Source organism: Triticum urartu, chromosome 3A (genome assembly GCF_056163025.1).
Source record: "Triticum urartu cultivar PI428250 chromosome 3A, HENAU_Tu73, whole genome shotgun sequence".
NCBI classification, from domain to species: domain Eukaryota; kingdom Viridiplantae; phylum Streptophyta; class Magnoliopsida; order Poales; family Poaceae; genus Triticum; species Triticum urartu.
In genome coordinates, this window is record NC_141875.1 from 82,604,004 (window position 1) to 82,676,092 (window position 72,089).

General features: G+C 47.9%; 1 protein-coding gene across 1 annotated transcript; it reads left to right on the forward strand.

Annotated features, from left to right (window-relative positions):
- The first annotated feature begins 32,459 nt into the window (after nucleotides 1-32,459).
- Nucleotides 32,460-34,205, forward strand: LOC125548021 (uncharacterized). Its single transcript, XM_048711729.2, has one exon. The coding sequence runs from the start codon at nucleotides 32,521-32,523 to the stop codon at nucleotides 33,994-33,996; it is 1,476 nt and encodes a 491-aa protein (XP_048567686.2). The 5' UTR covers nucleotides 32,460-32,520; the 3' UTR covers nucleotides 33,997-34,205.
- Nucleotides 34,206-72,089: the final 37,884 nt, after the last annotated feature.

Sequence of the window (72,089 nt, forward strand, 5' to 3'; positions counted from 1 at the left end):
GCCTTTGGGGATGATCATGATTCCAGGTCGGAGACATTGACGTTTGAGGTGGTGAAAATCCAGAGTCCATATCATGCCCTGTTTGGGCGACCGGCATACGCCAAGTTTATGGCTCGGCCCTGTTATGTATATTTGCAGCTCAAGATGCCGGGTCACAAGGGGACAATAACGGTTCATGGAAGCTGCAAAATCGCTTTGGAATGTGAGGAAGGAGATGCGGCTTATGCAGAGTCGGTTTGTGCCACCGAGGAGTTGAAGTACTATAAAGACAATGTTGATCCGGCGGACATGACTCCATTGAAGAAGCCAACTACGGAGCATGATCCGGCCCTGAAGTTCAAATCGGCAGCAGAGACTAAGCTTGTTGATTTCGTACCTGGCGATTCGTCCAAGCAGTTCAGCATCAGTGCCAACTTGGATCCGAAATAGGAAGGCGCGCTCATCGAGTTCATCCGTGAGAATCGGGACATTTTCGCATGGAAACCTTCTGACATGCCAGTTGTACCGAGGCAACTCGCTGAGCACACACTTAATGTGGATCCTAAATACAAACCGGTGAAACAGTTCCTCCGCCGGTTTAACGAAGAAAGGCGCAAGGCGATTGGAGAAGAGGTAGCCAGGCTCTTAGCAGCTGGCTTTATTATTGAAGTTTTTCACCCTGAGTGGCTTGCCAATCCAGTGCTGGTCCTCAAGAAAAACGGCACCTGGCGCATGTGTGTGGATTACACAGATCTTAATAAGGCTTGTCCAGCACATCCTTTTGCCCTCCCCCGTATTGATCAAATTATTGATGCTACGGCGGGTTGTGAGCGTCTAAGTTTTTTGGATGCGTATTCTGGCTATCATTAGATCAAAATGGCAGTTAAGGACCAGGAGAAGACAACATTTATAACACCCTTTGGAGCCTTCTGCTATGTGTCTATGCCCTTCGGGCTCAAGAGTGCCGAGGCAACTTATCAACGGTGTGTACAAAATTGTCTTCACAAGCAGATTGGCCGTAATGTACATGCTTACGTGGATGATATCGTGGTTAAATCCAGGGAGAAGGAGACTCTGATTGATGATTTAAAAGAAACCTTTGATAATCTGAGAACATACAAGATGATGCTTAATCCGGACAAGTGTGTTTTTGGTGTACCGACAGGCAAGCTATTGGGTTTTCTAGTATCCAATAGGGGAATTGAGGCTAATCCGGAGAAGATCACAGTTATCACCTCCCTGGCTAAACCGAAGTGTATCAACGATGTTCAACGCCTGGCAGGCAGGATTGCTGCGCTAAGCCGGTTTATCAGTCGCCTGGGTGAGAAGGCAATCCCTTTATATCAGATGTTGAAAAAGACGGATTAGTTTGTCTGGAGTTCTGCTGCTGATGAAGCGTTTGAGGACTTAAAGCGACAATTGGCCAATCCGCCTGTGCTCGCCGCTCCCGTTGACAAGGAGCCCTTACTGCTATATGTTGCTGCTAATGTTCGGGTGGTCAGTGTAGCTATTGTGGTAGAGCAAAAGGAGGCACGTAAGGAGCATCTGGTTCAACGTACGGTTTATTACATCAGCAAGGTGCTTATTGAGTCCAAGCAAAGGTATCCGCATTGGCAGAAGCTGGTGTATGGAGTCTTTATGGCAAGCCGGAAGCTTCAACAATATTTCCAAGGGCACTCAATTACGGTGGTCAGTTCTGCTCCTTTGGGAGATATCATCCAAAACCGGGAAGCAACTGGCCGTATTGCAAAGTGGGCCATAGAGCTGGGGCCATACGGTTTGAAGTATGTGCCTCGAATAGCGGTTAAGTCTCAAGCACTTGTTGATTTCATCAATGATTGGACGGAAATGCAAGCACCTAAAGAAAAGCCGGATCATACGTATTGGACCATCCATTTTGACGGATCCAGGCAGTTGGAAGGCTCGGGGGCTGGAGTCGTATTAACTTCCCCACGAGGTGATAAGTTTTGTTATGTTCTCCGTTTAATGTTCCCTTGTACTAACAATGCAGCTAAGTATGAAGCCTTGCTCCATGGTCTCCGGATGGCTAAGGAGATGAATCTAAGTTGAGTTAAGTGCTTCGGTGACTCGGACCTTGTGGCCTAGCAAGTGTCTGGCACTTGGGACTCCAAGGACCCACTCATGGCAGCATATCGTCGTGAGGTGGATACTGTCGCAGGTTATTTCAAAGGCTATCAGGTGGATCACGTGGACCGGCGGAAAAATGAAGCGGCAGACGCTTTAAGCCAGCTGGGCTCTCAGCGCAAACCAGTCCCACCCAATGTTTTTCTGGATGTGTTGCACAACCCGTCGGTCAAGATCCCTGGTGAAGAGGATTTCGCTATTACTGATCCGGAGGCTCAATTGGTGGTGGCTCTGCATGTTATTCCGGATTGGACGCTTCCTTACCTGGCGTACAAGAACCGGGGTGAGTTGCCAGAGGATGAAATTCTAGCAAGGCAGATAATCCGGCAATCCAAGTCCATGGCTATCATCAACGGCGAGTTGCATCATTGCAGTATATCAGGGGCTTTCCAACGCTGTGTGTCTCCTGAAGAAGGCCATGAAATCTTGCGTGAGATCCTCGAAGGAGATTGTGGTCACCACGCTGGTTCAAAGTCTCTGGTGGCTAAAGCGTTTCCCCATGGTTTTTATTGGTTAACTGCTCATGCTGATGCGGAGGATCTGGTCAGACGGTGTGATGGTTGCCAAAGGTTTTCAAGGCGCGCTCATGTACCGGCTCAAGAATTGAGAATGATTCCGATTACCTAGCCCTTTGCGACTTGGGGGCTGGATATGGTTGGGCCTTTCAAAAGGTCCAAAGATAAGAAGACCCACCTCCTGGTGGCGGTTGACAAGTTTACAAAGTGGGTGGAGGCAGAACCTGTTAGCAAGTGTGATGCGGCCACAGCGGTTCAGTTCATCAAAAAGGTGATTTTTCCGGTTTGGATTTCCGCACAGTATTATCACAGATAATGGTACCAATTTATCTAAAGGTGCTATGAAGAAGTTCCGCGAACGAGAGCACATCCGGCTCGACGTTTCATCAGTGGCACATCCATAGTCCAATGGTCAAGCAGAAAGAGCTAATCAAGAGATCTTGAAAGGCATCAAGCCCCGGCTCATGGTTCCTTTGCAGAGAACGCCGGGTTGTTGGGTAGAAGAATTACCATCTGTGCTATGGAGTATCAATACAACACCCAACAGATCAACAGGATACACACCCTTCTTCATGGTTTATGGAGCGAAGGCGGTTTTCCCTAGTGATATCCGGCATGATTCACCTCGTGTCACAGCTTATATTGAAGCGGACAATGAGACAACACAGCAAGATGCTTTGGACTGGTTGGATGAAGAGCGTGACATCGCAGCCGCCCGATCGGCGATTTACCAGCAGGATCTTCGTCGTTATCATAGTCGCCGGGTCAGAACCAGAACCTTTCGGGAAGGAGATTTGGTGCTTCGGCTCATCCAAGATCAGACTAACATGCATAAGCTATCCCCACCTTGGGGGGGCCTTTCGTGGTCAGCAGGAATCTGCACAACGGGTCGTACTATCTGATCGATATTCAAGAGCATAAGGACTCACGTACATCAGAGGAGGAGACTAACAGGCCGTGGAATATAGCTCATCTTCGGCCTTACTACACCTGAGGCATTGTCTATACTTATGTACATATTACGACAATGTATATATTATGATTAAATATAATAAACCGGAACCTCAGCTAAAGCAGGGTATCTGTTCTTTTACATCATGTGAGGTTACACGTAGTTGCTCTAAAGCGGCCTCCGGTTTACCCCTTCAGTTCGCTTTGCTAAAAGCATCGTGTTATATCACTTGGAGGATTGGTCGTGTCCGAACCAATACCATGCCTCTTGATAGGCGAAAGCCACCAGATCACTTGGGGACTTGGTCATGTCTAAACCAGTCATGCCTCTTGGTCGGCCTAAGGCCACAGAATAACTTGGGGGCTTGGTCGAACCCGAACCATGACCACGCCATTTGGTCGGCATAAATGCCACGGTTTCATCTGGGGACCTGGCTGATTAGAACCATAGTTACACCTAACGGGAACTTGGTCGTGTTTAGCCATGGTAACGCCATTTGATCAGCTTAAATAAAAATTTTCTTTTGCTTCACACTTTTCTTTAAAGGGGTTTTTTTGCTTTTTCATTGTGTTTCTTAAACTGACAATTTTTCTTCAATTGACGGAACATAGTTCACGTCAATCCGGAGGCTATTTGACTGGTTTGATCCGTGTTGTTAACATCCTCTTGTGGAGTAACACAGTGTTTATTATAACCCGGTACGGTTTACATGGTAAACCAGCGTCATATATATATACAGGAGTTGTTATCTCCTCCAACAGTATGGGTTTGCAAAACTCCGCTTCAAGATTGGCCAAGCCAACTTCATGCTCAATGACGGCAGGTATCATGTATCTCAAAATTTGGTCATACTTAAAATTTTGTTTTCATATATGAAGACATCATATTCCGCCTGACGGTACAACCGCGGTGGCACTTGACGAATTTTTCATTTCAGAAAGTGTTTTGGAAAGTTCATTGCCACAGGAAGAACAAATTATGCACGAAGGCATATCAACATCAAAGGTATCAGCTAGCCTATTACAAGGCAACATGGTGCCCATAATAATATAATTGTTTTTCACAAAGAAGAGGCAGTTTTAAACCGGCGTCCGGTTCAAGCTTGGTCACCAGCCTGGCCTGATGGTTGTGGGTCGTCCTGCGCCGCATCAGCCTCCGTATCCCTACCCAGTGGCTGGAAATCCACAGTTGTCCAGTCGATTCCCATTAATGCTTGAAAAACAGCTTCATCGTGGATCAGCAAGGAAGGGTCAATATCGGGAGCGTAAGTATGCTTACGGATTGGAGGAATCAGATTTTCCGATTCATGGATTGGCACAGCTATTCGCTTGTTCTGACTATCATATTGCGCTTGATAACGAGACAAGTTTGCTTCCTCAGCTAACTGACAAGCTAGTGGACGCACCTCCCGGTTTATCGCTCGCAGATCCGCTTCACCGAATTCTGATGCGTCTTCCTTCAAGCTGGTATAGCCCTGAGCCGCTTCAACAGGATCAAAATCCGGCACCCAGGCTTTTTCCTGGATTAAAGCATTGATTGCGCCGGTTCGAGCAGCAGATTTCTTTAGCTCTTCAATCCGGGCAGGAAACACTAACGGTTTCATCAGAGTATCTTGAATCAAAGTAGGTGCCGGTTTGTTATGAGAGGCGGTACAGATGATCCGCTGGGCACCAGTATACAATTGTTCAACCAATGTATAGGCGGCTTTTAGCTTCTTCCGTACATCTGACCCCAAGTGACCAATGCGTGTCCCTGAAATACCATAAAGGGTTAATAAACCGGCGACTTTGTCAGAAGGCAGAGCCAATTCAGTAGGAAAACTGGCTTACCAAAGATAGCAGCAGTCATGGTATGCACGTGCCGCTTTATGCTGGTCAGTTCATCTGCCACTTGTTTTAGTGCAGCCTCAGCATCCTCTACTCGTTTGATCAAAGCGGATTTCTCAATGGCCCAGTCCGCCCGTTTCTTCTTGAAGTTCTCCTTGAGTTGTTCCATGGCGCTTAAAGCACTGGCCAATTCCTCTTTTGCTTTGGAGGTTTCAGCTTGTTGGGTTTTCAGGGCTTCTTGAAGATCGATGACTTGGTTCTCCTTCATCTTCAGCTCCGCCTGCATGCATACAGATATATGCTTCAACAAATTGGTAGAAGGATTCAAGTACCAACCACATAACAAGTTATGCGCTTAGTACTTGGGTGCTAATGCATATTTGATCTAAAGCGGCCTCCGGTTTACATCTTTCATCTTTCGATTGTTTACGAAGTCCCAAGATCAATACAAGTATTCAACTTGGCACTTGGGGGCTAATGGCTACTTGATCATATATATTCCGAAACAACAGTTTCAATTACTTAAAGTACCGGTTTAACTACGCTAAAGTTGAACCGGCCCTTGGGGGATACATCAGTAAATTTCAAAGCAACCAGATTTATATTATTTAAGTCCCGGTTTGAAAGAATATTCCAAACCAGCCCTTGGGGGCTAGGAGAGTCAGGAATGGAAGCATACAAGCAGGAAGGAGCATATGGAAATTACCTCATATTTGTCTTTCATCATGTTGACCAGACCGGCTTCATAGTCACGGCTGGTATACAGCCGGTTCAGATAGCCGGAATGGATATCTTGGGCGTTCAGAGCAGCGTAAGTCGTCAGATCAGCGTTCCACTTTCCTTTTCCAAAGGCAGCAAGTTCTTCCTTGGAAGAATGTTTGGATAAAGCGACGGGATGGTTTGGCTCAGTATGGCCCGTACCAGTAATGACAACTTCATCATCTTTGGTACCGCCGGTTCGCACTGGAGCTGTTTGCTTGTCAGTAGGCTTTGCTGGACCGGTGGAGCTTTCAATCCGGATGGAACCTGTAGGATGATGGGTAGGACCTGACATGTCAGTAGGTCTCTCTTCTACAATAAGATCATCATCTTGCTGTGGTGGATCGTTGGGAATATCCTCAGGAATAGCCGCTTCAACATTGGGTGTCTTGTCCGCTTCAAGAACGACATCCTCTTCGGCCGCTTTGTCCAGGCGGACCTTCTTGCTTGGCCTAGGTTTGACCCTGAGAAGGATAACAAAATCAAATACAGAATATGTTCTAAGGCAATGTACTGCAAACATCACAATAAGTAGCCGATGACTCGCCAGAAAATGAGTGGGAAGTAACCTGATAATTGGAGTCAGACGGAGTAAGAGGTTGACGAAAGCAGCCCTCTTTAGGACAAGCACTGACAAGCAAATTAGAGACCTCGGAATGGCGTTTCCGAACCGGACTGTTCGGTAAACCGGCGGAGGTAACTACCTGGCCGCTGTGCCGGGTGGTGCGGCGAGCTTCGTGTTGTTGGGTCTTCATAAGAAGTTTAGGATCCAAATAAGCAAGAGGATGAGAAAATTTAACTTTCCGGTTTTCCTGACGGATTTTTTGTGAAGTCAAAGTTTCTGAATCGGAAGAGAGAATAATTACCTCGGCAACATCCGTGTGGCTGGCTTCGACATCATCCTAACAAATATCATCATCAATAAGACGCATGAAAAATAAACCAAGTGAGTCAAGTTCTACCTCAAAGTCCGGATTATCAACCTCATCGTCAGGAGCCGGATTAGAAGGGAAGCAGGCCGGTTCTGGCGTAGATGTGTTCCGGTTCATTCATTATCTTACGCACAGCCTCTGTGATTTCTTCACCAGAGAGCTGGAGTCTTGAGTGTCGCAGTGGGTCATCAACACGGTCAGTATACTGGCACATCAAACCGGAGCGCAGACTAAGAGGCAGTATGCTCCATGATATCCAACAGCGAGCAAGGTCAACCCCTGTTAAACCGTTGGCCATAAAGCTCTGATCTTTGATAGCTGAGGAGCATATTTACTTCTCTCCTGTGCAGTCAATCTTTGTGGAGAAGGGTGTGTGTTGCTGAGCCGCTCCGGTCGAAAGCCAGGCAAGGGATTTTCACCAGCAGGGGAGGTGTCTTTGCAGTAGAACCATGTCTGATTCCATTCTTTGGGGTGGCTATGCAGTTTTGCGTGAGGGTATGTGACCTCTTTCCTTTTCTGAATCGCCACGCCACCCAACTCCGTATTGGAGCCATCAGTAAATTCAGTACAACGGTTTAAATGGAATAGGTCTCTGAACAGTTCCACTGTGGGCTCCTCTTGAAAGAATACTTCACAGAGCACTTGGAAGTGACACATATTTGTAACAGAGTTGGGGCCAGTATCTTGTGGATGGAGCTGGAAATCGGCTAAGACATCCCGGTAAAATTTAGAACCGGGCGGCTTAAAGCCCCGGGCTAAGTGATCTACGAAAACAACAACCTCTCCTTCTCGAGGTGTGGGAGGGCATTCTTTGCCAGGAGCCCTCCAATGGATTTTATCCTTACTGCCTAAAGCACCAATCAGGACTAAATCATCCAGTTCAGCCTCTGTGACGCGAGAAGGAACCCAATTGCACTCATACACTTGCTTGGCCATGATGGAATCTACAAGGTAAAAGATCCCGGTTCAAAAATGCATTGATTAAAACGCACTGGTATGTACAATGTTAAACCAGAAACAGCCTTATCTAAACTGGAGTTTCATGAAGCAACCTACATCTGGCGGTTCAACAAGGGGACTAATGGCATATACCGGTTTGGAAAATTTTCTATAAGGTTAAACCGCCTGACCTAAACATTGAAGCAATTGAGATTGCGGATGGTTAAGTATGCAGAAACAGGTTTCACAAGATCTTATTACGGCATTGGATCTGAAGCAAGTTCAGAAAATAAGAAAAATAGTCGAAGATCAAAGCAGAACATTATTGAATCAATGAACGGAAATATATGTGAGATCTATGGCTTTGGGCAGGAAACTAGCGGCGGATACTGAAAGTTACCGCTACACAAAGCAAGGGTTCACATGTGCATCCAGGAGCTAGTACATGAGTATGAACAAATGATGAACACCGCAAGAACACGAAGCCCTAGATCAGATCTATGTTGAGAAGAACAGAAGACCTACCAGAGCTGAGGAAGACGCGGAAGGTCGCCGCGGCTTTCTGGTGCGTTCAAGTTGATGCAGCGGCCAAGGGTGATGCAGAAGACGACGGCAGCGGCGGAGCTCTGAGACTGGCGACGCGAGGAAGACGAAGAGGAAGGGCACGAAGGGAAGAAAAGAAATGACCCTTCGGGCCTATTTATAAGGCAAAGGACATGTATCAGGCGCGGGAATCAAGGGACCGCAGATTTTGGAAGTGGGGCGGTCACCTCGGTCATTGCGAATCGATTAAACAAGAGGATATCATGGATGTTTTCTTTATGATAGATGATGTCACGCCGGTTTACAGCAAACAGAGAAGATGACGTCACGGCGGTTCAACAGCTACAAGAAGATGTTGAAGACGAAGATTTTTGCTAAGGATTGACATGAACCTATTCAAATCAATCTGGGGCCTAATGTTGGGGATATTACTACTGGGCATAAACCGGCCTACCTGGGCCGGATTAACTTCATCAGTAGTTCAAAGGTGTTAAAGCCTAAAGAGGCAGATAAAGGCCTAGGGCCCGTAGTCGGTTTACAACCTGTAGCCGTACATCGACGTTTGTGCATATACTTGTACTGTAAGTTAGGAACAAGGAGGGACCAACCCGGATACGAGTATGAACCGGTGTGGGGACTCTCTGAACCGGCGGGCGTCACCCGTGTATATAAGGGGGTGACCTGGCGGCGGTTCAGGGACAACAGACAACAACTCGAGACATAGGCGAAGCTTGTTTGCTCCCTAGTCATCGAAACCCCATCAATTCCATCACAACTAGACGTAGGCTTTTACCTTCCTTGAAGGGGCCGAACTAGTATAAACTCTCTTGCGTCCTTGTGTCCGCTTTAACCCCTAAAAGCTAACCCGTCGCGATGGCTCCACGACTAAGTCCTTTCTCTAGGACATCTGCCGTGACAAAACCATGACAGGATGGTTGAACTTGTGCATCATGTTTAAATTTCTCTTAAACTTGAAATGGGGCCTAATCAACCCCAACCCCCCCCCCTGAAAATGCTAATTTCCAACAATTGGAATTTCAATGAACCCAAAATGCCCTTCATAAAAGCCCAACATTTTTGGTCTTGACTAAAACCTCTGCCAAAAATGGTCCTGCAATTTATGGAGCCATTCTGGATTTTTTAAACAAGCCATAAGTATTTGAATTTGGGCATTTTAAATGCTATAAATAATTTAAAGTGCTCAAATAATCTTGGAAGCATTTTTAGGCAGTTGGGAATATTCCCAAATGTGTCTCGAAATATTTCCAGAGTTTTTGGAAATGAAATAGTATTTATTCTATTTCAATACAAATAGCAGGAAATAAATAAAAGCAAAACATAAAGAGAGAGAGAGTTAGAGGACTTACCTGTCACCTGGCCTGGCCCAGCTCGGCCCAGCCCACTGGCCCCTGCCAGTCATCCTCCTCCTCCCGCCAGGAGGACGAGAGGCGCTTGGCCGGCGCCCGCGGCCACACGCCGGCCACCTCCTGCTTCCGCCGACGCCCCGGACGCGCCTACGAGTGCCACGCACTCCCCCACGTCCCCCCTCATTCTCCCCACTCTCCTCGTGCCCCTCTTCCCCCTCTGGCTCTCTCCCGATCCCCTGCCGAGCGCAGCCGTCGCCGCCGACAAGCACCACCGCGGCCATCGCCGCTCCCTCGCCTCTCTGACCGGCCTAGAGGCTCCGCCTCGACCCCCTCTTCCTTCCACCCCGAGCCACGCCACCCCGGGAGCCCCACATCACCGCCACGAGTCGTCTTCCCCGAGCACGGCCGCCGGACTCCATCGACGGATTCGCTGTCGCCAAGCCGTCTCCAAGCAAGCCGAGCCCCTCTTCGTGATCGTTGTGAGCTCCGCCACCGTTTCCCCCTCTCCCCCCGCTCGTCCGCGTCCTCTAACCACCACGGCCATCGGAGCCGAAGCTCGCCGCCGCGATCGCACGTTGCTGTCATGGCCACAGCCACGTTGGGCCGCAACCGAGCATGCCATCGTCTTCAACGCACTCGCAGGAGCCCATAGCACCCCCGCACGCCCCTCGCCGTGCCTGCTAGCGACTAGTTCAACCTCGCCCGAACTCCGGCCGCCGCGGACGTGCTCGCCGCCATCGTCTCCGGCCACCCCAGCTCCACCTACTACCACCACTCGATGCGGCTCACTCCCCGCATCACATAGATGGTCTCCGCCGTCCTTTTGGTCGTCGGAGTGCAAAACCCGAGCCCCTCCGTCGCGTCTGGCCTCGCCGGTGGCTAAACGCTGGCAAGTTTGACCACTTTTTGACCGTGGACTGACGCGTGGTCCCAGGTTGACTCCCCCCTAAGCCTATGACAGGTGGGGCCAGCCTGCTAATTAGTTTATGATTAGAGTCAACTAATTTTAATTAGTTTAGTCACTGACATAAGGGCCCAGGCCCCACTGGCAATGAATTAGTACTAATTTAATCCTGTTAATTAGCTGAGCCACTGACGGACAGGGCCCACCAGTCAAGTTTGACCTGGACGACCCAGTTGACCCGCTGACATCACACCTATGTCATGCTGACGCATTAATTCAATTACTGGAATTATTCTTATATAGGAAATTCCAGAAAATAGCCAAAACTTCTAAAAATCATAGAAAATCAACCATAGCTCCAAATCAAACAATTTATATATGAAAAATGATCAGAAAAATTAAATATATCCATCTGTAATGGTTTCATGCATGAAAAAACAAGTTAACCTTGTTGTTTAAGCAGAATAAGATAATGCACTAATAAGGCTATGTTAAATGAATTAACATTTGAATCTTTGATTCAAATGGGTTCATTCCTTTCTGTTTAGCTTGCATTAGGCCAAGACACATTCATTTTGCCATGTCATAGCATGCATCATATTGTTGCATATTGTCATGTGTTGATTATGTTCGGTGTGTCTTTCGTGGTAGGTTCTGCCTCCGAGGATAACCCCGAGTATCCGTCTGAAGGGCAGTACCCTACTACCACTACATCAGGCAAGCAACCCATTGATCATTCTGATACAAGCCCATGTTCTCGCTTCTGCTCTTGTTTACTGCATTAAGACAACGCGATTCAAACTGCTGTGTGCTACGGTAGTTGAACCCTTACCCTCTGCATGACCTATCATTGCCACAGTAACTAGATGAAACCCACTAGCATGTGTAGGAGTTGATTGAGCCATGTATGTGTTTCCTACCGTGCTATGCCTGCTATGCTTAGAGTTGTGTCAGGTCTGGTTCATCTGGGTGATGGGCTAGAGTGAAATGATTATGTCGGTAATGTGAGGGATGTGTTTAACATGATTTGGTAAAGGTATCGATGAGAGGCCATGTAGGAGTACATGGTGGGTTGTTTCATTAAGGCCGTCCATAAGAACTGAGATATGTATATGTGATTTAAGATTCAGTTACTACCATACATTGGGCCCGAAACCAATGGACCCTCTCGGCTTCTTATTCACCCTAGTACTCTGTCCAGGAGTTGCAATTAGTTTCTAGTGTTTGTAGGTTATGTGTTGGCGGCCGTGCGTAGCGCTGACCCTAGGGGTGGGCTATGTTGCGGTAGATACACCGTGGCACGGTGTACCGAGTCACCCGTTTGGTGTCTCGGGAACCCTGTTCACATCATTCGGGGCCGTATGTGGAAACCTCGGGCGGACTCCCTGCGGATGGAACCTGGATAGGCGATAAACCTGGACTAGAGGCTTGAGTGTTTAGGTAGGCCATGGCCGACACCCTCGTTGGGCTTCCGCTTGAAGGTTGCCGAGTACATGTCGTGTAAACGGCGGTAAGTGGTGAAAGCGTGTATGAAGAAGTACACCCCTTCAGGGTATAAAACTATTCGAATAGCTGCGTCCACGGTAAAGGACTACTTGGTTGCCTATACAGTTCATAGACAAGTTAATGGATACTACTAAAAGACTCAAGATAAGTGTGAGTACCGAGGATGGCCCTCTCGTAGGATGACGAGGGAGGATCCCCAGTGAAGTATTGTGTTGGTGAGTAGTGGACTCGTGTGCGAAAACTATTTTACTAGTGGAGTTCCGTAGGATAGCTTAGCCAAGAGTCAAAGCTGGCTTGCTGCAATAACCCCACCACCTTCTTGAGAATGAGCATGTATAGTAGGATCTGATGTAAGACTTGCAGAGTACCTTTGTACTCATGTTTGCTTAATTACTGTTTTCAGACGACAACACCGCTCCCTCCGATGGGTTTTATGTAGACCTCGACGTCGATGAGTAACTCGCCACCCAGGTGGTGATCCTGGCCATGGAGGGCCCTATGTAGATAGACAGGCTTCGAGAAGCCTTCTTGCTTTCTAGTGTCTGTACTCAGACTATTTGCTTCCGCATGTGCTTGTATGCTTGTATGACTTGAGTGTCGGGTCATGTGACCCCTACCTATATGAACATGTTATGTATGGCTCTCTGGAGCCTTTAAATAAAGTACTTGAATTGTAGAGTTTTGTTGTGATGCCATGTTGTATGTACTCATATCGGGCATATTGTGTGTATGATTGAAATGCTTGGTATGAGTGGGATCCGACAATCTAGTTGTTTATCCTTGGCAGCCTTTCTTATGGGGAAATGTAGTGTTCCTCGAGCCATAGTTGTCCGCTACAGCCCGGTTCACCGGAGTCCTGCTAGCCCAGCACTACTGCTCAGGACACTTGACTGGCCGGCATGTGTTTCACTTCGTTCCTATGTCTGTCCCTTTGGGGAAATGTCACGAGGTGACATCCGGAGTCCTGCCTAGCCTGCTACAGCCCGGGTTCCTCGGAGTCCTGTTAGCCCAGTGCTACAGCACGGATTCACCCGCTGATGACCGACATGCTCTATGTGATTGATGTATGCCTGTCTCCATAGGTCTGCGCCGCTTTGGGTTCACGACTAGCCATGTTGGCCCGGGTTCTCTGTCATATGGATGCTAGTGAAACTATCATATACGTGAGCCAAAAGGCGCAAACGGTCCCGGGCCATGGTAAGGCGACACCCGTGGGGATACCGTGCGTGAGGCCGCAATGTGATATGAGGTGTTACCGGCTAGATTGATGTGACTTGGAATCGGGGTTCTGACAGAAGAAGTTTGGAATGCAAGACTGCAAAGGTTACACGACACCAATGCCTACCAAGAGTCATCTAGATTCTGACGCCAATGGTAAAGAGTTCGATCAAAAGGTATATCGCTCCATGATTGGTTCCTTGCTTTATTTATGTGCATCTAGGCCAGATATCATGCTTAGTGTTTGCATGTGTGCCCGATTCCAAGCGGCACCAAAGGAATCGCATCACTTAGTTGTGAAGCGAATTTTTCGGTATTTGGCTCACACCCCAACGCTAGGATTATGGTATCCAAAGGGCTCAGAGTTTGATCTAGTTGGATCCTCGGATGCTGATTATGCTGGTGACAAGGTGGATCGCAAGTCTACATCGGGCACATGTCACTTTCTGGGACGATCACTTGTATGTTGGTCTTCAAAGAAGTAGAACTGTGTATCTCTCTCCACTGCTGAATCTGAATACATTGCTGCTAGATCTTGCTGCGCTCAGCTTCTATGGATGAAGCAAACACTCAAAGACTATGGCATTCATCTGAAGCAAGTGCCACTCTATTGCGACAATGAAAGTGCCATCAAGATCGCCAACAACCCAGTTCAGCACTCGAAGACAAAGCACATTCAGATCCGTCATCACTTTCTCAGAGATCATGTCATGAAGGAAGATATTGATATCATTCACGTCAGCACTGAAGGGCAACTAGCAGATATCTTCACAAAGCCCTTGGATGAGAAAAGGTTTTGCAAGTTGTTGTGTGAGATAAATATCTTGGAATCCTCAAATGTCCTGTGATCATCCACACATCCTAACACTTATGCATGTTGATGACTTAGATGTGCAAACACACGAAGTAACATATATCTTCAACTAATGAAGACTTACACTCTAAGTGTGAATACATTAACGCGGAATTTGACTTCAGAGGCCACGATAATTGTGCGCCGTGTCTGGGTCTAATATTTCCTATACGGTGGGTAATGCCACCACCAAACTTTCGTTTGGAATACTTTCTGTTGGCGTTGCATTTGCAAAGTCTTCGCATTTGGTTTGTCTTCATTGTTAACATGGCTTCATGTTTATCTTCAATATACTGATTTGGTTTCTGTCCTCTAGAACATTCACTTATAGCTATGTCTTCTAGTTGAATCTTTTGAACTAAGTGAATGTGATTGGACCCTGACCTTTCTATGCTCCCGTCTTAAGTCTATCTATCCAAATCATATGCATTCTATTGAAACTGTCGAATGTCTTCGCTGCGTCCTTGTCAGCAGAAGATACAGAGACAAACATTAAATCTATTTTAAATGCTCAATCCTTTTTGCCTGAAACCCGGAGAAGCGGGAACGACCACCCGACAATCCAGGTGTGCGTGGGAACGTGGAACAACCTCCAATGTGTTGCATGATCACCATGTGTCCTTCAAATGTGAACCGCCAGGGGCACCTGCGTAATAACGATGTGCCGTCCCTGTCCCTATAAATACATGCCTCACCCCTGTCATTATCTCTTCTTCCACTCTCGCACAAACCCTAGCACCACCACTAGCCCTCGACGATGCCGGCGACGAAGCGCTTAGCTGTCGCGACCTCACCGACGTCGTCCTCACGCCGGCCGCGGACATCGTCTTCTCCGCCGTCGCCGTAGGTGTCCTCCGTCGCCAAATTAGGGCACGAAAGATCGAACTACTCGCCCTCCTCTCCCACTCCATCTAGCAGTTCCTCGTGTGGTAAATAAAAACTCTTTTTACGGTCCTTTTGATCCGATAGATTCATCCTTTTCAACCACAAGTGGTTTCTGTTCCTACAAGTTGGATCTATCTCATTCTGCATCTCATAGCATGCCTAGTATGTTCACTTATGCTTCACAAAGTAGTTAGATTCCTCACTTGTACTTATTCATGGATTCGTACAAATCTGGAACCAACTCTCTACATATGAGTGGATGTCTTCGCACTATGAGGTCAATGTCTTCTAAACTGATTTATCTTCAAAATCTTCTGAGAATGCATATGACCTCGTCCCCTTCCCTCGCATCTCTAATGCTGTCACAGGTACATGTCCGTGGGAGAATCCCTTGGTTCTCATAGTCTGCATTCATTTGCAGACTTCCTACAGCGTCACATAAATTCTCCTAAAGTCAGTTCCTGTCTAACCAGTAGACGGAAGACTTCGATAGTGTTGAAGCCTTTCAGTCTAAACTTCATGACAACTCAAAAATAAGTCAGGAAGGGCGGCAGACAATGCCGTGGAAACACTGCTAAGGACCTGCCACCGGATCTCTATGAGTTATATACAAGTCAGATCCAGAAGAAACCTATGGAGAACGCAAGAACCGAATCCAATGGATTCGAAGACATTGGGTAGAGGAATGGTTCAAGTACAGATTCGTCACCAAGGAGTATGCTAAGAAGAATGCCTTGAAGGGCCCCTGGGGAGATATAATATACAAAGGTCTTCAGCCCAAGTCGAAGTCCGAAGCTATTGCTGAAGGCTTTTACCCCTGCATGATTCATGGACCTCAGCCTGCTAATGCCGACCCATCCTCTCTGTTATGGTGTCGTGAAGATAATCTGTTCAAGCGCAACTATCAGGTTGCAAAGAACTCGGCCAAGGAAAACAAGAAGTCTTTGGGATTAGACTTCAACCCAGGCCCCTCTCCACCACGAGCTGATGGCACACGCGATGCTGAACCCAATCTTATTGGGCCCTTCTACAACTTAGAAGGTCTCATCACTCACATTCAGGTTCAAGGGCAGCCATGGACCACTCTGCAGATGACTCTGATTCTGATGAAGCGCCTGCACCTCCAAAACCTATGAAGCAAAAGAAACCAAAGGCTTCAAAGCCCCCCTCTGCAACAAAGGTCTCACGGGTGAAGCCTCTGGCCACTACACCTCCTGAAGCCAGTGTGCAGTCTAAAGATCTCTCACTCATCTCCAAGTCTGCCAAGTTGAAAAAGCCCATGCAACCCACTGGTCAAGCACTGACCCCTGCTGCTGTTTTGAGAAACGAGAATGACGCCATTGATCTGTCCAGCGATGAAGATCTTGGCGATGACGCTCTAGAGCAATTGATAAAGAGCAAGCAAGAGGCGGAAATCTTCAATGAGCTTCCTCTCTTTGATGTGGAGATCATGTACAAGTTTATTGATGAGTGGTTTGACAGCCCAGATGTCAGTTTTGATGATCTTCAGGTTCCAATTGGCCTCATTGTCTCCTTCCACGGAGCCATTGCTCCTGAGCTGGCTCTTGCCCAGAAGATTGTTGAGCTGAAGCACATGATTGACTATGAAAAGGCTCAGTTCATGAAGCACATGGCCAAGCTCAATGTTGAAGACATTCAAAACTTCAAGGTCATGATGCATGAGCTCAAGGAGGCATTCCACAAGAAACAAGAAGAAGCAAAAGGTTCTCATGAGCGCATGAAGAATCTTGCTGCCAAATGTGTTCAAGGCTACAATGAAGCTGAAAAGCGCAAGGCTTTGGGGCGACCAGGCATCGACCCCAGAATGGCTGCCAAGAAGAAGAAGAAGCCAGCTGTGGCCGAACCAGAAGCATCAAGGCAGGAAGAACCTCGCATTGTCTTCCCAGCCAGTATGACTGGCTCGAAGCCTAAGGTCCCCAAAGTGGCTTCAGAATTCAAGAAAACTAGAGCAGCCAAAGCCATAAAGCGCAAGACCAAAGCCACCACTGATGATGCTCCCCCAACCAAGAAAAGAAAAACAAAGAAGAGAGACCGGGCTGCTTCCACAGAGCCCCTTCTTGTTGAGCCAATTCTTGTTGCTCGTCCTGCGTCTGAACATCGTGAACGTCGTCTGGTAGTTCATGAGCCTGCTTCCACAGAGGCTCCTGAATCTGAAGAGAATCCAGCTGTTGACCCCACCACAGCTGAAGACATTGGTCCTCACAACAATGTTGAAGATGATGAAGTCCTTCCTCAGATCGAGCACAAATTTGTATCATCGCCTGTTCTCACGAACAGCGAACTCATCAGCATTGGTCGTCCATTGACGCCAATTGCTTAGGATGACTCATGGGATGACCACCCTCAAGAATCCCCTCGTGCTGAAGAAACACCAGTCACTCCCCCACCACAGGTCACCACTCCGGTGATTGACAGTGAAGACTTTGAGGCCCAACCAACTCCATCTCCACAGGCGTCACCAGCATTTCGCAGGCTTCGCAAAGGACCAAGGCCACAGGTCACATTGTCAAGTGTTCCAGAAGGAGAAGAGCGCCAATCCGTTTCACGCGAAGTCTTTCATGAAGCCTCTCCTACTGCGAACATCCCCGAATCTGAAGCCAAAACAGCTAAAGATATTCCAGGTGCATCAGCCAATGACCATGAAGAAGAACCAAGAGAAGAAGAACGTTTTGGTACACCCCCGTCCAACCCTGAAGTTGTTCTCGAGGAGAACGTGTCCGACCCTCCAGCTCCTGAAGTGGAGGTTACCAATACTAAGGCGGCCACCAACATCAACACTGAAGCCAATGACGTTGTCATGGCTGAAGCTAATGTGGCGCCTGAAGCTAATGTGGTGCCAGAAGTGAATGCACCTGAAGCCAATGCAGCACCCAAAGCAAATCCACTGCCTGAAGCCAATGCCTCTGCTCCTGTACCTCCTCCAAGGCCACACACCATTGAGCAAGCATATGATCATGGACAGCTTGTTACCGTCCACTGGCCAATCCTGGTTCCTCCGCCTGCTCCCGGACCTCAGTTTTCCTATCATGTGGAGCAGAGGCCTCAGGTCCAGAAGCCAAAGCCAAGGCTACCACGGTTTCCAGGTACTGCAACTTCACCAGGATCATTTAATCTGAATGGATTCAAGGCACACAACACATTCTTCAACAGTGACAAGAACCCCTACACAAGGCCAAGAATCTCTTCTGATCGATTCTGGAGTTATCAGCAGCGAAGCTATTATACATGCATCTTGTACAATCAGGGACGCATCTTCCCTCACATGCATCTTGATTTTGAAGCCATTGCTGGACTGCCATGCCTTGAAGAAGCCCTTGACTGCTTCCGTGATGCGGGTCTGCTCAATTTTGTGACTGCAAAGGAACACTGGAATGAAGAACTTCTGCTTCAATTCTATGCTACCCTCCACATTCGTGGATACAACAGGGATCCAAAGACTTGGATCCTTGAGTGGATGACAGGAGATGTTCATCATGAAGCTAAATCTCAAGACATCATTGAGCTCACAGCCCTGCCCACTCCTGATGAATACTATGAACCAGGTTGTCAACCACACCAGAATGCTTTGGAGAGCATTTTTCAAAATCCAGAACCCAACATGAGCCAAATGCTAAGCATGATGAAGCCTCTGCCACGCGACGCTGAATACCCAACGGAATTCTTTGTCGAAGACCTAGAGTGTCTGCCCCGTACCATTTACCATATCATCAGGAAAACTCTATGGCCTGTCAAAGGACATTCATCTGCAGCGAAGCTTGAAGGAGCAATGAGGACTTTGGTTTTCTATATCTTCAATGGCATCAGCTTCAATGCTCAAGACTTCTTCATCCGGCAGTTAGCTGCATCTGGCTCCGACATCTTTGGTCTGAAGTTCTACGCTCCGTGGGTAATGCGCCTTATCAAGCTTCACTCTGCCTTCAACAATCAGCCGTCTGCGCGCAATCATCTTGTATTCTTGCCAGAGGTTGATCTGTCTGTTGAAGCTATTTACCCAGAGCCTGCCAAGGATCCAATCTATCTTCACAACGTTGATCGTCAAAGCTTCACCCAGCCCATTGAAGGAGTTCGGGTAGTCTCTCGTGTTTATCCCTTGGCTGGTAACACACGTGACCCTCGCGCCCAAACTAACGCAACTGGAAGCACCATTGCCCAAAGGCCTCGGAAGCGATCTCGTGTTCTCAATGACCGAGAGCTTCTCATCGCGCTACATCAGAAACAGGATAAGCATCATGACTGGCTTCAGCGTCAGATGCAAAGCCTCTTGGTGGACGTCAATCGCATTCGCAATCTTGCCACCAAGAATGCCTTTGTCACACATGAAACCTACCGGAGGTCTTGGAAGAGTTTGACTTTGCTCACTGCTGAAGAAGATCTTCACGACGATGGCTTCACAGAAAGATTCAAGTTTGACTCCACTCCTCCAAGGAATGCTCACTTGCGTCGGACTCCCTCCCTTGAAGACTCTGACTATTCTTCCTCAGCTGCAACGGTGAAATGCCAGAGTTATCGATGATCAGGATGATGCCACTTCACCACCTCCACCTTCAGCGCGTCTCGACACTACACCGAGTTCTTCTGCACCACCGGACCTCAACGACGACCCTGCTGCTTCGCCTGCACCTCATGGGAACGAGTAGAAGCTCTATGTCTTCAAACGTTTTTGGTCCTTACTAACAAAAGGGGGAGAAGCATATGAGTTGATAGTCTTCAAGCAGGTCCATATGGGTGGTTGCTTTACTTTTTTCTACATTTGCAAAGTGCTTACAACTCACGCTTTTGAAACATTTGGTTTGTTTTTGAGTTGTGACACTTAAACTTGATGGCCGTCTGCTACTTTTTCGACACTATGTGATGCGATGATAAATTCCGCATGTGCGATGATAAATTCTGCACGAAGTCATTTGGCAGACGTCCATTTTCCATTATGCATGTCATTATCTTCGATATATCCTTTCATGCATGATGAATTGTCTTCATAAGTAAAAGAGGAGCTCCGCAAGTACATCCTGCCATGTGCATTTGCAATCAAAAGCAAATACTTACGAAGACAATACTAAAATCCTTTACAATTTCACATACTTTTATCCCCGTTGAAAACTTCAACCAGTTTGTCATCAATAACCAAAAAGGGGGAGATTGTAAGTCCATCTAGTGCCAGCCCTAGTTGGTTTTGGAGTATTGATGACAAACCTGGTTGAGGGACTAATGTGTTTGTGAAGATTGCAGGATAACACAGGTAGTAGTCCCTCACTGATTCGGTTTACCTACCGGAGATGACCCCTAAAAATGTATGAAGACATTGAAGACAAAGGTGGTATGTGAAGGTATTCACATTGAAGTCTGTGACAAGAGAAGACATTGTGTGAAAACTATGGAGCACGAAAACTTAGTTCTTTCATTGTTTCGTTTTCTTCTTTGTTGAGTCATAGGAACCACTATACTGTTAAGTGGGGTCCAACTGAACCAGTCAGAATGACTGAAGTGATGCTTAACCAAAATCCTATCTCTTCGAGAGAAGACAATGAGAGAAAATCTTATCCAGAGCTGGATAAGTCAGCTTTGCTTGTAGCTCAAGTAAAGTTGTCGTGTGTGTTTGAAATATGACCATTGGAACACGTGTTAGTTCCTTAGTGACCCAGGGTCATTTCTGACAAATCAGGTCGGGTTGCTTGGTGGCTATAAATAGCCCACCCCCTACACCATAAATTGGTTGGCTACTCAGAGTTAGTGCACGGTTTTGTCGTTTGAGAGCAACCCACCTCGAAGCCTTTGAGAGAGAAATCCTTGTGAGGACAAAGCCCTAAACACCTAGAGCCAAAGAGTGTTAGGCATCACTAAAGTCTTCCTGTCTGTGTGATCTGAAGACTTATTACACTTGAGGACTGTGAATCCTCTAGCTGGTTAGGTGTCGTGTTTTGAGCATCCAAGAGTCATTGTGGATCGCCGGTGAATGAAGTCTGTGAAGGTTTGGAAGTCTACCTTGAAGACTTACCAGAGTAATTGGGCGAGGACTGGGTGTCCTTAGCTCAAGGGGAATAAGGTGAAGACACAGTCTTCTGAGTTAAATCTCAGCCTCCCTAACCAGATGTACAGTTGTCACAGCAAATGGAACTGGTCCAAGAAATCATTGTCTTCAACGAGCAACTGGTTCTATCCTTTCCATCTCTTTATTTACAGTTGGTCCTTGTGAAGTCATTGCCTGTTTGCATTATATTTTGTCTTCACTGAGTGACTGCTTGTTCTGATTGGCTTCATACTATCTTCCATCCTGATCTATACTGCCTAGTTTCTATTAGTCTTTTATCTTTCATTTCATTGAATACTTGACTATGGCTTTCTTAGTGTACTCTACCTTTCGCTGCATGGTAATAGGTTTATTTCTATCGTTTGTCTTCGAAACTTCCATGTTTTGAAGACTTTCATAAAAATCGCCTATTCACCCCCCCCCCCTCTAGTTGTCACTAGCACTTTCACTTCCTATACGGTGGGTAACGCCACCACCAAAATCTGTTTGAAGTGTTTCATGTGGCGTCATAATTGCATAGTCTTCGCATTTTGTTTATCTTCAAAATTAATTTAACTTCGAGGCTTATCGTCGCAATGTTGAGTTCATCTGATATATATATTCATGTTCTACCCTCTACAGCATTCACTTATAGCTATGTCTTTATGCTTGAATCTTTTCTTGATCTAAGTGAATGTGATCGGACCCTAACCTCTTCTGTGCTTCTTCCTCAAATTCTATCTGTCCAGATCATATGCATTCTATTGAAACCTATCAAGTGTCTTTTCTGAGTCCTTGTCACCAGAAGACAAAGAGACAAACATTTCAATCTATTTTTAATGTTCTATCCTTATTTCCTGAATACCGGAGAAGCCAGAACGACCACCCGACAATCAAGGCGTGCGTGGGAACATGGAACAACTTCCAATGTGTTGCATGCAAGCCACGTGTCCTTCAGATGTGAACCGCCAGGGGCACCTGCGTAATTACGATGTGATGTCCCTGTCCTTATAAACACACACACACCGCGGTCATTATCTCTTCTTCCACCTCGCCACCTCGCACAAACCCTAGCGCCTCCGCTAGCTCAAGTCGATGCCGGAGACGAAGCGCTTAGCTACCGCGACGTATTCAACACTGTCCTCACGCCGGCCGAGGACCTCATTGATACGTCTCCGTTGTATCTATAATTTTTGATTGTTCCATGCCAATATTATTCAACTTTTATATACTTTTTGGCAACTTTTTATATTATTTTTGACACTAACATATTGATCCAGTGCCCAGTGCTAGTTCCTGTCTGTTGCATGTTTTTGGTTTCGCAGAATATCCATATCAAACGGAGTCCAAACGGGATAAAAACGGACGGAGCTTATTTTTGGAAAATATGGAAAATTTGGAAGGAAAATCAACACGAACCAGTGCCTGAGGTGGTCACGAGGAGGGGGGCGCCCCCCCTTAGGTCACGCCCCCTACCCTCGTGAGCCCACCGTAAGGCAGTTGACGCTCTTATTTTGCCGCAAGAAAGCTAATATTCGGAAAAAAATCACGGCGAAGGTTTCAGGCCAATCAGAGTTACGGATCTCCATATATACGCAAAACGGTGAAACAGAGACAGAACAGAACGTAGAAACAGAGAGACAGAGAGACAGATCCAATCTCGGTGGGGCTCTCGCCCCTCCCGTGCCATGGAAGCCATGGACCAGAGGGGAAACCCTTCTCCCATCTAGGGAGGAGGTCAAGGAAGAAGAATAAGGAGGGGGGCTCTCTCCCCCTCACTTCCGGTGGCGTCGGAATGCCACCGGGGGCCATCATCATCACCGCGATCTACACCAACACCTCCGCCATCTTCACCAACATCTCCATCACCTTTCCCCCTCTATCTATAGCGGTCCACTCTCCCGCAACCCGCTCTACCCTCTACTTGAACATGGTGCTTTATGCTTCATATTATTATCCAATGATGTGTTGCCATCCTATGATGTCTGAGTAGATTTTCGTTGTCCTATCGGTGTTTGATGAATTGCTATGATTGATTTAATTTGCTTGTGTTTATGTTGATGTCCTTTGGTGCCCATCATATGAGCGCGCGTGTGGATCACACCATAGGGTTACTTGTATGTTGATAGGACTATGTATTGGAGGGCAAGAGTGACAGAAGCTTCAACCTAGCATAGAAATTGATGCATGCAGGATTGAAGGGGGACCAATATATCTTAATGCTATGGTTGGGTTTTACCTTAATGAACATTAGTAGTTGCGGATGCTTGCTAATAGTTCCAATCATAAGTGCATAGAATTCCAAGTCAGGGATGACATGCTAGCAGTGGCCTCTCCCACATAATACTTGCTATCGGTCTAGTAAAGTAGTCAATTGCTTAGGGGCAATTTCACAACTCCTACCACCACTTTTCCACACTCGCTATATTTACTTTATTGTATCTTTATCTAAACAGCCCCTACTTTTTATTTATGTATTCTTTATTGTCTTGCAAACCTATCCAACCACACCTACAAAGTACTTCTAGTTTCATACTTGTTCTAGGTAAAGCGAACGTCAAGCGTGCGTAGAGTTGTATCGGTGGTCGATAGAACTTGAGGGAATATTTGTTCTACCTTTAGCTCCTCGTTGGGTTCGACACTCTTACTTATCGAAAACTGTTGCGATCCCCTATACTTGTGGGTTATCACTCGTCCTCTCCGCCGCCGCCGTAGGTGTCTTCCATCGCCAAGTTAGGGCACGTGAGATTGAACTGCTCGGCTTCTAACTCTGCCTTGTCTAGCAGTTCGTTCGTGGTAATTAAATCTTACTTTTTACTGCCTTTTAGATCCATCAAATCCATCCACTTGAACCAAAAGTGGTTTCTTCACCTCCAAATATGGATCCATCCTTATCTGCATCTCATATCATGTTAAGAATATTCACTTGTGCTTCATAACTAGTTAGATTCCTCACTTGTACTTATTCATGGATTCGTACACATCTAGAACCGGTTCTCTTCAAATAAGTGAATGTCTTCGCTCTATGAGGTCAATGTCTTCAAACTGATTTATCTTCAAAATCTTCTGCGAATGCATATGACCTCTTCCCCTTCCCTCGCACCTTAATGCTGTCACAGGTACATGTCCATGGGAAAATCCCTTGGTTCTCATAGTCTGCATTCATTTGCAGAGTTCTTACAGCATCACATACACTCTCCTGAAGCCAGCTCTTGTTTGACCAACAGAAGGAAGCCATTCACTGTTTGAAGCCAATCAGCCTGAATATAATGGCCACTAAAAAATCTGTCCGGAAGGGTGGCAGACAGCGCAGAGGCAACACAGCTCTAGATCTACCTCCGGATCTGTACGAGTTGTACAAGTCAGATCCTGAAGAAAGTTACAATCGACGCAAGACCTGAATCCAATGGATTCAAAGATATTGGGCAGAAGAATGGTTCAAGTACCACTTCGTGACCCCTGAATATGCAGAGAAGAATGCTATCAAGCGCCCATGGGGAGATAACCTATACAGGAATCTACAGCCAAAGTCGAAGCCTGAAGCCATTGCTCAAGGCTTCTACCCATGCATGGTCCAAGGACTGAAGCCTGATACTGTCGACCCTTCATCCTTGTTATGGTGTCGTGAAGACAGTCTGTTCAAGTGCAACTATCAGTTTGCCAAGGAGTCAGCTACCAAGAACAAGAAGGGGCTAGGACTCAACTTCAACCCTGGTCCATATGCTTCAAGGGCTAACGGCACACGCGATGCCAATCCAATTGTCATCGGCCCCTTTGCCAACTTCGATGGTCTTCTCTCACACATCGCTGCTCAGAGGGCTACGGTGGAGCAATCTGCTGATTACGCGGACTCTGAAGATGCGCCAGCACCACCGAAGCAAAATACGAAGAAGACAAACGCTTTGAAGCCCTCTGCCACACCAAAAGCTTCGACCCTGGAGCCATTGGCCACAGCACCTCCTGAAGCCAGTGTGCAGTCTGAAGACATGTCTCGTGTCTCCAAGAAAGTCAAGAAGACCAAGAAAACCAAGAAGCCCAAGAAGATTTCTAGGCATGAATTGACTCCTACTGCCGTTCTAAGGAACGAGGAAGACACCATTGATCTGTCCAGTGATGAAGATCTTGGTGATGAAGCACTTGAGCAACTGATCAAGAGCAAGCAAGAGGCGGAGATCTTCAATGATCTGCCCCTCTTTGATGTTGATATTCTGAACAATTACATTGATGAGTGGTTCAATGACCAAAGCCTCGGTATTGATGATCTACAGCTGCGAGTGAGCACTAGAGTCACATTTCACGGAGCCATTTCTAATGAACTGCCTGTGGCTCAGAAAATCATCGAGCTGGAGAAGAAGATTGACTATGAGAAGGCACACTTCAAGAAGAACATGGCCAAGCTCAGCGTCGCAGATGTTCAAATCTTCAAAGAGATGATGCATAATCTCAAAGAAGAGTTTCACAAGAAGAGGGAAAAAGCCAAAGGCTCACGAGAGCGCATGAAGTATTTCATAGAGAAATGTGTTCAAGCCCACAATGAAGCTAAAAAGTGCAAAGAACTTGGGCGTCCTGGCATCGACCCCGGGGTGGCTGCCAAGCCAACGAAGAAGTCTGATGTGGCCCGAACTGAAGCATCAACGCAGGAAGAACCTTGCATTGTCTTCCCTGCCAGCATGTTAGGCTCGAAACATAAGGTCCCCTCAGCAGCTTCAGAACTGAAGAAGACAAGGGCAACTGAAGTTGATGCCAGGATACACAAGCACAAGAACACCTCTGATGAGGCCCCATCCAAGAAGAAATTGAAGACAAAGTCTTCAAAGAAAGAGTGTGCTGCGGCCTTTGAGCCCCTTGTTGTTGAGCCCATTTCTATTGCCCGTCCAGCCTCCACCAACCAAGAGTGCCGCCTTGTGATCCACGAGTCTGCTTCCACAGAGGCTCCTGAAGATGAAGAAGTTCCAGTTGTTGACCCCATCACAGCTGAAGACATTGGTCATGATGACAATGTTGAAGATGATGTAGTCCTTCCTCAACTCGAGCACCAGTCGGTATCATCGCCTATTCTTATGAAAAGTGAACTTATGTGCATTGGTCGTCCATTGATGCCAATTTCTCAGGATGATTCATGGGCCGAGCACCCTCAGCAAGACACCCATGTACATGATGAGACACCCAGAACTCCACCCCCTCAAGTCACCACTCCGGTGCTTGACGATGACAACTACATTGTGCAGACCTCTCCATCACCACAGGTGTCGCCCGCATTCCGCAGGCTTTGCAAAGGCCCCAGGCCACAGGTCACCATGTCGAGCATTCCGAAAGGGGAAGTGCACCAAAGCTCACTAGCACGTCAAGTGTTTCCTGAAGCCACCCCTAATGCGAATGTCTCTGAGTCTGAAGCTAAAGCTGCTGAAGACATTCCGGCTGCATTAGCTGAAGAAGATCAAGGAGAAAGAGAAGAAGAAAGAGTTGCCACACACCCTGTTGTTGATCCAGTCATTCTCGAGGAGAATGTGACTGTGCCTGACCCTCCTGTTATTGAACAAACAGAGGTTGAAAACATTGAGGCTGCCATAAACAACAATGCTGAAGCCAATGACACTGTCATGGCTGAAGACAATGTGGTGCCTGAAGCTCAAGAGGAGCCCGAAGTCAATGTGGAAGTTGAAGCCAATGTTCCACCTCCAAGGCCTCATACCATTGAACAGGCCTATGATCATGGTCAGCTTGTCACAGTTAGATGGCCTGCCATGGTTCCACCCTCTGCTCCCGAACTGCAATATGACTATCATGTCGAGCAAAGACCACAAGTTCAGAAGCCCAAGCCACGGCTGCCAAGGCTCCCATGTGTTCCCACTACAATGGGTTCTTTCAATCTGCACAGCTTCAGATCCCACAACACCTTCTTTGACAGTGCCAAGAATCCATACTCAAAGCCAAAGATCTCTTCCGATCGCTTCTGGAGCCAACAGCAGCGCAGCTATTCCTCCTACATTCTATACAATCAAGAGCGGATCTTTCTGCACATGCGTCTTGACTGTGAAGCTATTGCTGGGATGCCCTGTCTTGAAGAAGCACTGGACTGTTTCAGAGATGTTGGTCTTCTGCCATTTGTCACAGACAAAGAGCACTGGAATGAAGAGCTTCTACTGCAGTTTTATGCAACACTTCATATTCACGGCTACAACAGGGATCCAAAGACATGGATTCTTGAGTGGATGGTAGGTGATGTGCATCATGAAGCCAAAGCTCAAGACATCATCGAGCTTACTTCCCTGCGCACTCCAGGTGAGTTCTACGAACCTAGTTGTCAATGTCATCACGATGAACTGCAGAGTATCTTCCAGAGGCCTGATCCCAATATGAGTGAGATGCTTAGTATGATGAAGCCATTGCCTCCGGATGCTGAATACCCCAAAGAGTTCTTCGTACAGGACCTTGAGTACTTGCCCTGCACTGTTTATCATATTCTGAGGCGTACTCTCTGGCCGATCAAGAGACACTCTTCTGAAGCCAAACTAGAAGGAGCCATGAAGACTTTGGTATTTTACATCATCCATGGCATCAGATTCAACTCCCAGGATTTCTTCATCAGACAACTTGCTGCATCTGCGATTGATCTGTTTGGCCTGAAATTCTATGCTCCCTGGGTGATGCGCCTGATCAAGCTCCATTCTACTATTGAGTATCAACCCTCAGCACGCAACCATCTTGTTTTTCTGCCTAAGGTTGATCTGTCCATTGAAGACATCTACCCCGAGCCTGCCAAGAAACCTATACATATTCAGAATGCTGAACACCATAGCTTCTCGCAACCAATGGATGGAATTCTTGTCCCCAATGCTACAACCCCCACTTATCCTCTGGCTGGGAACATGAGAGTGCCACATAGTGCCAACACTAAAGCCACAACAAGTACGGTTGCCCAACGGCCTCGGAAGTGTTCCCATGTCCTCCATGACCGAGAGCTTCTTGTGGCCCTGCACCAGAAACATGATAAGCATCATGACTAGCTAAAGCGTCTGATGCAGAGTATCTTGGTGGATGTCAATCACATTCGAAACTTGGCCACCAAGAACTCGTTCGTTGCCCATGAAGCCCGTCGGCGGTCCTGGAAGAGTCTCACACTACTATGTCCTAAAGACGATCTTCGCGAAGATGGCTTCACTAAGGGCTTCAAGTTTGATGCCTCCACGAAATGCAAGCTGGCGTCGCACTCCCTCAATTGAAGATTCTGAGCGTTCATCTTCGGCTGCAACTGTTGTTGCGAGAGTTGTCGATGAAGAAGACGACGCCACTTCACCAACCATGGCTACCCTGCATCTCGACACTGCATCAGGCCCGTCTACACCACCGAACTCCAATGTCGACCCTGCTCCTTCATCTACTCCTGATGGGAACGAGTAGATACTCTATGTCTTCAAACCTTTTTGGTACTTACTGACAAAAGGGGGAGAAGCTTATGAGTTGATAGTCTTCAAGCGGGTCCTTATGGGTGGTTGCTTTATTTTGCTAAGTCTTTACAACTCTTGTATTTTGAAACATTTGGTTCTTTGAGTTGTAACACTTAAACTCGATGGTCGTCTGCTACTTATTCTGCTACCTTTTGATGCGATGATAAATTCCGCATGAAGCCATTCTGCAGACGTCCATTTTTCATTATGCATGTCATTATCTTTGTTATCTCTTTATGTGCATGAGGAATTGTCTTCATAAGTTGAATAGGATCTCCACAAAGTAAAACCTGTCATGTGCATTTGCATTCAAAAGCAAACTAGTTATATGCACATCTTCAGGGGGGAGCCTTTGCTACTTATGAAGACAATGCCTTAATCCTTAAAACTTTCACATACTTTTATCCCCGTTGAAAACTTCAACCGGTTTGTCATCAATCACCAAAAGGGGGAGATTTTAAGTGCATCTAGTGCCACCCTTAATTGGTTTTGGAGTATTGACGACAAACTTGGTTGAGGGACTAATGTGTTTGTGAGAATTGCAGGATAGCACAGGTAGTAGTCCCTTATTGATTTGGTTTACCTACCAGAGATGACCCCTAAAAATGTGTGAAGACACTCAAGACAGTGGTGGTCTGTGAAGATATTCACAGTGAAGATTATGACATGAGAAGACATTCACATGAAGACTATGGAGTGCGAAGACATAGTTGTTTCATAGTTTCCTTTTCTTCTTTGTTCAGTCATAGGAACCACCGTACTGTTAAGTGGGGTCCAAGTGAACAAAGTCAGAGTGACTGATGTGATGCTCAACCAAATCCTATGTTTTCGAGTGAAGACAATGAGAGCAAATCTTATCCAGAGCTGGATGAGTCAGCTTTACTTGTAGCCCAAGTCAAGATGTCGCGTGTGTTTGAAATCTGACCGTTGGACACGTGTCAGTTCCTTAGTGACCCAGGGTCATTTTGGACAAATCAGGTCGGGTTGCCTCCTGGCTATAAATAGCCCACCCCCTACAGCATAAATTGGTGGCTGCTCAGAGTTAGTGCACGGCTTTTTGTCGTTTGAGAGCAACCCACCTCCGAAGCAATTGAGAGAGAGAGAGAGAGATCCTTGCAAGGACAAAGCCCAAAACACCCAAAGCCAAAAGAGTGTTAGGCATCACTGAAGTCTTTCTTTCCGCGTGATCTGAATACTTGTTACACTTGAGGACTGTGAATCCTCCAGCCGGTTAGGCGTCGCGTTCTGAGCATCCAAGAGTCATTGTGGATTGCCAGTGAACGAAGTCTGTGAAGGTTTGGAAGTCTACCTTGAAGACTTAGCAGAGTGATTGGGCGATGATTGTGTGTCCTTAGCTCAAGGGGAATAAGGTGAAGACGCGGTCTTCTGAGCTAAATTTCAGCCTCCCTACCAGACGTACAGTTGTCACAGCAACTGGAACTGGTCTACCAAATCCTTGTCTTCACTAAGCTACTGGTTTTATCCTTCACTTCCCTTTACTTTACAGTTTGTCTTCGTGAAGTCATTGCCTGCCTGTATGATCTGATTGACTTCACTGACTGAAGATTGTTCACTGTTTGGCTTCATACTGTCTTCCATCCTGATCCATACTACCTAGATGCTGATAGTCTTCATGCTTTCACTTCATTGCTTACTTGACTATGGCTTGCCTAGTGTAGTCTACCTTCCGCTGCATATCAATAAGATCATTTCTACTGTTTGTCTTCAAAGCCCCCGTGTTTTAAAGACTTTCATAAAAATCACCTATTCACCCCCTCTAGTCAATAACTAGCACTTTCAACATCCCATTAGCCTAGCCCATGCTTCAATAGGTCGGACACCTGAGGACCCCTGAATCCAGGTCTCCCTCAGCTGCCCTTGGTGGCGGGGCGGCGTGGTGGCGTCCAGTGGCCGGCAGCGCGTCCTCGGCCCAGATCTGGGCCCTCCCGGCCCCATCTGGGTCCTAGCGGTTGGCCATTGGCATGGCTACGATGTCCTCTGCATGGCGTGGAGGAGGAGCGGCTCGGACTCGAGGTGGTGGCGCCAACGGCATGCCTTCTGCAGCGTGACAGTGGGAGCTTTACGGGAATTTGAGGACTCGACCGGACCTGTGGGCCCATGAGACCGGTACGCTCCTGCTGTCGTGTCCGGTCAGTTACCGTCGTTGACGGTGGAGGTTGCCCCCACCCCCCCGCATGCCGACGATGTTGCTGTCCCGAGCCCCGGCTCCTCTTCTTCGTTGAGCAGGCCCCTTTCGCGGTGCCGTGGTGAGACGGGGTGGAAGCTTCAAGACTGTTTTGGCGTAGGGTGGTGGTTTGTTTGGTGGCATGCTCCAGAGCGCCAGAGGTGAAGGTTGGGATCGGGAGAAATCCCTGTCGGCCAAGCCAACTCCGACGCGGTGGTGCCTGAGGGTGCCGCCAAACCTTCCTGGAGGGCGTCGGGGGTACCCTTCCTCTCTCCTCGTCGCATGTCGGGGGAAACCCTTGGTAGCAGTGTCGTCATCGTCGCGTCCCTTCTTAAAGGTGTTGATTGGTACCGGCGCTTCTGAGTATAGGAGCTTAGTGGAGGATCCCCGGTGGGCGCGGCGGTCGCGAAGCTTCTTCGTTTTTGTTGATTTGCCGGTGTCGGCATTTGTTTCTTTTCTTTTTTTCTCTTTCGTTTATTTTGGGCATGCATGTGCTGCTTCCGCCCCAGTATCTATCTGTTTGTATCGGTGATGTTTGCTTTCTAATACAAAAAGGGGGAAACCCTATTTCGTCATGGTAACAAACTGGATTCTCCCTCTCGTGCTCCAGGTGAAATGTGTGTTCCACAGCCAGCCGAGGAGCGGGTCACTCTGTGCATTTGAAAACCGAACCGAAAAACCATACCGAAAATAAACCGAACCGAACCGATTTTATAGTTTTTATGGTTTCTGGTTTCGGTATGGTATGAACTTTTCATACTGTTTTGAACTTTGGTTTATATGGTATATACCGAAAAACCGAACGGTTAACCGAATAAACCGAAGTAAAAACTAAATTTATATTTCTTGAGATAAACAACCATACAAGTTGTCATTTTTCTTGTACATGAGTCAAATTCACTACTAAGCACGTAATTTTTTCTTGTAGCATAGTTATTTTTCTCTTTTTAAAATGCTAAACACGTCCATAACCATCAATAGATGAATCAATGCAAGCATATACACTTATATATATAGTTATATACTATTTGTGTAAAATAGTATGTGTTTTGAGTCATAAATTTGTAAGTTATTATTACGTCATTTTCAAATTCGCGTTAGGTTTGGTTTTTATGGTATATACCGAAACCATACCGAAATAATTTGGTATATACCCAAACCGAACCGTAATTTATTTTCATACCGTATTTACCGAAGTATTAATACCGTACAAACCAAATACCGTATAAACCGAACCATGTAAACCGAATAAACCGAACGCACAAAGTGAGGAGCGGGCCAGCAGCTGATTCCCAACCCTCCACGGATCTTCTGCGCACGCACTCGGTTACAAGCTGTGCACAGAAGCAGCCACCCGGCGCAAAGAATCCTAGGTGGTTTTCGGCGCGTCCGTGGGCTACCGGCGGCTGCCCCCTGCCCCGCTCCTCCTTTTTATTCCCCGCTCCTCTACACGGGCCAGCGCAAAACCTAGAGTTGCCACAAGAGTCCCCCTGGAAAAAAAAGAGTTCACAACCAGAGACCGGTGGTCAGGCTTTGCCGATGGAGAGGGTTGACGGAGGAGCGGGGTTGGGTGCGCGTGGGTCTGCGGGGGCGATGCTCGGCATGGAGATGCACCTCGTCCACCAGCCGCAGCCGCAGATCCACACGGCCTCCTCGTTCCAGCAGCCGCCGGAGCACCTCCACCACGCCAACGGAGGCTTCCAGGTCCAGCACCACCAGGCCATGCCGATGGGGCAGCAGCACCCGCCACCGTCGTACGCGGCTTACGTGGCGCCGCCATCGAGGGTGGTCAACGCGCATGAAGAGGAGGAGATGGGCAACGGCGTCGCCGCCGTGCAGCAGCCGGGGGCGGGGACAGCGGGGTGCTCGTGGTCCCGGATGAAGTGGACGGATGCGATGGTGCGTCTGCTCATCGCGGTGGTGTACAACGCCGGGGACGACGGGGAGGGCGCGTCTGCAGGAGGCAGGGCGGCGGCGGCGCATTCGCACGGGAAGGCGGTGGCGTCTGCGGCGGCGCAGGGCGGGCACGGGCCGCAGGCTGCGGCGCAGCAGAGGAAAGGTAAGTGGAGGTCCGTGTCCCGGGCGATGGTGGAGAAAGGCTTCAAGGTGTCGCCGCAGCAATGCGAGGACAAGTTCAACGACCTCAACAAGCGCTACAAGCGAGTCGTCGAACTGCTCGGCCGCGGCACGGCGTGCAACGTGGTCGCGAACCCCGCGCTGCTCGACGCCATGGGCGAGCTCACGGCCAAGGCCAAGGAGGAGGCGCGCAAGCTGCTCAGCTCCAAGCGCCTCTTCTTCCGCGAGATGTGCAACTACCACAACCCCGGCGGCACCGCAACAGCCTCGCACGGCACCCAAGGCGGCCGCCAGGTGGTGAATTTCAGCACGCGCTCGGAGGACGACAGCGAGGACGACGTCCTCAGTAGCAAAGAGGCTGAAGAGGAGGAGGACGACTACGACCTGGACGACGTGGAGGAGAAGGCGCCAGACACCAAGCGCAGCGACGGCCGCATCGACGACAGCAATGGCTTCCACAACTACGGCGGGCACAAGAACAAGCACCGTCGTGGCGAGAGCAGCGCGGCTGCGGCCGGGGAAGACGGGGAAGAGAACGGGAACAACAATCCTGCCCGCGGGATGCCGTGCACCATGCAGCAGCTGAAGCGCGAGCTGGCCGCGGCGGAGGCCGGCGGCGACCAGCAGCAGCTGCGGCAGTTGGTGCGGCGGCGCGCGCTGGAGCTGGAGAAGCAGGAGCTGGCGTACGAGGTCCAGGAGTTAGCGCTGGAGAAGTACCGCCACAGGTGGGAGCAGTTCAAGGCCAAGAAGGAGTGGAACATGGAGCACGAGCGCCTGCAGATCGAGTGCCTACGCGTCGACGGCCAGCGCATGCTGCTCGTGCTCAAGCAGAAGGAGTTCGACCTGGACCACCTCCCGGGCGCCCAGACCCCGCCGCCCGGCGCTGCCATCCAGCAGCAGCCCGGCTCCAGCCCCTCCACCACCGGGCACCCCAACTAGCTAGGCAGGACACAGGCAGCCATGCAGGACACCATGCATACATATATTTCGCTTTTCCCTTAGGCCACCATGCATACTCCATTTTTCCTTTTCCTTCGCCAGCATGCATTACATTTCGCTTTCGATTCGTTGTAATCAGCAGTAGCAGCTGATAAATAACCTGTAAGATGCCTGCCTTGAATTGAGAAGTTTCAGAATTCAGATGCCAATGGTCTCTTCTTGATCTGCCCGGAATAATCCTTGTACTACTTGTCAGCGTTGAGTCTTGAGTGTACTCGAGTATCTACCTCGATCGTGGGAGTCCATGGGCATCTCCGAGTTGCTTGGCGCTCTGCAACTGCCCCATGGTCGGGGCGGCGCTGATCCCCATGGTCCACTGCCCACGCGGTGTGGCTTGGCCTTTTGCAGTGGCTCTACCTAGGAATCGTCGACCGTCGCCGTACCTTTCTCCTCCCCTTTCCTCGATGGTCAACTGCGTATCCTAAACTGTGATCGGGTCTTTAATTAGCTAAATCAATACGGCGTCCGTTTCCCTCTACTGCATAATTTTGGTGCTCTCTGGGGTGGGTTCCTCTCTCGAAGTTTCCTTTTCTGCTGTTTAAATGTCCAGGTATTAGGCCAGCACCGAAAACCCCACAAAGTCACGTCGGATCCTACGCACACACAAATTGTCATGCCCTCTTGCCACGCCTGGCAATTACATATAACCATCGTGAACGTTTACGCTCCAACACATCACAAGGTTCAGTAAAACTTCCTAGGTGACCTCTGTCTCTACCTATTCAAAACTCACGGTGGATCATAATAGAAGATCTTTTTTTCCCAACCTTATGAGAGAGCCCTCTCAAGAACAATGTCTCTTTCGTCAAACTGAAACTGGCATGTTTAGCAACACAGAAAATGATCTTCCGTAATTGAACATCCTCTTTTGGACAGAAGGTTTAAATGGTCGAACAAACATGATGAACCAACAATAGAGAGAATTGGTCTTGGCTTCATAAACCTAGCCTGGGATCAAGTTTTCCAAACAGTTTCCTCGATAGCTTCTCGCCATGTACCATTTCTAATGTCGGTCGATGCAGTTGCTCCTTGTCCCGTGCTTTTTTGATTTGGAAACGGTTGGTCTGCCCCCCCCCCCTCCCCTCCCCCCATCGTACGACCGACTATCCTACAAGCTAACTCTCGGCCCAGGTAAGTCCAAACTAGGCCCCCTTGCTGGTTGTCGCACTTAAATGAAACTCGACCTGCCGTACAACGTTGGCGTAAGAATTGTGGCGTTTCAACATCCAACCCTAAACTATCAGCTAAACAGTCATTATAGGGGTTCTCGAGCATACGATCTAGTAAATGTCCATTATTGGGTGCAACGCGACAAAGTATAAGTTGCACTTGACGGAGAATAGAACACTCGCTATATTCACATCCCTGCATCAATCCGTCTCCGTCATAACAAAATCATCCCTGCATCAATCTGTCTCCGTCATAACAAAATCACCACCCTTATTCATAAATTGTTCAGAATTTGTCTCACATGTCTCCAAGATTAAAATTCTAATGGATTTCTACTCCTCCTTGCTTGGATCTACCTTCAAACCATCTTGGAACTTCTCCCATCTCGACCTATACCATCCTCAGAACCTCCACCCCCCGGCAGCTGGGTGGCATCCTAACCGCCTTGGCACCTTCTCAATTCTCCATCCTATGAGAAAGTGACGACTTGCACCTAAATTGTCACATCCTCTCGCCTCGCCTCACAGTCACCCATAACCACCACGAACATTTACGCTCCAACAGATCATGTGCCTGAGCAAAAACTTCCTAGATGAGCTATTTCGTTTACCCCTATACATCCAAACTCACATTGGATCATAACGGGGATTTCAACATTATAAGATAGCCACTTGATAAAACAATGTGTGTCCTTCCGTCAAACCGAAACTGGCATGTTTAAGAACACCATAAATAATCTCTTGCCATAATTGAAATTCCTCTTTTAGACAGAAGGTTTACATGGCCGAGAAAACATGACCAAACAATACTAGAGAGAATTGATCAAGGCTTCATAAACCTGGAGTGGGATCAAGTTTTCCACATGGTTTCCATGCTAACTAGTTTTGTCTCTGGCCATGTACTACTTCTAATGTCGACCGACACACTTGTCACCATTCCCACACTTTTTTGATTTGGTAACGGTTGGTTTCCCCTCCCCTCCTATGGTTGGCTATCCTGCAAACCTAAATCTCCGCCCAGATAGGACCAAACTAAGCCCTCTCACTAGTTATTGCGCTTAAACAAACTCGATCTTCCCTACAACATAACGTAAGAAGAGCGACACTTCAACTCCAACCCTAAACTGTCGCTTAGGGTAGTCATTACCAGGGTTTTCGAGCGCACAATCCAGTAAATGTCCATTAATGGGTGCAATGCGACAAAATAAAAGTTGCACTTGATGGAGATGAAACACTTGCCATTTCTGCACCCCTACCTCTATCTGCGTGAGCATAACAAAATCACCACTCTTATTCATAAGTGGTCAAAAAAATTGAACATGCCTCCAAGATTAAAATTCTAACGAATTGTTACTCCTCCTTGCTTGGATATACCTTCATACCAACTTGGAACTTTTCCTATCTCGACCTATACCATTCCTAGAGCCCCGCCCCAAGCTGGTGACATCCCGACAACCTTGACACCTTCTCAATTCTGCATCCTAAGAGAAAGTCACGTCTTATACCTAGAAGATAAGAACAAGAGGCGCACCACGGTGGTGCAGGCGATGAGATCGGCGCGGGCGATCGACGGCGGTGAAGACGGGGACGGGACGTGACGGACCGCTAAACCTAGACAAATCTCGGGGAAAATGGAGCTTGGAGGTCAAGCTTCGAGATGAGAAAGCTTAACTAGTGTGGCTCGGGCATTTCATCGAACACCTCATGTGCATAGGAGGTGAGCTAGAGCACCACAAAGCTCTCCCCTCGCCGGCCAGAAAAAACAGAGTAGTATGGAGTGCTCTGCTCGCGGGCGAGGGGTATATATAGCCACCTCATTGGTCCCGGTTCGTGGCTGGAACCGGGACTAAAGGCCACCCTTCTGTCCCGGTTCTAGGCACGATCCGGGACCAATGGCTGGCCATTGGTCCCGGTTCGTGCCTAGAACCGGGACAAATGGGTCCACATAAACCGGGACAAATGCCTCCTAAGGCCCGGCCGGGCCCCTGGGCGCACGAACCGGGACGTATGCCCCCATGGGTCCCTATTCTTAACTGAACCGGGACTAATGGGCTTGGCAGGCTCCAACCAAAGCCCTATTTTCTACTAATGTCGGAACCTCTCGCCTCGCCTTGCAGTAACCCATAACCATCACGAATGTTTACGCTCCAACACATCACATGTTCAAGCAAAACTTCCTAGATGAGCTCTCTCCTCTACCTCTCCACATAAAATCTCGCACTAGATCATAATGTGGTATTTCAACATTATGAGATGCCCTTTGATAATAAGAATGCGCCCTTTCGTCAAACCAAAACCTGCGTGTTTAACAACACCATAAATAATCTCTAGCTAGAATTGAACTTCCTCATTTGGACGGAAGGGTTAAATGGCTGAGCAAGCATGACAAACCAGATAGATTTAATAATGGCTTCATAAATCTAGAGTGGGACCAAGTTTTTCGGACGGTTTCCTCGCTAACTCGTTTTTCTCTCTCACCATGTAGCACTTCTAATGTCGGTCGACACACTTGTCCTTTGTCCCACACTTCTTTGATTTGGTAACGGTTGGTCTTCCCGCCAATCCTATGGTTTGCTATCATGCAAAACTAAGTCTCGGCCCAGATAGGTGCAAACTAAGCCCTCTCACTGGCTGTCGCGCTTAAACAGGCTCGATCTGCCCTACAACGTCGATGTGAGAAGAGTGGCACTTCAACTCTAACCCTACACTATTGCTTACCAAAGTTATTATTAGGGTTCTTGAGCGCACGAACCAGTAAATGTCCATTATTGGGTGCAACGCGCCAGAGTATAAGTTGAACTTGATGGAGACGAAAACACTCGCTATTTCCACACCCCTGCATCATTTTGTTTCACCATGACTAAATGCCCACTCATATTGATGATCAAGAATTGCTCTCACATGTCTCTAATATTAAAATTCTAACAGATTTATACTCCTCCTTGCTTGGATCTACCTTCAAACAAACTTCGAACTTCTCCCATCTCGACCTATACCATTGCCGGATCCCCCCCGCCCCCCGAATAGGTGGAATTCTAACAGCCTTGGCATTTTCTCAATTCCCAGTCCTAGAAAGTCATGGCTTACACCTAAACTGTCACAACCTCTCGCCTTGCAGTTACCCATAACCATCGCGAACGTTTACACTCCAACAGATCATGTGCCGAAGCAAATCTTCATAGAAGAGCTCTCTCTCTCCCTCCCTCCCTCCCTCTCTCTCTCTCTCTCTCTCTCTCTCTCTCTCTCTTCTACCTCTCTACATCCAAACTCCTAATGGAGCATAATGGGGAATTTCAACATTATAAGATGGCTCTTTGATGAAAACAATGTGTCCTTCCATCAAACCAGAACCGACATGTTTGACAACACCATAAATAACCTCTTGCCATAATTGACTTCCTCTTTTGGATAGAAAGTTTACATCGCCGAGAAAATATGACCAACTAATACCAGAGAGAATTGGTCAAGACTTCATGAACCTAGAGTTGGATCAAGTTTCCTGATGGTTGCCTTGCTAAATCATTTTGTCTTTGACCATGTAGAACTTCTAATATAGGTCGATACACTTGTCCCCCGTCCTGTGCTTGTTTGATTTGGTAACGGTTGGTCTTCTCACCCATATCCTACAACCAGCTATCCTATAAACCTAAGTCTCGGCCCATATAGGTCCAAACTAAGCCCTCTTGCTGGTTCTCACACTTACACGAACTCAATCCACCATACAACATTGGCATAAGAAGAGCGAAGCTTCAACTCCAACCCTAAACTATCGCTTAGGAAAGTCGGTATTAGGGTTCTCGAGCGCACGCTCCAATAAATGCCCATTATTTGGGTGCAACACGACAAAAAAAAGTTACACTTGGTGGAGATGAAATCACTTGCTATTTGCACACCCCTGCCTCTATCTGCCTCCGCCATAACAAAATGACCACTCTTGTTCATAAGTGGTCAATAATTTGTCGAACGTGTCTCCAAGACTAAAATTATATCGGATTTATACTCCTCCTTGCTTGGATCTACCTTCAAACAAACTTGTAACTTATCCCATATCGATCTATACCATTTCCAGAACCCCCCTAGTGACATCCTAATGGCCTTGGCGTCTTCTCAATTCTCCATCCTAAGAGATAGTCATTGCTTACACCTAAACTGTCACAACCTCACGCTTCGCCTCTTAGTCACCCATAACCATCACGAACGTTTACTCTACAACAGATCGCAGGCCGAAGCAAAACTTAATAGATGAGCTCTTTCCTCTACCTCTCCACATCCAAACTCGCAATGGATCATGATGGGGGATTAGAACATTATGAGATGGCCCTTTTATAATAACAATGTGTCCTTCTGTCAAACCAAAACCAATGTGTTTAACAACACCATAAATAATCTCTTGCCATAATAGAACTTACTCTTTTTGATGAATGGTTTACATGGCCGAGCAAACATGACAAACCAACACTAGAGAGAGTTGATCATGGCTTCATAAACCTAGACTGGGATCAAGTTTTCCCAAGGGTTTCCTCGCTAAATCATTTTATCTCTGACCATGTAGCACTTCTAATGTCGGTCGACACACTTGTCTGTTGTCCCGCAGTTTTTTGATTTGGTAACTGTTGGTCTTCCCGCCCATCCTACGACTGGCTATCCTGCAAACCTAAATCTCGTCCTAGATAGGTCAAAATTAAGCCCTCTCACTGGTTGTCGCACTTAAACAAACTTGATCTGCCCTACAATGTGGCATAGCAAGAGTGACGCTTCAACTCCAACCCTTAATTATCACGTAGGAAAGTCATTATCAGGATTCTCGAGTGCACAACCCATTAAATGCTCATTATTGGGTGCAACGCGGGAAATTAAAGTTGCACTTGATGGAGACAAAATACACTTGTTATTTCCTCACCGTTACCTCTATCTGCCTCCGCCATAACAAAATCACCACTCTTAATCAGAAATGGTCAAGAATTTGCCGGACATGTCTCTAAGATTAAAATTCTAATGGAGTTCTACTCCTTGCTTAGATCTACATTCAAACCAACTTGGAATTTCTCCTATCTCGACGTATACCATTCCTAGACCCCGCCCCAGCTAGTAGCATCCTAATGTCCTTGTCACCTTATCAATTCCCCTTTCTAGGAGAAAGTCATGGCTTACACCTAAACTATCACAACCTCTCGCCTTGCCTCACAGTCACCCATAACCATCATGAATGTTTACACTCCAACAGATCGTGTCCTGAAGCAAAACTTCCTAGGTGAGCCTCTCCTCTACCACTCCACATCCAAACTCGCACTAGATCATCATGGGGGATTTCAAAATAATCAGATAGCCCTTTGATAATAACAATGTGTTCTTCCATCAAACCAAACCGATGTGTTTAACAACAACATAAATAATCACTTTCCATAGTTGTACTTCCTCTTTTGGACTGGCCGAGAAAACATGACCAACCAACACTAGTGATAATTGATCATGGCTTCATAAACCTAGACTGGAATCAATTTTTCCCGACGATTTCCTCACTAACTCGTTTTGTCTCTAACCATTTAGCATTTCTAATGTAGGTCAACAAACTTTGTCTCCTATCCCGTGCTTTTTTGATTTGGTAACGGTTCGTTTTTCACCCATCCTACAGCCGGGTATCCTACAAACCTAAGTCTCGGCCTAGGTAGGTCCAAACTAAGCCTTCTCGCTGGTTGTCGCTCTTATACGAACTCAATCAGCCTTACAACATGGCGTAAGTAGAGTGACGCTTCAACTTCAACCCTAAACTATCGCCTTAGGAAAGTCATTATCAGGGTTCTACAGCTCATGGTCCAGTAAATGCCATTATTGGGAGGAACGCAAAAAAAGTTAAAAGTTGCGCTTGATGGAGATAAAAAAAACTTGGTGTTTCCACACCCTTGCCTCTATCTGCCTCCACCATAACAAAATCACCAATCTTATTCATAAATGGTCAATAATTTGTCGAACATGTCTCCAAGATTAAAATTCTAATGGATTTCTACTCCTTTCCTTCGATCTACCTTCAAACCAACTTGGAACTTCTCCCATCTCAACCTATACATCCCCCCACACACACAAACACCACCGCCACCCAAGCTGGTGGCATTCAAATGGTCACAGCCTCTCGGTCGTCCTGAAATAATTCGAGAAAAATGCGAGCACTAGAGCCAAGTCTATGACTTGAACTCAGGTGGACTGGTTCCACCACAAAGAACCTAATCATCTGAGCTAGGTTTAGTTTGCATTTCAGTGGGGTATTTATAGCCCTTATGAGAGAGCCCTTCGATATGAATAATCCATCCTTTCATTGAACTAACGAATGCCATAAATAATCTTGCTCTTATTGGACTTCCCCTTCTCGATAGAAGGTTTAAATCATCAAACAACCATGATCAAAGAAAAGAGTGCATATTCGTAAACCTAGCATGTGATTCCATTGTCTCTCTGACCATGTACAACTTCGAATCTCTACCGACACAGTATTCCCCATCCCCCACTTTTTAAATTTTAAAACAGTTGGGCCTCTCGCCCAACCATATTGGTCGACTATCATGCAGGCCTGGCAAATAAGTTCAAACAACGCCCTCTCACTGGTTGGTGCACTTAAACAAACTGCATCTGCCCTAAAGTGCTGCCGCAAGAAGTGTTTTGATTCCTATATTAGTTATCTGCTCTATCTCTCCCCATCCAAGCTCACCCTAGATTTCTGTTGATGCTATGATAAGCCCCTTATATTTTGGAGTTTGTTGACATAAACAGTATGGGACTTATGTGTTTGCTAGTGCACACAAAGTAACAGGTCCCTGAAGTATCGAGGAGCTTGATGCAAACGACGAAGATAATCTCCCTGCGTGGCAGCGAAGGTTATCATCAACGATAAAGCTAACAAAAGTGACCCCTAAAAACTGCTGAAGTGCAAGCAATTGGTTCGGTGCCTGTTTGAAGCAAATGATTGCGCTCGAGGAAGAATGAAGACAAGATGAAGACGTATCATTTATTTTGTTCTTCTTCATACATTGACCATCGTACTATTAAGAGGGGTGTCACGTTCGAAGCTTTGATTCTCTGATGCTAAACCCAAAACCTATGAAAGCTGTGAGAGAAATGTCTTTGTGCTCTGAGAATATACTTGCCTGCAAGATAGTATGATCTTCTTTGCTCAGAGAGATTTGACTCGGACCGAGGAATTAGCATTACTTGTTCCTCAAGTAATGTTACCGTTGCTCCGAAATCCGACCGTTGTAAACGTGTCGGTTGGCCATTGGCTGGACCTCGTGTCCATAATGGTTATTTCCCATCTGGGAAGGCTGCGGCTATAAATAGCTAGCCCGCACCGGCTTTGCTAGTTGGCTGCTCCATTTGATTCTGAGAAGATTGTTGAGCAACCCACTCTCCGAGCGATTTGAGTTTAAAATCCACCGAGAGAAAAACCCTAGAGACGAAGAATTAGATACTGGTTCAGCATCACTAGAAGTTAAGATTAGTACGCTCCGCCTATTACTCTTGAGAGGTGCAAACTCTCTAGACGGTTAGGTGTCAATTTCTTCAAAGACTGAGAGTGATTATGGTTCTCGAAGAAGAAGTTTGTAAAGGTTCAGAGATTGCCTTCAAGTATCTACCACGAGTAATCGACATCGGTTGACGAATCAATTGTCGAGGAGAATAGGGTGAAGAGAGTTTATCTTCCGTGTTAAGTCACAACCCCTCCAACCAGACATAGTCCTTGTGCAGAAGGACAAACTGGTCGAACAAATTCCTTGTCTCCATCGAGCATCTTCGGTTATCCCTATCACTCATGTTTACCTTCGACGTTTTTCATTCATATGATTCTCATAGATTAATGTCTTACTTTCCTATAGGTACTCTGTTTTAGTTCACTATAGTGTGTTTTTCATTCATTCCGCTGCTGGGTTTTGAGAGATTTCAGTTTTCCGAAGAAAATTTAAAACTCCCATTCACCCCCCTCTGGCAGACATACTTCATTCCTACAATTGGTGTCAGAGAAAGGTACTCCTTGACTCTGGTCATTTTAGTCTAACGACTTTGGAGTTTAAGTATATGTCTTCAGTGAACTACAAGTCACATCTCAAGATTCCCATATTCGATGGGACAGACTATCCCTTCCGGAAGGAGAAGATGAAGATCCGTCTCCGAGCAATAGATGCTGATATGTGGAATGTGGTGCAACTCAGGCTCACAGTCGCTATTCCTCAAGATCCTATCGATGAAGAAAAGAAGCTCATTCAACTGCATGCTCGAGCCAAAGTGTGTCGCCCGGATAATTAAGCTACAGCTATTCCACGCTAATGTGCCACGTCACCTCGGTTACTGTTGTTAATCTCACGACGGTTCAAAAATGATTCAAATTCAAATTTAAAATAAAGACAAACATCAAAAGTTTTGAAACATTAAAACTAAAATGTTCAAGCCGGGACAAATAAATCCTAAGTAATAATGGTGGAGAAACCACACTTGTATAAAATGAGTAAATACTCAGAAATGAATAAAATAGCAACAAAAACAATTAGTTCAATTATTATAAAATAATAAACATTTACAAACTATTTTATATTAGGTGCCAAGTTAATTGTGGTAGTGGCATAAGTATTAATAATATTTTAGGTACAACTTGGGTATTTCATAAAAACAAAAAATTAATAAAACAGAAAAGAAGAAATAAAAGAAAATAGAAAATAGAAAACCGTAACTGAGCTAAAACAAAGAACCCCCCATGGGCCAACCAACCCAATAGGCCGGCGCAGTCGGCCACCAGGCCAGCCCACCCCGTCCCCATAACCCCCCTGTCGGTGGAAAAACTAACCGACCGCACCCACTCCCCCCCACTCATCCCACTTCCCCCTTCCGCGCCCCTCCCTGATCCAGATCAGGATCGGAGGCACCCGGGCCCGCGCCCAGCCGCTGAGCTCGGTCACCGCGGCGCCGCCCCTCCCAGTCTCCTTCCTCTCCCTCCTACACCGCGCCGTCCTCCCCGACACCGCCGTAGGACACCCTCGTCGCCCGAGGGCCGCTACGCTCATCACCACCACCACGTCGCTCGTCCCCGTCCTCCTCCACAAAGGCACCCGCGAGCCACGCTGCCCCTCGTCCCTGCAACATGGGTGAGCCCCCGGGCTCCGGCCTCGCTCCTTCTTCTCTGCTTCTGCTGCGGCTATCGCTGCGCGCCGTCGCCGTCGTGTCCTTCCCCCGTCGTGGCTCGCACCGCCGACACCCGCTACGCACCTGCCATAGCCGCCCGGCTCCCCGCCCGCTCCGGCTACGCCACTTCACATGAGACCATGCCCCGGCCAACCCACCCGCACCTCCCGACCGCGGACCGCGCGCGCCACAACCGCGCCGGCCGCGTCGTCGCTCCCCTGGCTCGCATCCTCCCCGCTCGCCGCCCCTGCTTCACTCCCCGTCCGCCCCTACGCCGCGCCTGTCTCCAGCCGTCACCGCCTCCTGCCACGGCCCTTTGGTGCCGCCCCTCCCCTCAGCCACGCCGCCCCCGAGGGCGACGGCCGCATCGCGCTCGCCCGGCCTGGCCGCGCCTCCTACCTCCCGCTCCCCGCCTAATCGTCTGCGCCACTGCGCCCTTGGGCCCGCCCACACGGTGGCCGCACGCGTTGGCCGCCGCCGGCAACCATTGCTGGCTCCGATCACCGTGGCCCTGGCACCCCTCCGCGCCTGGTGCTGGCGCTTGTCGCGGACGCCTTCTCTATGCAAGAGCGCACAACCAGAGAGGCTTGGCCGTGTGCCACTGGCCAATGGGGCCCGTTCCCTGAAAGAGAAAAGAGATAAAAACAAAAGAGAGAGAAAAAGATTTGGTAAAAAATAACTATTAATAAATAAATAAATTTAATTAATTAACTTCATAATTACTGTTTAATCAACTTAATCACCTTTATGAACTAACTAGTTCTGTTTAGGTAAATTGAGTCAATGACAATCGGGCCCCACCGTCAGTTTGACCGGTCAACGGTCAGAGTTGACCGCTGACGTCATGCTGACATCATGCTGACGCAATAAATGAATTTTCCAATTAAACGAATTTACTAATTCCAGAAATTAATTAAAATCTTTGAAAATTAATCTAAAATAAACCGTAGCTCGGATGGGAAAATTTTGTACATGAAAGTTTCTCAGAACGACGAGACGAATCCGTATACGCAGCCCGTTCGTCCGCCACGCATCCCTAGCATAGCAAACACGCAACTTTCCCCCTCCGGTTCTTCTGTCCGAAAACGCGAAACACCGGGGATACTTTCCCGGATGTATCCCCCCTTCACCGGTACCACCTCATACCGCGTTAGGGCACCCCTAGCACCGCTACTTGTCATGTCATGCATCACTATGCATGTGTTTGCTTAATATTTATTGTTTCTTCCCCCTCTTCTCTCGCTAGAAACCGAGACCGACGTCGCTGCTACCCAGTACAACTACGGCGTTGACGACCCCTCTCTCTTGCCAGAGCAACCAGGCAAGCCCCCCCCCCTTGATCACCAGATATCGCCTACTCTTATCTATACTGCTTGCATTAGAGTAGTGTAGCATGTTACTGCTTTCCGTTAATCCTATTCTGATGCATAGCCTGTCATTGTTGCTACAGCTGTTGATACCTTACCTGCAAACCTAAATGCTTAGTATAGGATGCTAGTTTATCATCAGTGGCCCTACATTCTTGTCTGTCTGCCATGCTATACTATCGGGCCGTGATCACATCGGGTGTTGATCACGGGTATATACTATACCTATTACACATGATATATGTTGTGACTAAAGTCGGGTCGGCTCGTTGAGTACCCGCGGTTGATTCACGAATTGGGGGCTGGAAGGACAAACTTTCTCGACGGCCCTCTGTGTGGATCTTTGTGGCGGAGCGACAGGGCAGGTTGAGACCACCCAGTTGAGAGGTGGGCCTGGCCCTGGTCGGCGTTCGCATTGACTTCAAGATAACATGCTTAACGAGATCTTGGTATTTGATCTGAGTCTGGCTACTGGCCTATACGCACTAACCAACTACGCGGGAACAGTGATGGGCACTCGACGTCATGGTATCAGCCGAAGCCTTCGTGACTTCAGTGACTAAGCGGCGCGCGCCGGGTTGGACCGCGTAACATAACTTCCTTTGTAATGGAGATTTCTAGGTCTGCTCTCCGGCCGCCCACGCAACGTGCAGGTGTGCAATGGGCGATGGGCCTAGACCCCTGCGCACATAGGATTTAGACCGGCGTGCTGACCTCTCTGTTGTGCCTAGGTGGGGCTGCGACGTGTTGATCTTCCGAGGCCGGGCACGACCCAGGAAAGTGTGTCCGGACAAAGGGGATCGAGCGTGTTGGGAAATGTGGTGCACCCCTGCAGGGAAGTTAATCTATTCGAATAGCCGTGATCTTCGATAACAGGACGACTTGGAGATGTACCTTGACCTTATGACAAATAGAACCGGATACTTAATAAAACACACCCTTCCAAATGCCAGATACAACCGGTGATCGCTCTCTCACAGGGCGACGAGGGGAGGATCATCGGTTAGGTTTATGCTATGCGATGCTACTTGGTGAACTTACCATCTACTCTCTTCTTCTGCTGCAAGATGGAGGTTACTAGAAGCGTACTCTTCGAAAGGACTAGTTATCCCCCTCCTATTCCGGCATTCTGCAGTTCAGTCCACATATGATACCCCTTTTCCATTTGATACCAATGCATACATACGTAGTGTAGCTCCTTTCTTGCGAGTACTTTGGATGAGTACTCACGGTTGCTTTTGCTCCCTCTTTTCCCCCTTTCTATACTCGATTGCTGCGACTAGACATTGGAGCCCAGGAGCTAGACGCCGCTGTCGTTGACGACTACTACTACTCGAGAGGTGCCTAGTACTACGTGCAGCCCGCTGACGACGACCAGGAGTAGTTTAGGAGGATCCCAGGCAGGAGGCCTGCGACTCTTTCGATTTGTATCCCAGTTTGTGCTAGCCTTCTTAAGGCAAACTTGTTTAACTTATGTCTGTACTCAGATATTGTTTGCTTCCACTGACTCGTCTATGATCGAGCTCTTGTATTCGAGCCCTCGAGGCCCCTGGCTTGTAATATGATGCTTGTATGACTCATTTTATTTGTACAGTTGTGTTGTGATACCTTCCTGTGAGTCCCTGATCTTGATCATACATGTTTGCATGTATGATTAGTGTATGATTGAATCGGGGGCGTCACAAGTTGGTATCAGAGCCGACTGCCTGTAGGAATCCCCTTTCCAACTCCTTGGCTGAAGTTGAGTCTAGTCATTGAAAAAGTTTTTACTAACATGGCCGTGCGGCCCATGGGCCCACGTCGCCATTGGGTGGTATTGGTATCTTTTACTCCTCGTCTATACTCTGGGACTCTGATCTCTTTTCTATTCGGGTTAAATGATTTTACTAAATCTAACTCTAGGTTCTCATAACTACTTCGTCCCGGAGAGCCACTCGATACAGGAGATCGCCTGATGCACTAGAAGATTCCGAAGTTACTCTCCGATGTTCCCCCGATAATTTGTGTTGGAAATATGCCCTAGAGGCAATAATAAAAGCATTATTATTATATTTCCTTGTTCATGATAATTGTCTTTATTCATGCTATAATTGTGTTATCCGGAAATCGTAATACATGTGTGAATAATAGACACCAGCATGTCCCTAGTAAGCCTCTAGTTGACTAGCTCGTTGATCAACAAATAGTCATGGTTTCCTGACTATGGACATTGGATGTCATTGATAACGAGATCACATCATTAGGAGAATGATGTGATGGACAAGACCCAATCCTAAACATAGCACAAGATCGTATAGTTCGTTTGCTAGAGTTTTCCAATGTCAAGTATCCTTTCCTTAGACCATGAGATCGTGTAACTCCACCGTAACCCGGCCCGGACCCTGAGCCATCGCTAGATTCATGATCATACCGGAAATTATTAGAATTCTTGAACTCCTGCATAATAAAGCAATCCTTCCAAAGGTGGTTTGCTGGTTCCTCCTTCGTCCCATGTTTTGGACAGGGCTGGCTTAGCAGATAGTTTAGGCGGTTTGGGTTAGGGTTGGGCGCCCCACTATGATTTCTTGGCCTACCCTTGCGTCGCTGGCCATTGTTCTGTGCTTTGGTATTAGCCACAAAGTCCATGTTACCGTCCGCTTTATGCTTGCCTCCTCCGCCATTGCCTACCCAATGATGCTGCTGACCTTTGGAGCTGCTGTTCTTCTTTCCCTTCCCTGTCTTGTCATCATCAGATTCGGGATCCTTGGTACTATCAAAATCAGCATATTTCACCAAAGAGGCCATGAGAGTCCCCATGTCGGTGCAATGACGCTTCATCCGTCCCAACTTCAGCTTCAGGTGTCCAAACCGGCAGTTGCCCTCTAGGGTTAATACTGCGGTGTCAGCGTTGATGCGGTCTGAGGAGTGCAACACTTGCGAAACCCGGCGCACCCAATGAGTCATTGATTCTCCTTCCTCCTGGACGCATGCAGCTAAGTCCACTATCGACATAGGCTGTTTACAGGTATCTTTGAAATTGCTGATAAATCGGGCTCGTAATTGGGCCCATGAACTGATAGAATTAACCGGTAAGCTTTTTAACCAAGTACGGGCCGTTCCTTCGAGCATCATGGTGAAGTATTTTGCACACGCCGCGTCATCCACATTGAGCATCTCCATGGCCATCTCATAGCTCTCCACCCATGTCTCTGGAGGTTGATCCGCCATGTAATTTGGTACCTTGCGCGGGCCTTTGAAATCCTTGGGCAGGCGTATGTTACGTAAAGCGGGGATAAGGCAAGGCACACCCAAAGAACTGGAAGTAACACCAGGTTCAGTCAAGGTGGCTGGATGAACCGGCGTGAGCTGCCGAGCCTGATGCTGTGCGGCTAACACGGCCTCCCTGCGCGCGTGGGCCCGGTCCACCACTCCCTGAGCGTCATCAGCACCACCCGCTGGGTTGTTGTCCCAGGGTGCCCCACGTCGTTCATTACTCGACACTGCCGGTTCATCCATATGTCTGCTATAGCTCCGGCTTGGACGAGGGGTCGAGTGGATCCGGTCGCGGCTGTACGAGTATGCTTCCTGTTGGGCCAAAGCGGTCCTCAGAAGTTCCTTGACCCGCCGTGTCTCTACTGCCTGCGGCGAGTCACCTTCAATTGGAATGGCCTCCAGCCATGCAGCAGCGGCAACAAGATTGTCCATTGGGTTGGAGTAGTGACCCGGGGGTGTTAAAGCAGCCTGAGGTACAACGGTGTTTTGACGAGGCGGGTCGATCTGACTGTTGGAAATATGTCCTAAAGGCAATAATAAAAGAATTATTATTATATTTCCTTGTTCATGATAATTGTCTTTATTCATGCTATAATTGTGTTATCCGGAAATCGTAATACATGTGTGAATAATAGACACCAACATGTCCCTAGTAAGCCTCTAGTTGACTAGCTCGTTGATCAACAGATAGTCATGGTTTCCTGACTATGGACATTGGATGTCATTGATAACGAGATCACATCATTAGGAGAATGATGTGATGGACAAGACCCAATCCTAAACATAGCACAAGATCGTATAGTTATAGTTCGTTTGCTAGAGTTTTCCAATGTCAAGTATCCTTTCCTTAGACCATGAGATCGTGTAACTCCCGGATACCGTAGGAGTGCTTTGGGTGTACCAAACGTCACAACGTAACTGGGTGACTATAAAGGTATAGTACAGGTATCTCCGAAGGTGTCTGTTGGGTTGACATGGATCAAGACTGGGATTTGTCACTCCGTATGACGGAGAGGTACCACTGGGCCCACTCGGTAATGCATCATCATAATGAGCTCAAAGTGACCAAGTGTCTGGTCACGGGATCATGCACTACGGTACGAGTAAAGTGACTTGCCGGTAACGAGATTGAACGAGGTATTGGGATACCGACGATCGAATCTCGGGCAAGTAACATACTGATTGACAAAGGGAATTGTATGCGGGGTTGCTTGAATCCTCGACATCGTGGTTCATCCGATGAGATCATCGAGGAGCATGTGGGAGCCAACATGGGTATCCAGATCCCGCTGTTGGTTATTGACTGGAGAGTCGTCTCGGTCATGTCTACATGTCTCCCGAACCCGTAGGGTCTACACACTTAAGGTTCGGTGACGCTAGGGTTGTAGGGATATGTATATGCAGTAACCCGAATGTTTTTCGGAGTCCCGAATGAGATCCCGGACGTCACGAGGAGTTCCGGATTGGTCCGGAGGTAAAGAATTATATATAGGAAGTGCTATTTCGGGCATCGGGACAAGTTTCGGGGTCACCGGTATTGTACCGGGACCACCGGAAGGGTCCCGGGGGTCCACCGGGTGGGGCCACCTGCCCCGGGGGGCCACATGGGCTGTAGGGGTGTGCGCCTTGGCCTACATGGGCCAAGGGCACCAGCCCCAAGAGGCCCATGCGCCTAGGGTTCAAGAAGGGAAGAGTCCCAAAGGGGGAAGGCACCTCCTAGGTGCCTTGGGGAGGAGGGATTCCTCCCTTGGCCGCCGCCCCCCTAGGAGATTGGATCTCCTAGGGCCGGCGCCCCCCCCCCTTGGCCCTCCTATATATAGTGGGGAGATGGAGGACTTCCCCCCACGCCTTTGGTGCCTCCCTCTCCCTCTCCAACACATCCTCCTCCTCCATAGTGCTTGGCGAAGCCCTGCCGGAGTACTGCAGCTCCACCACCACCACGCCGTTGTGCTGCTGCTGGAGCCATCTTCCTCAACCTCTCCTTCCTCCTTGCTGGATCAAGAAGAAGGAGACGTCACGCTGACCGTACGTGTGTTGAACGCGGAGGTGCCGTCCGTTCGGCGCTAGGATCTTCGATGATTTGGATCACGTCGAGTACGCCTTCCTCATCCCCGTTCTTTGAACGCTTCCGCGCGTGATCTACAAAGGTATGTAGATGCAATCCGATCACTCGTTGCTAGATGAACTCCTAGATGGATCTTGGTGAAACCGTAGGAAAATTTTTGTTTTCTGCAACGTTCCCCTACAATTTGTGCCATCGCTTTTGCAATTCCCTTCCATCGATAAACTCCTATGGATAACCACGTATACTCGCTATTCATACAATGTTTCCCAGTTGATCTTGTTACTACAAGATACCCCGAAATTCTCTCTGTTGTTCCGAGAATCCTTTGAGCTTAGTGCCTTGCTGTTCTTTGTCACATGAATACCTCTAAGGATAATTTTCACACTTACCGAGTATCCGCTCATCCCTAGTTGATTCAGGTATTTCACAAAAGTCTTCGTAATACCGTTCGTTCTTCTGAAAATCCTCAACAGCCTAATGCTCTTGAAATTCTTGCTCACTAGCATTATGATTAATCCAATAAGTCTGGTAATCTTATTGGCATCCTTTGTCATTATCATTTAGAGTCTATTGATTCGATATGTTGCGGATGCTTGCGATCCTCTGAATTATCCTTCCAGCTCAGACATCATTTTAAACCCGAGATGGTTCTCGACCAATCGGATTGCCATCGTTTGTAGCCCTAAGCATACGCAATTTATCCGTCCTTAATCAGAGTGTTTGCTTCTGATCCCTTGATCGGAAATCATAATTCTTTTGCATTTGAGCTTTGAATTAGTCAGTTGTTTCTATACTCTGATCTCCTTGCATTGTTTCTTCCTCTGGTTGAGTATCGATGCTCACATCAGATCCTTTGAGGACCACTGGATCCTTTGTTGGATTTTATCCGATAGCGTCCTTCATATTCAATCACTTTGGAAGTTCTTTCTCCATTGGTAAATCCTATCCTTTGATTGGCCAACCATGCTCTGCTTTCGAGCTTGTGATATTTACTCCTGAAGTTTGTGGTATATGTTCCGAAGAGACCCTGATGGGTTGAAACTATGCCTTTTCTAATCTGTGTAAACCTAGAAGCTTCTACAGGTCATACTCTAACAGTGTTATGCAAAATAAAATTTCATCACTACAACTTCATCAAACGCGAGGAGTGAATTAAAGGTCATGAATTGGAGAAGAGGGAGTCGACCTTGAACTTTGTGTTCATGCCCATGGACACAATGTATAACTTATCATGGAAGCTGCTCGTAAAAATACTTACCCCCTTGTTATAAGTTCATCTTGTATCCGTGGTTCGATCATTTATGATCGAGGTTTCCGACCATGTTCTCCTTTAAATACCATTTCTCGTCCAAGTTTAAGCACTTGTCTTCTATAGAGTAATACCCCAGTCCAACCTCTACTTTGATTTGTCGTTGAGTATTACCCCCTGGTATCTCAATGATTATCACAGAACTGCATAACTCCTTATGAGTTCTTCATCAAGTGCTACATTCTCATTGATTCCAATTTTTTCACGGGCTCTGAGTTATTTAACACTCAAAGACACCGATAACTGACTCGAGTCCGCATCACGAGTAAGCAACTCTTGGTAACCTTCATTACTTACGAGTTTGAACTCAATCACGTCATTCCTAGCCTGCTTGGCGATATCCTTGTCGTGTCGATTTTAACTATGCTACCTGGTCCTTAATCCCGAAGCACAACTTTCGACGATGAGCTAAGCTTACGTCGATCTTTCTCGTCATATCATTTCACCTTGAACAACAAGCTTCATTTCGAATTTGTGTCGTACCCATGGTTCCAATAACCTTTTGCTTCATCATTCCTTTGACTTGATGTCATTGCCGATAGATTACATCTTCATGAAATCTCTCGACAAATGTGTCGTGATCAGCACCAACATTTTGAGCTCTTCCAGGATATCAATCGAATTCACAATGAGAAATATCATCCTTCCCCTCACTGATTTGTGTTATCATCGACAACATTATTGCTTTCCCTTCAACACAAACTTGTTCATGTTTTGTGTTGTACCTTGATATCCTTGCTAACTAGCATTTGTTCTTCTTTACCTTGGAGCATTACCATCTTTTATGCTAGGGATGTGGTGAGAATTTCACCACCCCTTAAGAATTCTTGATATAGTAATACTTCTCGCCATCTCCGTTCATATCTTGGTCCCCGTGTTGATTCGAAATGGGGTACCAACATGTCAACAGTGCTGCTTGGATTCTGAACTTCTAAGCAACCCTATTGCTTTGAAGTTGGTGGTCGATAGTTCATTCTTAGACTATTGGTTGTTGAACCGCCATTCTAACATTGATCATGCTACCTAAGCGCATCTTTTGTGTGCACCTTTCAACCAATGTTAATTATGTATGTTTTCCTTGAGCATACCTCATTATATCATTTGATGTGAGAAATGTTATCTCCTTGTTCACATAATTGTGGAAATCCATCTTTTGGAAATCTCGATGAATTGTGGCTGAGTTCATCAGCCACCTCCTCATTCTCTCTTTGATTTAAGGATGTTTCGGAACTCGTTTCCATAGTTCGTTTGACGAGAATCTTACAATGTCATGTCGTCAAATTGTGTCGCACCTTTTCTTCTCAGGCATCCTGAGTCTGAGGTATCCTGACACCAATCAGATCAGAATCTTGGTCAGATATGATGGTTGGAACATATTTCCTAGAGTTATAATATTGGTCATTATATGAGCCGGTAAGGTGATGTCATGCCTAGCACACCTAGCTGGAGGACCTATTGATATAAGTTTCTGTTTTGGCACAGTTAGTCATGCTTCCGTGAGGAAATTGTAAGACTTAATCTGTAAGTTGTTCCTGATGGATCCTTTTTGTTTCCAAAGTCTGATCTTCACCTGTTGACCATGTCAATGCTATCTCGAAGCATGTCTATGGTACTCCGATTTTCAAGAGGAACATTTCAAGCCCAATGCTAAATGTTTCCTGCTCAATTATCCAAACACCGTTGTACGGGTAATGTCATGAAAATTGTCTCCCCTACCTAAAAAGTTTTCTACATTATATCATTTCATGGATACTATGCTCTGCTTGTCCTTGGGAAGGATATAACCTTGAAATATGTGTTTAAACACATTTTCATTTCCATTGTTCTGTTTAATTCTGATAATCATATCTTCCTTTCCATTGTTCGGTTTAACCTTGCTTGTGATCTATATGATCTAAGCAGTAATATTCTCCTGCTTTTGCAAACACCTCGGTGTACAATTCTGTCAGAAAGACCTTGTTACTTTTGTTGATGACATTCTGGTAACCACCGATGGACGAGAACTTTGCCTACTGGTCCGCCTCATTCAACAAGCAGGAAAATGGTTCTCTTCGTCCCTCGCCCTTGGTACCGATGTTGTTGCCAACATAACCGACAGACTATCCTCTGACATGCCTGGCTTACCTGATTGTACAAGATGTCACCGACCTTCCTACTTCTAAACCACATGGTGGGCCCATAACCCATAGTTCCACAGGATCGAAACCTGACTCTCCTGTACATCCCTGTTTCGAAGTTATTCCTCGCGCTTGACTTCGTATGTAATTCACGGACCACCTGTCTAGTGATCTATTCAGGTATGAGGCGCAATACCTATTCTCATTGCCCTGAAACCCTTACACCTTCTAATTAGGCATCGAACAGTTGCCTATCCGTTTGAAACTTCTCATGGTACCTTCTTACTTTGCCCTCAACATCTTCTTAAGTTACAAATCGAGAGACACTTATGCTTCTTCCCTGAGTTAACCGTCTGATGCTCGATCTTGTTAGAATCCATCCATATAGGGTTTTCCCTTCTTACCCTTTTGTAAGTACGGTGAAGATACTGAAGGAAGGACGACAACTTCATCATGATGACCTGAAGCAGAGAAATGAAGACATCAGCGCTATGGATCGACCACTTCGAGAAGAGCAACCAAGACCGAGAAGATTCGTTAGGATTTCGTAACCAGACCTTTCCCCCTTATTCCACCTCTTCAATCTCGGGATGAGATTTCGTGTAGTGGAGGAGAATTGTGACGCCCGAATAATTAAGCTACAGTTATTCCACACTAATGATGACACGTCACCTCGGTTACTGTTGTTAATCTCACGACGGTTCAAAAATGATTCAAATTCAAATTTAAAATAAAGACAAACATCAAAAGTTTTGAAACATTAAAACTAAAATGTTGAAGCCGGGACAAATAAATCCTAAGTAATAATGGTGGAGAAACCACACTTGTATAAAATGAGTAAATACTCAAAAATGAATAAAATAGCAACAAAAACCATTAGTTAAATGATTATAAAATAATAAACATTTAAAAACTATTTTATATTAGGTGCGAAGTTAATTGTGGTAGTTGCATAAGTATTCATAATATTTTAGGTACAACTTGGGTATTTCATAAAAACAAAAAATTAATAAAACAGAAAAGAAGAAATAAAAGAAAATAGAAAATAGAAAACCGTAACTAAGCTAAAACAAAAGAACCCCCCATGGGCCAACCAACCCAACAGGCCGGCCTAGTCGGCCACCAGGCCAGCCCACCCCGTCCCCATAACCCCCCTATCGGTGGAAAAACTAACCGACCGCACCCACTCCCCCCCACTTGTCCCACTTCCCCCTTATGCGCCCCCTCCCCGATCCAGATTGGGATCGGAGGCACCCGGCCCCACGCCCCGCCGCTGAGCTCAGTCACCGCGATGCCGCCCCTCCCAGTCTCCTTCCTCTCCCTCCTACACCGCGCCGTCCTCCCCAACGCCACCGCAGGACACCGCCGTCGCCCGAGGACCGCTACGCTCATCGCCACCACCACGTCGCTCGTCCCCATCCTCCTCCCCAAAGGCACCCCCGAGCCACGCCACCCCTCGTACCTACAACGTGGGTGAGCCCCCGGGCTCCGGCCTCGCTCCTTCTTCTCTGCTTCTGCTGCGGCTATCGCTGCGCGCCATCGCCGTCGTGTCCTTCCCCCGCTGTGGCTCGCACCACCGGCGCCTGCTACGCACCTGCCATAGCCGCCCGGCTCCCCTCCGCTCCGGCTGCGCCACTTCGCATGAGACCGTGCCCCGGCCAACCCACCCGCACCTCCCGACCGCGGACCGCGCATGCCACAACCGCGCCGGCTGCGTCGTCGCTCCCCCTGGCTCGCATCCGCCCCGCTCCCCGCCCCTGCTTCACTCCTCGTCCGCCCCTACGCCGCGCCCGTCTCCAGCGGTCGCCGCCTCCTGCCACGGCCCTTTGGTGCCGCCCCTCCCCCCAGCCACGCCGGCCCCGAGCGCGACGACCGCATCCCGCTCGCCCGGCTTGGCCGCGCCTCCTACCTCCCGCTCCCCGCCTAATCGTCCGCGCCGCCGCGCCCTTGGGCCCGCCCACACGGCGGCCGCACGTGCTGGCCGCCGCCAGCAACCGTTGTTGGCTCCGGTCGCCATGGCCCTGGCACCCCTATGTGCCTGGTGCTGGCGCTTGTCGCCGACGCCTTCTTTGTGCAAGAGCGCACAGCCAGAGAGGCTTGGCCATGTGCCACTGGCCAATGGGGCCCGTTCCCTGAAAAATAAAAGAGACAAAAACAAAAGAAGAGAAAAAGATTTGGTAAAAAAATAACTATTAACAAATAAAATAAATAAATAGGTTTAATTCATGAACTTAATAAATACTGTTTAATCAACCTAATCACCTTATTGAACTAACTAGTTCTATTTAGGTAAATTGAGTCAATGACAATCGGGCCCCACCGTCAGTTTGACCGGTCAACGGTCAGAGTTGACCGTTGACGTCATGCTGACATCACACTGACGCAATAAATGAATTTTCCAATTAAACGAATTTAGTAATTCTAGAAATTAATTAAAATCTTTGAAAATTAATCTAAAATAAACCGTAGCTCGGATGGGAAAACTTTGTACATGAAAGTTGCTCAGAATGATGAGACGAATCCGGATACGCGGCCCGTTCGTCCGCCACCCATCCCTAGCATAGCAAAGATGCAACTTTCCCCCTCTGGTTCTTCTGTCCGAAAATGTGAAACACCGGGGATACTTTCCCGGATGTATCCCCCCTTCACCGGTACCACCTCATACCGCGTTAGGGCACCCCTAGCACCGCTACTTGTCATGTCATGCATCACTATGCATGTGTTTGCTTAATATTTATTGTTTCTTCCCCCTCTTCTCTCGCTAGACACCGAGACCGACGTCGCTACTACCTAGTACGACTACGGTGTTGATGACCCCTCTCTCTTGCCAGAGCAACCAGGCAAGCCCCCCCCCCTTGATCACCAGATATCGCCTACTCTTCTCTATACTGCTTGCATTAGAGTAGTGTAGCATGTTACTGCTTTCTGTTAATCCTATTCTGATGCATAGCCTGTCATTGTTGCTACAGCTGTTGATACCTTACCTGCAAACCGAAATGCTTAGCATAGGATGCTAGTTTATCATCAGTGGCCCTACATTCTTGTCTGTCTGCCATGCTATACTACTGGGCCGTGATCACGTCGGGTGTTGATCACTGGTATATACTATACCTATTACACATGATATATGTTGTGACTAAAGTCGGGTCTTGATACCTCTTGAGCTTGCGTTGGATTTCCCCAAAGAGGAAAGGATGATGCAGCAGAGTAGCGTAAGTATTTCCCTCAGTTTTTGAGAACCAAGGTATCAATCCAGTAGGAGGCCATGCTCAAGTCCCTCGTACCTGCACAAAATGATAGCTACTCACAACCAATGCGATTAGGGGTTGTCAATCCCTTCACGGTCACTTACGAGAGTGAGATCTGATGGATATAATATTTTTGGTATTTTTGGTATAGAGATGCAAAGTGAAAAGTAAAAGGCAAAGTAAAAAAGCAAAGCAAGATTAAAGTGATGGAGATTGATATAATGAGAATAGACCCGAGGGCCATAGGTTTCACTAGTGGCTTCTCCCAAGAGCATAAGTATTCTACGGTGGGTAAACAAATTACTGTTGAGCAATTGACAGAATTGAGCATAGTTATGAGAATATCTAGGCATGATCATGCATATAGGCATCACGTCCGTGACAAGTAGACCGAAAGGATTCTGCATCTACTACTATTACTCCACTCATCGACCGCTATCCAGCATGCATCTAGAGTATTAAGTTAAAAACTGAGTAACGCTTTAAGCAAGATGACATGATATAGAGAGATAAATTCATGCAATATGAAATAAACCCCATCTTGTTATCCTCGATGGCAACGATGCAATACGTGCCTTGCTGCCCCTTCTGTCACTAGGAAAGGACACCGCAAGATCGAACCCAAAGCTAAGCACTTCTCCCATGGCAAGAAAAACCAATCTAGTAGGCCAAACCAAACTGATAATTTGAAGAGACTTGCAAAGATAACCAATCATACATAAAAGAATTCAGAGAAGATTCAAATATTATTCATAGATAGACTTGATCATAAACCCACAATTCATCGGTCTCAACAAACACACCGCAAAAGAAGAAGATTACATCGAATAGATCTCCACGAGAGAGGGGGAGAACTTTGTATTGAGATCCAAAAAGAGAGAAGAAGCCATCTAGCTAATAACTATGGACCCGAAGGTCTGAGGTAAACTACTCACACTTCATTGGAGAGGCTATCATGATGTAGAAGCCCTCAATGATCACGGCCCTCTCCGACGGAGCTCCGGAACAGGCCCTAAGATGGGATCTCGTGGATACAGAAAGTTGCGGCGGTGGAATTAGGTTTTTGGCTCCGTCTCTGTTCGTTTGGGGTTACATAGGTATATATAGGAGGAAGAAGTACGTCGGTGGAGCTTCGGTGGGCCCACGAGGGTGGGGGGCGTGCCTGGGGGTGTAGGGCGCACCCCCTACCTCGTGCCCACCTCGAAGCTTCCTTGGCGTAGGGTCCAAGTCTCCTGGGTCATATCCGGGAAGAAAATCACGTTCCAGAAAGGTTTATTCCGTTTGGACTCTGTTTGATATTCCGTTTCTTCGAAACACTGAAATAGGAAAAAAACAGCAATTCTGGGCTGGGCTTCCGGTTAATAGGTTAGTCCAAAAATAATACAAAAGTGGAAAATAAAGCCCAATAAAGTCCAAAACAGTAGACAATATAGCATGGAGCAATCAAAAATTATAGATACGTTGGAGACGTATCAGGCATCCCCAAGCTTAATTCCTGCTCGTCATCGAGTAGGTAAATGATAAAAAGAGAAGTTTTGATGCGGAGTGCTACTTGGCATAATTTCAATGCAAATCTTCTTAATTGTGGTATGAATATTCAGATTAGGAAGATTCAAGACAAAAGTTCATATTGACATAGAGAATAATAATACTTCAAGCAAACCAACAAAGCAATTATGTTTTCTTAAAGTAACATGGCCAAAGAAAGTTCATCCCTACAAAATCATATAGTTTAGTCATGCTCCATTTTCGTCACACAAGAATGCTCTCATCATGCACAACCCCGATGACAAGCCAAGCAATTGTTTCATATCTTAATAATTTCAAACTCATAAACTTTCACACAATACATGAGCGTGAGCCATGGATATAGCACTATGGGTGGAATAGAATATAATGATGGGGGTTATGTGGAGAAGACAAAAAGGAGAAAGTCTCACATCAACGAGGCTAATTAATGGGCTATGGAGATGCCCATTGATTGATGTTAATGCAAGGAGTAGGGATTGCCATGCAACGGATGCACTAGAGCTATAAATGTATGAAAGCTCAACAAAAGAAACTAAGTGGGTGTGCATCCAACTTGCTTGCTCACGAAGACCTAGGGCACTTGAGGAGGCCCATTGTTGGAATATACAAGCCAAGTTCTATAATGAAAATTCCCACTAGTATATGAAAGTGATAACTCAAGAGACTCTCTATATGAAGAACATGGTGCTACTTTGAATCACAAGTGTGGAAAAAAGGATAGTAGCATTGCCCCTTTTTATTTATTTTCTTTTTTTTGCCTTCTTTTTTTCTTTGGCCTTCCTCTTCTTTTTTCTTTTTTTTCTTTTTTGGGACAATGCTCTATTGAATAATGATCATCACACTTCTATTTATTTACAACTCAATGATTACAACTTGATACTAGAACAAAGTATGAATCTATATGGATGCCTCCGGCGGTGTACCAGGATATGCAATGAATCAAGAGTGACAAGTATGAAAAAATTATGAACGGTGGCTTTGCCACAAATACTTATGTCAACTACATGATCATGCTAAGCAATATGACAATGATGAATGTGTCATGATAAACTGGATGGTGGAAAGTTGCATCGCAATATATCTCGGAATGGCTATGGAAATGCCATAATAGGTAGGTATGGTGGCTGTTTTGAGGAAGATATAAGGAGGTTTATGTGTGAAAGAGCGTATCATATCACGGGGTTCGGATGCACCGGCGAAGTTTGCACCAACTCTCGATGTGAGAAAGGGCAATGCACGGTACCATGGAGGCTAGCAATGATGGAAGGGTGAGAGTGCGTATAATCCATGGACTCAACATTAGTCATAAAGAACTCATATACTTATTGCAAAAATCTACAAGCCATCAAAAAACAAAGTATTACGCGCATGCTCCTAGGGGGATAGATTGGTAGGAAAAGACCATCGCTCGTCCCCGACCGCCACTCATAAGGAGGACAATCAAATAACACCTCAAGTTTCAAATTTGTTGCATAACGTTTACCATGCTACGGGACCTGCAAACTTTAACTCAAGCACTTCTCAGATTCACAATTACTCTACTAGCATGAATTTGATATTACTACCTCCATATCTCAAAAAAATTATCAAGCATCCAACTTTTCTTAGTATTCAACACACTCAAAAGAAAGTTTCACAAATCTTGAATACAAAGCATGTTATTATTAAGCAAATTACCATGCTATTAAGACTCTCAAAATAATTTAAGTGAAGCATGAGAGATCAATAGTTTCTTTAAAACAAATCCACCACCGTGCTCTAAAAGATCTAAGTGAAGCACATAGAGCAAAATTATAGCGCTCAATAGATATAAGTGAAGCACATAGAGCAAAACTACTTAGCTCAAAAAGATATAAGTGAAGCACATAGAGTATTCTATCAAATTCTAATTCATGTATGGCTCTCTCAAAAGGTGTGTACAGCAAAGATGATTGTGGCACACTAACAACCAAAGACACAAATAATTCAAGATGCTCCAGGCAAAACACATATCATGTTGGTGAATAAAAATATAGCTCCAAGTAAATTACAGATGGAAGTGGACGAAAGAGGGGATGCCTTCCGGGGCATCCCCAAGCTTTGACTTTTTGGTGTCCTTGGATTATCTTGGGGGTGCCATGGGCATCCCCAACATTAGGCTCTTGCCACTCCTTGTTCCATAATCCATCACAAGAATTCATCCAAAACTTGAAAACTTCACAACACAAAACTCAATAGAAATCTCATGAGCTCCGTTAGAGAAAGAAAACAAAAGACCACTTAAAGGTACTGTAATGAACACATTATTTATTTGTATTGGTGTTAAAACTACTGTATTCCAACTTCTCTATGGATTATAAACTATTTTACTAACCATAGATTCATCAAAATAAGCAAACAACACACGAAAAAACAGAATCTGTCAAAAACAGAACAGTCTGTAGTAATCTGTAACTAACACAAATTTCTGGAACTCCAAAACATTTACCAAAATTGGAAGACCTAGACAATTTGTTTATTGATCAGAAGCAATTGGAGTCAGTATTTTATCACGTTCTGGTGATTTTTAAAAATTCGGCCACTGAACGCAAAGTTTCTGGAAATTACAGCAAGATCAAATAACTATCATCCAAGAAGATCCAATAGGTCTAACTTGGCACAAACACTAAATAAAACACAAAAACACATCCAAATAGAAGGTAGATTGGTTATTTATTCCCTAACAGAAGAAAAACACAAAAAACTAAAAATAAAATTGGGTTGCCTCCGAACAAGCGCTATCGTTTAACGCCCCTAGCTAGGCATAAAAGCGAGGATAGATCTAGGTATTGCCATCTTTGGTAGGCAATCCATAAGTGGCTCTCATGATAGTTTCATATGGAAATTTTATTTTCTTTCTTGGAAAGCGTTCCATGCCATTTTTAATGGAAATTGAAATCTAATATTCCCTTCCTTCATATCAATAATCACACCAACCGTTCTAAGGAAAGGTCTACCAAGAATAATAAGGCAAGAATGATTGCAATCTATATCAAGAACAATGAAATATACGGGCACATAATTCCTATTTGCAACAATAATAACATCATTAAATCCTTCCCATAGGTTTCTTAATAGTAGAATCCGCAAGATGCAAGTTTAGAGAGCAATCATCAAAATCGCGGAAATCTAGCAAATCACACAAAGTTTTGGGCATAGTGGAGACACTAGCACCAAAATCACACAAAGCATAAAAATCATGATCTTTAATTTTAATTTTAATAGTTGGTTCCCACTCATCATAGAGTTTTCTAGGGATAGAAATTTCAACTCAAGTTTTTCTTCATAAGATTGCATCAAGGCATCAACAATATGTTCGGTGAAGGCTTTCTTTTAACTATAAGCATGTGGAGAATTTAGCACATATTGCAACAAGTAAATACAATCAATTAAAGAGCAACTTTCATAATTAAATTCCTTGAAATCCAATATAGTGGGTTTAGCAACATCTAGACTTTTATTTCTTTCAATCCCACTTTCATCAATTTCATCATAAAGATCTAAATACTCTGAATTTTTAGAACGCCTTCTAGGTAAAGGAAGATCATATTCAGTTTCTTAAAGATTCATATTGCAAAACAAAGATTTGATAGGAGACACATCAATAACTTTTAGATCTTCATCTTGATTTTCATAGGAATTGGAAGAACACGCTTTAATAAAGGCATCTTTGGAAGCACGCATCCTAGCGGTTCTTTCCTTGCACTCATCAATGGAAATTCTCATGGATTTGAGAGACTCATAGATATCATGCTTCGGAGGAATAGATATAAGCTTTAAAGAATCAACCTCAAGAGAAATTCTATCAACGTTCCTAGCCAAATCATCAACTTTAAGCAATTTCTCTTCAAGCAAAGCATTAAAATTCTTTTGTGAATTCATAAATTCTTTGAAACTATTCTCAAATTCAGAGGGCATCTTATTATAATTTCCATAAGAGTTGTTGTAGGAATTCCCATAATTATTAGAACGATTACTAGGATATGGCCTAGGATTAAAATTCCCTCTATAAGCATTGTTACCAAAATTATTCCTACCAACAAAATTCACATCCATAGATTCATTGTTATTCTCAATCAAAGTAGACAAAGGCATATCATTAGGATCAGAAGAAACACTCTTAGTAGCAAATAATTTCATAAGTTCATCCATCTTTCCACTCAAAACATTGATTTCTTCTATCGCATGCACTTTTTTATTAGAAGATCTTTCAGTGTGCCATTGAGAATAATTAACCATAATATTATTTAGGAGTTTAGTAGCATCTCCTAAAGTGATTTCCATAAAAGTACCTCCCGCCGCCGAATCTAAAAGATTTCTAGAAGCAAAATTCAATCCGGCATAAATTTTTTGTATAATCATCCACAAGTTCAAACCATGAGTAGGGCAATTACGTATCATTAATTTCATTCTCTCCCAAGCTTGTGGAACATGTTCATGATCAAGTTGCTTAAAGTTCATAATATCGTTTCTAAGAGAGATGATCTTAGCGGGAGGGAAATACTTAGAGATAAAAGCATCTTTGCACTTGTTCCAAGAATGAATACTATTTTTAGGCAAACACAAAAACCAAGCTTTAGCACGATCTCTAAGCTAAAAAGGAAATAGCTTCAATTTAACGACATCATTATCGACATCTTTTTTCTTTTGCATATCATATAAATCAACGAAGCTATTCAGATGTGTAGCGGCATCTTCACTAGGAAGGCTGGCGAATTGATCTTTCATAACAAGATTCAACAAAGCAGTATTGATTTCACAAGATTCAGTATTGGCAAGAGGAGCAATCGGAGTGCTAAGGAAATCATTATTATTGGTATTGGTGAAGTCACACAATTTGGTAGTATCTTGAGCCATCGCAACAAACAAGCAATCCAACACACGGGCAAACAAAAAGGAAAGCGAGAGAAAGGCAAACGGAGAAAGAGAAGGAGAAGGAGATTGAGAAAGAGAGGGCGAATAAAATGGCAAGGGTGAAGTGGGGGAGAGGAAAACGAGAGGCAAATGGCAACTAATGTAATGCGAGAGATAGGGATTGTGATGGGTACTTGGTATGTTGACTTTTTGCGTAGACTCCCCGGCAACGGCGCCAGAAATTCTTCTTGCTACCTCTTGAGCTTGCGTTGGATTCCCCGAGGAGGAAAGGAAGATGCAACGGAGTAGCGTAAGTATTTCCCTCAGTTTTTGAGAACCAAGGTATCAATCCAGTAGGAGGCCACACTCAAGTCCATCGTAGGTGCACAAAACGATAGCTACTCGCAACCAACGCAATTAGGGGTTGTCAATCCCTTCACGGTCACTTATGAGAGTGAGATCTGATAGATATAATATTTTTGGTATTTTTGGTATAGAGATGCAAAGTGAAAAGTAAACAGAAAAGTAAAAAGCAAAGCAAGATTAAAGTGATGGAGATTGATATAATGAGAATAGACCCGGGGGCCATAGGTTTCACTAGTGGCTTCTCTCAAGAGCATAAGTATTCTACGGTGGGTGAACAAATTACTGTTGAGCAATTGACAGAATTGAGCATAGTGTCGGAGTAAATAGCCACGGGTAGCCTAGCCGGCTTCCCCTGGCCCTTATGAAAAAATCACGAGCCCGTCCGACTCTCAAGAATCCAAGACATGGAGCCGCCTTCCCCTTGCCGGCTGCCACCCAGGCCGGCTTTCGGAAGGCGGTCCTACTTTAGCCCTCATGAAGGAAGCCACGGGAGGGCCGACTTCGGGAAGCCGGCCAGGGGAAGGCCAACTCCAAGAAGCCGGCTCCCATAAAGCGGTCGAGACCGTACCCTCAAAGTTTGCACCCACCTAACGGCAGTGCGACGGGGCGTGGCTACAGTGAAGCCTGCCACCCCCGTATCCCGGAGCACGCCTGGCACCGTGCGCCGTACGGAGTAGCCATGACCCGTCCGGCGCGGCACTGTTGCCATGTTGACCCTGATGTCACCCACGACGGGCCGCCAGCGCGGCCCACAGACGGTGGGCCCCTTTGGGCAGTGAGACGCCCGAAGGAGGCCACGCCTCCAACCAGTCGGCCCAAGACAGAGCCGGTCCCCCGCAGCCGGCTTGCCGCCTCCCTCAAAGGAGACGCCCTATTAAGGAGACAAGACGCGGTGAGGCTACAGCGATCGCTCGACGGGTGGCGGCACTGTAGCCGCGCCAACCACGACGAAGCCCACGTCACCAAGATGAAGCCACAGTAACCAGCCGCCGACCAGGCCCTGGACAGTGGGGCCTGCCTGTCGACCAAGGGGCCGGCAGCCGGTGGGACCCACCAGTCGGCGGGCCGCAGCAGCCGGCGCAGAAACCGGCGAGCGCAGTCACAGACGGCTGGGCCCCGCGCCCAGTCGGATTACCATTGTACCCCTGGGGGGTGGGCTTATATAAACCCCCCGGATCACCCATGCAAAGGGTTCGACCCCCAGCTAGTCTTAGACACCACACAAGGAGAGGGAGCAGGCTAGCCGTGCCCTTCTTCCTCCTCCCACCAAACAGCTCAAGGAGCATTGTGCAGCTACTTGTTCATCTAGTGATCATGCGGAGACCCCGCAGAGCAGCAGTAGGGGTGTTATCTCCACGGAGAGCCCCGAAGCTGGGTAAGATCCGCCTACGTGCATGTCATCGCCTTATCCCGTTTCCAGGCACCGGCGATGTCTTACTGGCTCCCACAATGATAAGCCACCCGTTGGCATATGTCGCATCTACCCCCCGACATTTGGTGCCCACCGTGGGGCCAGGTGCACCGTCGTCCGGAGACCTGTTCTGGACGGGAACCCTCTTCCTCCCCAGCGAGCGTAGCCAGCCCGGCACGCCCGATGGCGCTTGCCACGACGCACTACAAGGCGTCACCAGCATCTGCGCGGCGAGCAGCCTCGCCGATCTCTTCGACGAAACCCTCATCTCCAACGAGCTCGCCTCCGATGCGGGCACCGACCACCTCGCCAACCTTCTCAGTCAGCTCCATGTCTCCAGCGAGCCCGCTGCGGATCTGGAGTCGGTTGGCTCCACTGACCCGATGCCTGTCGACTCCGACACGGCCTCCTACGACACCTTCCCCACCAACGTCACGATCTACAACGACCCGCTTCCTCGAGCCGACGGCTACGATGCTGCCACCACCGAAGTGATGCCTGTTGGCCACGGCGTCCCGGCCGACGAGAGCGCCCACGACTTGTCCGCCCCCCTCCCGGCCAATGCCGACGATGAAGCACTGGACGCACGCCGCCTCGCCCTCCTTGCAGAGGGCCGGAGGCTGGCCTTCGTGAGACGCCTCACTGAGGCCTATCAACGCGAAGCTGACCGCGCCGCCTTCGGCACGCCGGCCCCGGGCGGGCCAAGCCGGGCCGGCCTTATCAAGCAATGCGGCACCGTCATCGCCGACACGCTGGGAGTCGACCGCCCGGTCTATGCCACTCCGCTCAAGAACTTGCGTGCCGCCCAGGCGGCCGTAGACGAGTTGGACGGCTTGGAGGCCGAAGACCTCCCCCACATGACCTGGCGCATCCAGCAACTGATTGATGCAGCCGCGCAGCGGCACGAAGCAGACGCCCGCGCGGGAAGCCCTCCCCCGTGCCGAGATCACGGCGCGACGTCCCGGACGCCGGCTACGAGCAACACCCGAGCGCGGCACGAGAAAGAGCCGGCTGCCAGCCGCAGTCGGACCCGAATCTCCATCGAGCGAGACGCTGACGGCCATCCCCGAGCCATGGAATGGCGGGGCAACCCGCCTCCACCTCGACCCCATGGAGAGAGATATCCCACCCCGCCGCCAGTGGCGCACCCGACTCTCAGTGGCTGACTAGGTCGCCGCGAAGGAGTCGACGAGAACGACGCCCGCCATCGGATCGAATGCCTGGCGCGATCCCTGGCGTTGGAAGAAGAAGACGATGTCGGCCCGCCTTGTTTCGGCCCCCGCATCCGCGACGAGCCTTTCCCCACAGGGTTCTCGCTCCCAAGAGACACGCCCAAGTACAACGGCTCCATGAAGCTAGAGGATTGGCTGATCGACTACTCCACAGCGGTCAGCATAGCCAACGGCAACCGGCGTGTTGCCGTGAAGTACGTGCCCCTCATGCTGCAAGGCACGGCGCGAACCTGGCTCAACAGCCTCAAGCCTCTCAGCATCAACAGCTGGCTAGATTTCACCGAAGCTTTCATCTGCAACTTCACCAGCACCTACAAGCGGGCTCCCAAGCCCAGACAACTCTCCTTGTACGTACAAGGCCCCGCCGAGTCCACTCGCGACTACCTCACGTGTTGGGCCGAGCTCCGCAATTCCTGCGAGGGGGTGCACGAGGTGCAAGCCATCGAGTACTTTATAGCCGGATGCCGAGAAGGCACCCTCAAGCACAAGCTCCTCTGCGACGAGCCGGCTACCCTCGACGAGCTGCTGGACATAGCGGACAAGTACGCCACCGCCGAATCCTCGATGAAGACCGAGCTTCGGGTAGACGCGTCTGGAAAAGTACTCAGCCCGGCCCCCAAGACGCCGGCTGGGGATTTCGGCCGACGCCCACACTCGAACGACCACAAGTGCAAGGGCCCCGTGCCGCCTCCCGCCAGTCGGCAGGTGGCCACAGTTGAAGACGTGCCGCCTGAAGGGCGGCCCGCGCCCAAGAAACCCAAGGGCGGCCGGCCGCCTTGGCAGCCGGCTCTCTCCTACGAGCAAACTCTTGACGCCCCATGCAAGTTCCACAGCGGCGTGAAGCCGTCCAACCACACAACCCGGAAGTGCCATTGGCTCACCCGAATCTCCAAAGGCGAGGGGCTCGCGCCGCCTCCGCCTCCGGCAGCTCGGCCCGCGGTCGGAGCCGTGCATGACGAGTTCCCTGACGAGCAAGGAACCTACATCATCTTTACAAGCCAGCCCGAAGACCGGCGCAGCAAGCGCCGAGAGCACCAGGAAGTTAGCGTGGTCGCTGCCGACCCCGCCAGACACATGCATTGGTCAGAAAAGCCCATCAGCTGGAGCCGGGCCGACCATCCAGAGGTGATGCCGTCTCCCGGTTCTTATGCCCTGGTCCTGGAAGCCACCCTCGCGACGGACAGACGCGCTGCCCGCTTCTCCCATGTGTTGATAGACGGCAGGAGCAACATCAACATCCTGTACCGTGACACACTAGAGAAGCTAAACGTCAAGACGAAGCAGCTCATGCCTACTCGGACAGTGTTTCATGGCATCGTACCCGGCTTATCCTGCGCCCCCATTGGCAAGATCAAGATCGATGTACTTTTTGGGGACAAGGAGCATTTCCTCCGGGAAGCGATCTGGTTGAAGTGGTGGACCTGGAGAGCCCTTACCATGCATTGCTTGGCCGACCTGCCTTGGCCAAATTCATGGCAGTTCCCCACTATGCGTACCTCAAGATGAAGATACCAAGCACCAAAGGCGTCATCACCGTAGCCGGCGATTACAAGAAGTCCTCTGAGTGCGCGGCAGGCAGTAGCCGGCTAGCTGAGTCCCTTGTGATTGCCGAGGAAAAGAAGATGTTGGACCGAGTCGTGGCCATAGCCGGCAAGCAGTCGGCCGTGTCCCCTGACCCCAAGGAGCATGATGCTCAAGGATCCTTCCAGCCGGCCAAGGAGACGAAGAAGATACCTCTTGACCCCGATCATCCAGAGAGGTTTGCCGTCATCGGGGCAAGTCTGAACAGCAAATAGGAAGGCGAGCTCGCCGATTTCCTCCATGAGAATCGGGACATCTTTGCATGGTCCCCCAAGGACATGCCGGGTGTTCCGAGGAAATTCGCTGAGCACAGACTACACGTCCGAGAAGACGCAAAGCCAGTCAAACAACCCCTTTGCCGACTGTCGGAGGAGAAAGGCAGGATCGTAGGGGAGGAGATAGCCCGGCTTCTGGCGGCCGGCTTCATTATGGAAGTTTTCTTTCCAGAGTGGCTCGCTAACCCGGTCCTTGTGCTAAAGAAGAATAACAAGTGGCGCATGTGTATAGACTACACGAGCCTCAACAAGGCTTGCCCCAAAGATTTTGCCCTGCCAAGGATTGACCAAGTGATAGACTCCACAGCCGGATGCGAGCTGTTGAGTTTCTTGGATGCTTACTCCGGGTATCACCAGATAAAGCTGGATCCGGACGACCGCCTGAAGACCGCCTTCATCATGCCATTTGGAGCCTTCTGCTACCTGACTATGACATTCGGCTTGAGAAATGCCGGTGCCACTTTTCCGCGTTGCATGCAGAAGTGCCTCCTCAAGCAACTCGGTCGAAACGCTCACGTTTACGTGGACGACATCGTGGTGAAGACGGAGAAGCGCGGCACCTTGCTGGGAGACCTCAAGGAAACGTTTGAGAACTTACGCCGGTTCCAAATCAAGCTCAACCCCGAGAAATGCATGTTCGGAGTGCCAGCGGGCCAGCTCCTAGGCTTCCTGGTCTCCGAACGCGGCATCGAATGCAACCCGGTGAAGATCAAGGCCATCGAGAGAATGGCGATCCCCACCAAGCTTCGAGACATTCAGAAGTTCACCGGGTGCTTGGCCTCCTTGAACCGCTTCATCAGCCGGCTCGGAGAGAAAGCTCTCCCCCTCTACCGCCTCATGAAGAAGAGCACTCACTTCGAGTGGAACGACCAGGCTGACCAAGCTTTTCACGAACTGAAGAAGATGCTGGCCACGCCGCCCGTTCTAGCGGCGCCGACTGAGAAAGAGCCCATGCTCCTCTACATCGCCGCAACCAGCTGGGTGGTCAGCACCGTCATCGTAGTCCAACGCCCAGAAGAAGGCCGAGCCCAGCCGGTCCACAGGCCGGTGTATTATTTGAGCGAGGTGCTGTCCGCCTCAAAGCAGAACTACCCGCACTACCAGAAGATGTGTTACGGAGTGTACTTCACCGCCAAGAAGCTGAAGCCCTACTTTCAAGAGCATCCCGTCACGGTCGTATGCACCGCCCCGCTGGCCGAGATCATAGGCAGCCGGGACGCATCCGGCCGGGTGGCGAAATGGGCCATCGAGCTGGCCCCTTACACGATCTTCTACCAGCCCCGCACCGCCAACAAGTCCCAAGCACTGGCCGACTTCCTCGTCGACTGGGCCGAGACCCAGTACCTGCCGCCGGATCCCGACTCCACCCATTGGCGCATGCACTTCGACGGATCCAAGATGCGCACCGGCTTGGGAGCCGGCGTCGTCCTTACCTCTCCCAAAGGCAACAAGCTCAGATACACGCTACAGATCCACTTTGCCGCCTCCAACAACGTGGCCGAGTACGAGGCTCTCATACACGGGCTCCGGCTTGCCAAAGAACTCGACATTCGCCGGATCCTATGCTATGGCGACTCGGACTTGGTGGTCCAGCAATCATCCGGCGACTGGGATGCCAAGGACGCAAACATGGCGAGCAACCGCTTCCTGGTTCAACAACTCAGCGGATACTTTGAAGGGTGCGAGTTCCTCCACGTACCGCGAGCCAACAACGAGCCAGCCGATGCCCTGGCTCGAATAGGCTCCACTCGGCAAGCAATTCCAACCGACGTCGCTCTACAACGCCTCCTCAAGCCGTCCATCAAGCCGTCTCCAGAGTCCGACTCCATCTTCGTGCCGCCTGACCCCGATGCGGCCGGGTCCGGCTCGAAGAACCTAGCAGGTGACCCCAAGACTCCCGCAGCCGGCCCGGGGACTTCGGCAACCGGCTCGGGGACTGCCACAACTAGCTCGGGGATTGCGGTAGCCGGCCCGGAGATTGCACCAGCACAACAGCCGGCGACCGACTCCAGCATCTCACCACCCAGCCTGCCCACCCTGGTGGCGGTAGCCATGTTGGCGGTAGAAGAAGTCGTGGCTCCGTCATGGGCTCAGTCTATCCTCAACTTCCTAGTAAACCAAGATCTGCCGGCTAGCGAAACAGAAGCAAGACAAGTCCAACGTCGAGCCGGGGCATACGAAATCGTCAACAGAGAACTAGTCAAGCGCAGTGTCACTGGAATCCTCCAACGGTGCGTCGAGCAAGAGAAGGGCATGGCAATCCTCAAAGACATTCACCAAGGAGAATGCGGCCACCATGCGGCCTCAAGATCACTTGTCGCTAAAGCCTTCCGCCATGGTTTCTTCTGGCCGACTGCTTTGGATGACGCCAAAGAATTAGTTAAACATTGCAAGGGGTGCCAACTTTTCAGCTCCAAGCAACACATGCCGGCTTCGGCACTCAAGACCATTCCCCTCACTTGGCCCTTCGCCGTTTGGGGACTGGACATGGTGGGCCCATTCAAGACGGCGCGCGGCGGCATGACGCATTTGCTCGTCGCCGTGGACAAATTCACCAAGTGGATTGAGGCAAAGCAGATCAAGAAGCTGAATGGGCCAATTGCTGTGACGTTCATTGCAGACATAACAACTCGGTACGGCGTGCCACACAGCATCATCACCAACAATGGCACGAATTTTGCCAAAGGAGCCTTGGCACGTTTTTGCGCAGCCCAAGGTATCCGACTGGACTTAGCATCCGTCGCCCACCCGCAGTCAAACGGCCAGGTCGAGTGAGCCAACAGCCTCATCCTCTCCGGCATCAAGCCCCGACTGGTCGTACCTCTGGAGCGCTCAGCCGGCTGTTGGCTCGATGAGCTGCCGGCTGTCCTCTGGAGTCTGCGCACTACACCAAACAAGTCAACTGGCTTCACCCCTTTCTTCCTTGTGTATGGTGCCAAGGTGGTCATCCCAACTGACATCGAGTTCGACTCGCCTCGAGTAACCATGTACACGAAAGCGGAGGCCAAGGAAGCACGAGAAGACGGCGTGGACCTGCTGGAAGAAAGCCGGCTGTTAGGCCTCAGCCGGTCTGCCATCTA

What these genes read in the sequence shown, in the direction of transcription:
- LOC125548021 (XM_048711729.2), top strand. Translation starts at nt 32,521, where the DNA reads ATGGAGAGGGTTGACGGAGGAGCGGGGTTGGGTGCGCGTGGGTCTGCG.